The 72,089-nt window shown below is 44.6% G+C and overlaps 1 protein-coding gene across 1 annotated transcript; it reads right to left on the bottom strand.

Moving 5' to 3' along the window:
- Positions 1-34,827: 34,827 nt before the first annotated feature.
- Positions 34,828-65,094, bottom strand: LOC149359432 (glycerophosphocholine cholinephosphodiesterase ENPP6-like). The gene is made up of 7 exons (XM_089569045.1): positions 64,690-65,094; positions 59,702-60,049; positions 57,705-57,814; positions 53,156-53,317; positions 42,716-42,859; positions 42,262-42,373; positions 34,828-36,513 (listed from the first exon to the last, which is right to left on the bottom strand). The coding sequence occupies exons 1-7, from the start codon at positions 65,003-65,005 to the stop codon at positions 36,344-36,346; spliced, it is 1,362 nt and encodes a 453-aa protein (XP_089425171.1). The 5' UTR covers positions 65,006-65,094; the 3' UTR covers positions 34,828-36,343.
- Between the last annotated feature and the right edge of the window lie 6,995 nt (positions 65,095-72,089).

Here is a 72,089-nt window from a genome sequence, read left to right as displayed (position 1 = left end):
CGTGAAACGTACACGGTCTGATGAATGTAAAATGTGGTAAAGCTAGCGTAAAGGTTGTTTAAATATATATTTTGGGCGTTCAACATTGCAAAGAACGATAACGATTAGTAAACTTCAGATAGTGGATACACTTTCTACGGAGACAACTTTCAATATCTTGGTGTAATTGCCTACCCCAGAACCGAACACCAAAAATGTTTTTGTATTTACACGACCCACTTTTGAATGTGCCTCTTTACGTAAATAGTGTCCGCCTTGTGGGACATGCACCAGCACTGACAACAAAAACGAATCTTTCTCTCAGGCCGCCGTCGTGGCTCAGTAGTTAAGGTGCTCGCAAGCTCGCCCGAGAGGCGTGGGTTCGATCCCAGCCGCGGCGGAATCATGTAGATGGGGGTGAAATCATAGAGGTCTGTGTACTGTGCAATCTCAGAGCACATTACAGAAACCTAGGTGGCGGAAATTATCCAGGATTTCCAATGTGGCGCTCCTGATAGCCTGAGCTGCGTTTGTGACGTTAAATCCCGTAAACAAAATTGCACCACGTATCTCCGCGTATCAGGTGAAGTTGTTCTGATTATTTGTCCAAAAGTTTAACCGATAATTTGGATCATCAGGTTTAAGATTGACCAGTCGAGAGGTCAAGGCGATGAGTGCAGAAGTATCATTAAAGAGAATACGTTGGAGATACGGAAGGGACTAGGAAGGGCCACCTCATTATCAAGTATCCCTATGAGAAAGCTAATCAATGAAAATGTGCTTCAAAAACTAGTCACCCATGCATTTAATTCCGAATGTCATTACGATGACGCGTGAAAAATGTTGTGAGTACCATCATCTATTTACTATTTTCCAGAGACCTCTAGCCTTATGATTTTATTTTTTTATGACAACGAGTAAGTCCTTGAGGTGCCAGGTATGACTCTGTGGAGACTATATGGTGCTCATGAGGCGCTTAAACATTAATAAAAACCCTTAATTTGGGTATACAGTGGGTGCTTTACCGCAAACGCTTGGTTTAACTTAGCTCGCCATTATGTCCAAAATGGCTTCCTCGACTACTTCAATAGCAAAATAGAGCAAATGCTTCCTGCTTTAGGCCCTGTTATATCAGTGACTTTAAAGTAGTATTGTTAATATTCTTTCGCAGGAAGAAGATGACAATCACACGTCTCTTCTGATCAAGGCTAGCCAGTAAGGATACGCCTGAACGAAAAATTAAAACAAGGAGTTATAAAGAAAAGCGACGCAAAAGCCTGCCCGGTGCCGACAGCTGGCAACAAATCTGGGAAAAACGACCAAGAGAAGAAAAATTAGGAGGAAGCAATATACTATAAACCGTAGCTGCCGAAACGGTTCGCTGCGCGAGACGTCAGTGAACAAACACGTACTGAATCCTCAATAAGGGAGGCTCGAATGGACAGCAAAAAGGAACATCCGGTAGACCCAGCGCCAGTGGGAAGTCCTACGATTTCCAAGAAAGAGCAATTGCCACAACCTCCAGGTAAAGAAAGCCCAACTCGAACCAAGAAAGAACCTTCGTCACCAAAGACGTCACCAAAGGGCGCTTCTACGAATGCTACATCGGAAAAGCCAGTGAAGTCTTCACCGAAGGAAATCTCGACTGGCGCCAAAGATGCGCAACCTTCACAATCACCGCCAGCGTCCCCTCTCGGCCAGGGCAATGAATCAGTCCAACCGTCATTATCGAAGTCTCTTTCCACGCCCACCCCCCAAACTGCACACTCTCCTCCGAAGCATGTATCTGCGGACTCCAAGAAGCAAGGATCTCCTCAGCCTACTCCTAAGCAGGCTTCCAAGCAGGTTAGCAAAGCAGTTGTGCCGTCTTCAAAGGAAGCCATGACAGGGGGAACTGCCACAAAAACCTTGAAGACCCCGTCCAAAGGCTTTCAAGGTAAGGATCTTGGAACAATGAAAGGAGCGAAGCCCACCACGTCACCACCGAAGACAAAAGTCTCTAGGACAAGAAGCACTCAAGTTGACTTCGACTTCGACCCTAATTACTGGCGTTACCATGATTCCTGGAACCCGGCGTACAACTGGGGATACTATGGAGCTTATGGAGGTGAGTGTCAAACTATGCAACAAATGGTAACGCAGCTTTTGGAAATGGTCTTTGACATTGCGGAGACAATTAATTCCAGAGATCAAGGAGCGCGCTGTATTTGTAGATTTCTCCAAAGCTTTTCATCGCGTCCCTCACTGTGAACTGATTTAAAAACCTTATAATTATTGGCATTTACGCTAACAGCGTTGCGGAGATACCAGCTTACCTTTCACTCCAATCACAGTATGTATCTGTAAACGATGCTGAGTCCCATAGCCTTCAGCTGTTTTCTGGTGTACCTCAGGGGTCTGTGTTGGGCCCATTGCTCTTCCTAGTCTATATTAACGAGACCGCACCATGCGTCGGACCTAACGTAGCAGTACGACTTTTCGCAGATTATTGTGTTGTCTACGGTATTGTTCGGCCTCTGGACGATGAAATAAGATTAAACCTTTCACTAAACAACATTGCATATTGGTGCGAAAAATGGGGAATGAGGTTCAACATCAGCAGAACCACACGCATGAAACTAGCTACAGCTCTGTCTTATGTACAATTAACAAGATAAAAAGAACCTTCGTTCAACGGATTCTCGAGTATGCCAGTATCGTGTTATACCCGCACCAGGTTTCTCTAATCGTTCTATTTATTCCAGATATTCACCGCATAACAGTGTCACTGCTTTGCGCAAACAAGCTAACATTCTGACCCTCATATCTAGACGACAGGTCGCTGCCGTGACGTTTAGTTTTCTCCTTTATCACAATCACATAAACGTAGATGATGCAAATTATATCAAGCAACTCTTCCAGCATTGTGATAGAACAAGTAATCTTAAGTGCTCCACACCTTTTTCTGCGCTGCGTGAAACATCTAAATGTTCATTTTCTTCCTTCCGCTGTAGAAGCATGGAACTGTTTGGCAGAATAAATTTTCAATGTTTATTCCGCTTGTTTGTTTCAAACGGAAATTATTTCACTTTTTCATGAGTCGGTCTACCTTAAATATTTGGTGTTCCTTGCATCTGCACGTTGAAATGTTTTGTGGTCGCAGTCGGATCAACTGTTTGCTGTTGCCTCTTTCACATAGCATTCTCTGCTTTGCACGGTCTTCTTCTCGCTCTTATTCTGCTTGCTTTTGTTTTTTTGCGGCGCATTATAAACTTAATTGGATATTTTTTTTCTGCGCTGAACACTGCGCTTTTTGCTGTATTCGCTTTTTGTTGATTTAGTTGAAAATAATTACTGAGGCGTTCTATATTTCATTCTGTTCTTTTACCTTGCATTGTTTACCTTGTGACTCACTCCTGTATGAGCCTGCGAAAGTTCACAGTATCTAAAAATAATATTAATGATTAGTTTCGCATACGTTATGTAATTTTCTTATACACAAAGCCTTTTTCATCGACGCAGCGTACTCATTGCTGCTTCGAACTTCGCAGTATTCACTGGCGCGCTGTCTTTGGCATCAGTTTATTGATAAGGCTGATCAGCGTCTAGAACCACCTGTATCTTTTCCGAGGAACTTGCTCCTACCTTCCTTGGTGTACAAAAATAAGGTGATTGCATACTCTCAAACTTAAATTCGATCCATCCACGTTTAATCATTTAACCTTGAATAATATTTTTGCTTGCGCCAGTTTTGTCACAAGCACTTCTTAGTGTAAGCTTTCCTTCTTAACGTTTCTTAGCCTCCTTTCTTAACCTCACTGTATTGCGCCGAAACGAGCTTTCCTGCAACTACACAATCTTTGTTGGCTAGGCCTGTAGCAATTAGACATTTGCAGCACACATGCACTGCAAGCTGAACTGTTTTTCATAACACGAATAAAAGTGCAGTAATATTGCCTCCATGAACCTAAGGTTAATTTGTTGGACGTGTTTCGCGGACTGCCAAATGCGAAGAATTCATTTCCTTGTGGAGAGGGACCTTGGAGGCTTCATATGGCGGGCTGAAAAATAGCTTTCTGTTTTAATTACTACGTCTTTTAAAATACTGACTTTGCTTTAATAACTTTCGCTAATATTTTATAGCAGAACTGCCCTCCAGGGACGCTGGACCAGATTCTCATTCATCTAGAGACTATGAGCGCACACAACATGCGAACGTTAGTGTGAATGTGAGAGAAAAGAACGCTCAAGACTACTTTCTACCTCCCGGGACAAAGATCTGACAAAGGTAACAGCACCGTAGTTTACACTTGAGCGCCAACTATCGAGCTCACCAAGATGGCAAGTCTACCAGCATATTTCGAGGGCGCCATCACGTGGCCCTTGTTTAAATAACTGTAATTACCGCGACTTGCGTGCTGGTGCGCGATACGGGTGGCATAAAATTGAGAGCGCCCCATTTTTAGCACGCATGAGGCCGTTATTCGAAGCTAAGGTTTCAGAACTGTCATTGGCACCTGAACATTAGACTTGTTAGTTGGCACAAAAACTATACTGCTCTCTACCGCAGATTAATTCTCTTGTACGGATGTCAGTGTTAACATAGCTGCTGAATCATTTTTCGCGAAAGCACATAAAAATTCATTGAAAAGGTCAGCATACTTTGTTGATAAATGAATACGCCATTGGAATAGAGTTTGCGGGAAAAGCTTTCAACAGTCGAACTTTCAACACTATATACCTACCTGCGACGTCGTTTGAAGTGTTGGCTATGCGCGCGCAGGATTAGAATGTTCTGTTTCCTGAAGAGCCCGAAACTCGTATAAGGAACCCGGCTTTTCGTAAGATCGCGCTTATAGTAAGAAAGAAAATACTGCAGTTGGTGCTTCCAAAAACAAAGCTTTTAGCTAGAAGGAAAAGCGTTGATCTCGCACTTCGTTCTTTTTGACCATACAAGTTTAGTATTCCCCCCGGTAGCCAATGCTATAATATTGCCGTTGATAACTGTCAGGAACAGAGAGTAAAGAATGAGAATTTGAAGATCCGTGCAAACCCTGGTGCGCGGGAAATAACTAATTTCATTTGTATCTCGTACCGCCGTAGTAGCTAATATTATTCCCTCTCTCTGGACTTCTCTGCACAGAATGGCGGCCGGAAGAAGAGTGGCCGTATTACGCGCCGTACGGAATGCAGCCCGTTTCCCCTTACTACCCCTTCCCGCCGGAGCCACCTTATCCAGTGGATCATCAGCCAGAGCGCTCCTTCCCTTCACACACCTGTCCTATACACGGAAGCTGGAGGCACCGCGCAGCGCCGCAATCGAGCCAAGTGAGTTGTGTCTTCTAACAGACATTGGCAAACTTTTGGTGAAAGACATGTTTCTAACCGTCATCATATGCAACTGACTGTACGAGAATTTGAAATCATTTTTATGTTATGTCGCTCTATGTTTATCAGCCTTTGTCGCTTACTTTTCTCCTCTAGATTTCTTGGGCAAACAGCACTGAACCTTGACAGTTCTTTGAGCAAATTGTAACTTTCCAGACAAATAACAAGAATGTTGCCGGAATTAAAATAATATGTTAAAATTCGCCAGGCACATCCGTGAGTAGATGCTTCGAAGTAAATAAATTTGTTTTCTTGACTTGTGAACGTATCAAAGGTGTCCGTACTGGGACTGCCACGATAGATGCAAAAATATTCATGTAATGCCGCCAGATGTCTCCCTCTTGTGCCTACTGTACTAAATTCAAGCAATAGGCTTTTAAGACAATCACTAATGCACCCTGCTGTTGTATTCAAATCACCATACTAGTAGCTGAGCGGCATTAGCCTCATATGAGGGAGGTGCACGCTTCGATCCCCAGTGCCGCCGGGTACCCTCGAGTTTTCAGTGGGTACAAGCTTTCTCCTGGCCTAGTGCGTTGCTTTCCTGGGGCACAATGCTTCGGAAATAGATCTTCTGCCAATGCCTTGTGTTGGCGAACAACGCTTTGTGTGATGGCGCTCTTTGACCACTAGCATCTTTGCGTCATTAAAATGAATCATCATCACCATCATCAATTTTGCTGAAGTCGTTTTCACCGCATCGAAAGATTCGAATTTCATTAGCTCCAGCATGCACAAAGAGAAAGAAAAGCTGAATTCACAGAAGGCGAGCGAGGATCTGTATGGGACGATGGTCATGTGCGTTTTAAAATGGCTTTCTGACCTGGTGGCTTTCAGAGTGATTCATTGCATTTTAAGCAATATTTCGATCAATAAATCGTTGTATCAAACGTTCATTTGTAAAGCAATTTTATGCGCTCATTTAGCGCCTGGCTTGACACAGTTGAGCGCTGCTTTTTGCAAATGGCTCAAAATGTAGGCTCCCCCCGTCTGCCGTATAATTTATCTCGGTAGGAATCGAAACAGACGCAGAGGTTACGCGCGCACACTCGCCTTCACACAAAGCACCTAAGTTGTGCAGATATTCAGTGTACTATTTCTTTACCTGTACAGCTAAATGCATATCCTTCCAGCAAAATTGGGCTCACAATGCATCGAAAACTGATCTTTTATCAGATGTCATGTTTTGCTTACACATTCAGAGCGATAGTATGTGAGCACCGTTACCTAAACCGCGTTATGTGTCCCTTTTTATGACATTAAATTGTGCGACAATCAAGAAAAAGATAGTTTTGTATGTGTACCACGTAGAATGGCACGCAACTGCAACGACTAACAGAAAAGAACGCTCGTAGAAAGGGCGCAACAAATTTGATTCTTCCGCACTAATTGCTCTTCGATACGAAAACACTTAGGTTGTTAAGGTGCCGTCTTCTATATAACCCCGTTTCTCTATTGCTTTTTGACTGTCCAGTACCCTTCTATTAACTATTTTGTCCTATCTCCTTAACTAGATGACGCATTAATTTATCAAGCCGAAATTCAGATTTGATTAGACGAACATCCATGTTTTAAGGGTTTACCCTTTAGCTCTGGCGTGTTCTAATACTACATTTTTTTTTCAATTGTAGTCTGTTTTTCACGGTTTGTTATTTGTTGAAGCACGTCATAGCCTCTTCTATCACAGGACATCGGCCAATGACGAAGTAGGAACGCCGATATCGCTCATTTGAGCCTGAAACAAAGGCTAAAAACAACAGCAGCAACAAAGAAGTGGGGCAAAAACCAAAGTGTTTTATTATAGAGCCCTTGCTCTTTTTTCTGTGTCTTTATTCAAGACTGGTATTTACACCGCAATAACAATTTACGAAGAAGGCGTATACCGCTTACTGCTAACTTAAGTTTTTTCAAAACTACTGTACACTTTATTATGCAGAAACGGGAGGGAAACTGTTAATGCTGCTACAACGGCGTGCGTGTCGCAGATGGCTTATCGACCGTTTAGAGATGCCTGCCACACGTGCTTGTCGCTTAAAATATTCAAGTAACCCAACAGAGATGGGGCAGTGTTTCCGATCTATTAATGAATTTACGTGAATCTATATCATTCTACACGTATTCTCCGGGCGGAATAAGCTGAAAAGATGTTTAATAAAACACTACAAACAGGGTGTAAGGAAACAGAAACATGGAGTGTAATGTCGTTGCAAGCTGTTAACATTATTAGCGGATGCTTTTGTTGTTATCGGGTGTGGAAACTGAAAGCCCTTAATACCCATAAGGCATCTTAGGCAATGGGAAAATAAATATTTTATGGGAAAATACAAGAAAAAAACTGCAACATAGAAAGCGTGTACAAGATTTCATCGGCAGCAGTGATAGTGGCGCAACCGTTATCTTTTTTAGAACTTCCTTCGGGAGCATTACGTAAGTATTCACTATTGTAAAATATATTATTGCCCCTCTTCCTTTTGTATACCCTCTCTTGTAATCACAACAATAAGTGCAATAGGGAGAGTAGCCAGACACCGGTGCTATTTGGACATTTTTCTTTATAGATGGGGAGTTGATTTGATTGGAAGGTCCTTACTATTTACAGGGAGGCTCATGACCGTAGAGGCGGGCACAAGGTAGTTGGCAGAATCTTAAGCTGAAATCGTGGTCAGGACAGCGGTGGCATAGATGTAGTCCAATAGTTCTGGATGTATAGATATGGTGGGATCCCGCAAGGGTTGTCCGTCACATCACGAATCACGTATCAGACCACTAGGACAGTGATTTTTGCAAGTAATAATTGTATCTTAGTGTCAGTTGCTGGCAAGAATTTCAGCATTAAGGTTTATCTGGCAGCGTTCAAGTTTTAAGACAACGCGATCCCACAGCAGACGCGGTATCCTGCCACGCGTTACGGTCGCACAAGGATCGTAACCATTTCCTCTGTTCCCCGACTGTAAGAAGCCAGATTTAGGGGCGTATAAGATACATGGATGAGTAGCTTATTCAAAAAGACGTCCTGACTGTGTGTGGATCGGAGGAGTCCTCCTCGTAAAAGGCGGGGTGCCCGTGGACTCCTGCATGCCTTGCTCGCTGAGCATATTTGCTATGTTGCTCCTGATGTTAAGGAATACACACTATTATATATTTAAGATAACAACACACCTTCGAGAGCACGCAGTATACAGGGCGTCAGCCTTAGCTGGTGGAGAGGCGGAGGGTGACGCAGTATACATTTATAAGAGCATCTTTTCTTTCCAGGATAACCGTGTCTGGTGCGAACAAGGCACAGTTGCCTTAAAGTCACACCGGTGCACTCTACGTAAATCAGAAATGATTAATGTTCAGTCTGCTAACAAAAAAGAAGCCTAAGCTTATTACCTACTTTTTTGTTCTTGCCGAACAGTTCGGCTCGCAGAAAAATCTAGGACACTAAAAAAGGCCTCACATATGCTGGTCTGACACAAAAAAATTGCTCACTACCCACGTCTAACTTCAGGCCTTCTTCAAATGCCCACCTAAGAAGTCCCATCTTTTACATTATTTTTCGACGTTCCATCCGTTTTAATGAAGACTCTGCTGCATAAGTGGCTATTAGGGGAAAAAAGACAGTTTCCAACATCCCGCAGCTCTTCCTCGTTTGCCTTTTGTTCGCAGAGTACGGTCGTCTCCATTCCTATTCCAATATCCGTGCCGATGCCGATACCGTCCGCATCAGGTGCGCCCGTGGTCATAAACACTCCACCGCCACCACCACCGCCTGCTCCAGCTCCTGCACCGGTCCAGCAGCGCTCAACTCCGCTGCAAGACATGATCTCGCTCATGACGGCCATGATGCTCAAGGCAAGAGGTCGACTGCGCAATCAGTCTCTTTCATTTTCGAATTGTAAAAACAAGGTCGGCGCAGTGATATAAAAAAGTGGTCTGGAAAAAGAAAATGTTCACTCGTCTGGAATGAGCTCATTGTAATATTCCAGCGTTGATAGTACGAGCCACTTGCGACAAGTTTTGTCGTAGGACTACTATTATTCTTTTGACTATAAAAAATTTAGAACTCTAAAACAAGTCTATTATTAGTGTAACAAGTCAGTACTTCGGGGGAATAAAATTCGATCTATGTAGAATAAACAGTAACTATTCAGCACTGAAATAGTACGCAGGATTTTCGAGAAAGCTGTGCAAAAATATGGGCTTGTGCAAAAACGGTAAGCATTATCAGAGAAACAAAAGTACAATATTCTTTTGCGCCTATATTTCACTTGAGAAATTATTAACATTTGAGTTCGTAGCTTCCCACTTCACGGCGAGCAACTTGTCAGATGAAGCAAAATACTTTTAGGCCTGTCATCACAAATTCAGAAGCGCTTTGTCGTGTGCAGCGATATTAGTTATTTAATTAAAAAAAAGTGCCACTCTCCTCAACTGCATTACCTTGAAATTCTGCCACTTCACAGTGCCAGGCAGCATATGCGCTCCTAATAACGCACTTGGCTACAAGCACGCGCGAAACGCCGACAAGCTGCGACCTGGTTTAACTCCACAGCGTTAAGGCACCCGTTTGGCAGAAAATCCGGCGTGGTCGGCAATGTTGTCATCGCCGTTGTGAGCGGAAAAGCACATTGCCCGCTTCCCACCTGCGTCAACTGATTTTTCTGACGTCATCACAACCTGCCTACCATGGAAGGTGGCAGTCAGATTATTAATTGGTAGCTATACGGCTGGTGTCGCGAGCCCCAACGGTGGCTGCGCTTGAAATAGCCACCTAGCGAGGCAGTGGCGCATCGCGTAGTCGCTGCACCATTGCGCCAGGAGTAGTATGAGGATTCACACCGATAAGTGAATGAAAATTAGAGAAAAACCTATTCCGCAATTATGGGCATGTAGGCAGAATCTAGACGACACAAAATGAGTACTTCCGCGGGAGGAATCTCTAATATAATGACATCATGCCCTTCAGTGTAGGTAGGGTGTTGTGTGATCGGGAAAGAAAGAACAGTAACCGTTAGAGCTAAGTGATATGTAAACAGGACCCCAGGTGGCGGAGGGGACCCAGAAACGCTACTGAATTATAACCTTAAGGCTGAGATTAACTGTCCTCTTAAGTTGGTGTTTTGTTTAGTACAGACAGGAAGACCATGAAAACAAGGTTTGTACAGAGGGCAAAACGCATGTCTATAACAACCGAAATGTGTGTTGCGCAGCTCAAAAATCCGCTGTGACTAGGCAGGAAAAAAATGACGATAAAATCTTATGAGTTTATTTGCACTTCCTTACATCCACACCATTAAAAAAAGTGTTATCGCTAGGTATCGCGTGTTCTAGAGAAGCGTTTTGTCCTCTGTACATAGTGTGTGCCTATTATGTGCAGTAGAAGTTCATTAGTGCTGAGATTAGGCGTTCATTTGAAAGTCTTAAAAAATAACTTTCCTTCCTTTGTGCAGTTGCTTTTCACAACATAACAGCAAAGTTGTGTTGGACTCACATCATAGCACGTGCAATGCTTCCGGCAAATTGTTCCAGAACGCGACCAACAGTAAATCTTAGGCAATTAATTGCACCACGCTATGATATGGAGGTCTTTGCTCTGCTACTACGAAGTTGCGGGGCGCTCACATTCTAGACTACGAAGGTGGTAGTCTAATAGCGTCCACTAGACGTCTTCCCGTCTGCTACGTTCGGTGAAACAGCTCGAGAACCACTATTGCGCGTACGTCACAATACAAGGAGTGGAGCCACTGCAGCTTATGGCACGCAGGCCATCTGTGTAGACAGAAAAATTCTCGACACCGGTCTGTCTAAGCCTGATTGAAATTCTGGTCACAGTATGGTGCTGTGCTAACAACCTCGATTGTGGCCTGCCTGTAAAGAAGCATCGTAGAATGGGCTGTGCTCTTTTTATTCCTTGCACCTATTATACAGGTAGTTTCAATCAAGACCGCCAGATTAACCTGATTTCACGAGAAGTAATGTTTAAACTTGGGTTTTTGAAATAAAATGAAAATTTATTCTGCGGTTTAGCGGCGGCTTTGGCGGACGTCATCAGACGCGTGAGTTATTTTCATAACTAGGGTTATGAAAGTTATGAAACTAGGGTTATGAAAGTTATTTTCATAACTGCTTATCAGAACTGTGATAACCAACTTTCTAAAGATCAGCAATAAAGCGCTTTATTGAAAGAGAGAAACGTAGTGGGCCACCAAGGCATTATAATATCAGTTATTAAATCTATAGAACTGCAACAGCCTTTGGCACTATGGGGCGAGTAATTTCAGCTGTCCGGACACACGCAAGAGGCGCGCAGCGTCCGTGGAGCGCGTGCAGCCGTCCTCACTAGCTGACCTAACTCGGTGCTCCATTCGCCCGTTATTTGCGGCACGGGTGATGGGATGCGAAGCACCGCTGGAGAAGAAAGTAAATCTATGGTTGCGACTACGCGTTTTTTTGGGGCACCCACGCGCCTCGCCCACGCGCCTTTCCCACGCGTCTGGACCGCCGAAATTCATTTCGACAAAGCGCCAAGGATACCAACACTTCTCTTAATTGATATCGAATTCTCTCCATAGCCCCCTACAATTATCTAATTGCAACCAAGCACCTCAGCGCAAAACTTAAAAAGTTGAGTAAAAGATTTCAGTTAATACCCTAGTCAACAAGTTATATAGCTTTTTTGACCTCCTCGAATGCCTTCGTTACTGTCGCGAAGAAATGGTTTTAGTAAAGAAAATGTGTTTTACTAAATACTTAAGTCTTCATGCGAAGAACCGGTAGGGGAGGTCGCCAACACACGCATAATATCGTCAGTGGTAACGGGAATCATGAAACACATGAATTGTGAACTGGTGAAATAAACTTGCCAGCTCAGACAGTTAGTTTTTTACCTTTCATATTAAGTAGGTAGGCTGCAAACGCAGATTTGCAAATAACCGGTACAAAACCCATAACAGCTGCATGAATTCCGGGAAAAGTATTCTTCTCGTCGCTCTGGTACAGCAAAAACTGGCTCGCCGAGACGGCAAATTTAAACGGCGCTACCGTTGAGCGCGTGCAGCTACACTCATAGGCAGATATAACTGAGCGGCGCACCGAAGATTAGAAGCTACCCTCAATTCGTTTTCTTTTTCGTCAAGAGTAAGCGTACACTATCATGTTTAAAAAGCATATATGGCATCCAGAGCACTGTGCTGAAGAATGCGTTCTCGGGCGCGACCTTCATCTTTAGGAGAGCATGAAAGGCAGCATCAGCTCAGAAGACATGGCTGGTGTCCTTCATGGGCTTGCGCCTCCTGGTGCTCCGGCGCCCCCGCCCGTGGCGCCGCCGCCTCTGGTGCCTGCCGTTCGACCACCAGAACCCTTGGGCCCGGTTCCAGATCGTGGTGCGAGTAACGTCTCCATCGCGACTGTGGACGACCTGCGGGCATTGCTGCAGCAACACGCCGCGCCCCTGCCACCCTTTCATCCCCCAGGTTTGCTTTGCCGATGAGGGCGTGCACATATTGCGCCCCAGAAACTGAACGAGCTAGATTAGCAACCTTTATTGGGACAGTAAAAAAAAATGCGCCTTGTTTTGTAAAAAAAACGTCGCCTGCAATCGAACATTTATCAAAAGGCAGAATTTTCATCAGAACTCAAAGTGTTCACATTGAAGCGCTCCTTTCGTCTTATGCACAAACCAAGAGCGTAGAAAAAAGGAACTTCCATTGGCATGGATACATTCGTGGTCAAATTAATGCCACAAATATGCAGGCGCAATTTGCCGCGACTAGTGATGAGTGAATTGGCAAACTGAAAAGGCAAAAAAAATGAACATCGAGTATTTGATTAGATAACGCTACCACATTACCCTAATTCGGCACGCGCTCAGCCAGAACATTTAAGACGGTGAATGCGAACGCGGGAGGCTGCCTTATTTTTACTTTCCATGCGCCTACAAAGAGCTATCATTTCTTTATGGCTGGAGTGCCGAGACACAAATTCGAAAATGAATTCACTCGGTGTTCGACCGCCGAAACCACTCGAAAATATCCTCTTGTAAAGGACTTAAAGGTGTGCACAAAAGGATAAGCGGTACTTTGTCAAGCCAATCTAAGGCTTTTTGGGTGCACCTCTTAGCATCACCTGGTGCTGAAATAAATGCATGTGTATTTGTAGTTGTACTGTTAGATTCTGCCATATGCTACTGGCTAACCAATTGACTCCATCAAGAGGCCTTATAGTTTATTATGTAGGGGTGCGTTTATTAGGCGTCCTCAAGAGACCGAACCGCCGTGCAGGATCTGGCAGCGTAGACGGGCGTAGCCAGCACCAAGAGAGCGGGGCAACTTCGTCGTCGTCAGGCGCAGCGTAGTGTCGGCGCATAACTTCGTCGTCGTCAGGCGCAGCGCAGTGTCGGCGCATGGCGGTAGCGGAACCTGTCACAGTTGGCACACTACAGTTCCCCCCCGGTGAAAAGGAGCCATCCTGGCGTCTTAAGGGGAAGGAAGAACAGAGGGGTCGTAGTACGGCTTCAGTCGGTCGACGAGGACGGTTTCGCGGCCACGGCGACGCAAGTCCGCAGCGGGTGCAACAGGCTCAACAATATAATTGACCGGAGATGTTTGCTTGAGAACCCGGTAGGGACCATGATACCGATGCAGCAGTTTCCGCGAAAGGCCGGGAGTTGTGGGAGGCACCCAGAGCCACACAAGGGAGTCGGCAGGGTAGGAGGTAGAGGCCGCGGAAGTGTCGCGGTCATGTTTTTGCTGCCACTGGGTCTGCGTGGTAAACCAGCGAGCAAGCTGGCGGCATTCTTCGGCGTACCTGGCAGCGTCGGACAGTGGCGTGGACTCGGAAATGTCGGGTTGGTAGCGAAGAAGCGTATCCATCGTGCAGGGGGGCTCGCGGCCGTACAGAAGAAAGAAGGGAGAGAATCCAGTGGTGGTTTGTGTCGCAGTGTTATATGCGTAGGCGACGAAGGGAAGAACTTGGTCCCAGTTGGAGTGGTTGGCGTCGACGTACATGGACAGCATGTCACTGAGGGTTCGGTTGAAACGCTCGGTGAGGCCGTTGGTCTGAGGGTGGTAAGACGAAGCGGTTCGATGGATAATGCGGCATTCCTTGAGGAGGGCCTCAAGAGCGTCAGACAGGAATACGCGTCCACGGTCGCTGAGCAGTTCTTGAGGAGCACCATGGCGAAGAATCAGGTTCTTTAGAAGAAAGGAAGCCTCGTCGCGGGCGGAGGCAGATGGTAATGGAGACGTTTCAGCATAACGTGTGAGATGATCCACGGCCACGATAATCCAGCGGTGACCAGCGGGAGTGGGAGGGAGGGGGCCGTAGAGGTCTATGCCAACGCGGTCAAACGGGCGGGCAGGGCAGGGTAACGGCTGCAGTGGAGCAGGCGAGGTGTGAGGCGGACATTTACGCCGTTGACAGGATGGGCAAGATCGCACAAAGTGGCGAACAAAGCGGTACATGCCACGCCAGTAGAATCGGAGACGCAGACGCGTATAGGTTTTCAACACGCCGCCGTGTGCACACTGGGGGTCCGCATGGAAAGCGACGCAAATGTCGGTGCGTAGATGGCGGGGGATCACTAGGAGCCATTTGCGTCCGTCGAACAGGTAATTGCGACGATAGAGGAGACCGTCCCGAATAGAAAAGTGACGGGCTTGACGTAAGAGGGAACGGGACGAATTATCAGTCGTAGGACTCGAAAGGAAGTTAATAAGAGTGGCGATCCAAGGGTCTTTCCGCTGCTCGGTGGACATGTCGGCAGTGGCAAGCGAGGACAAGTCGTAAGCAGACACAGGAGCAGGCGATGAAGCACTAGGTAGCGGCGAGCGGGAAAGAGCGTCCGCGTCATTATGCTTGATGCCAGAGCGGTAAATGACATGAATGTCATACTCCTGCAATCGCAGAGCCCAGCGAGCTAGGCGGCCTGACGGGTCTTTGAGAGAGGCCAGCCAGCACAGGGCATGGTGGTCGGTGACTATACAGAACGGGCGACCGTAGACATAGGGACGAAATTTTCCAATAGCCCAAATGATGGCCAAACATTCTCGTTCGGTAACAGAATAGTTGGCCTCCGCTTTGCTCAAGATCCGACTGGCGTAGGCGACCACATATTCACGGAAGCCAGGTTTGCGTTGAGTGAGAACGGCACCCAGTCCAATACCGCTGGCGTCAGTGTGGATCTCAATAGGCGCAGTCGGGTCAAAGTGGCGCAGGATGGGAGGCGAAACCAAAAGGCGGCGCAAGGTGTTGAAGGCGTCATCGCAAGCAGGCGTCCAAGCGGAGAGGGTGGAGCTTCCTGCGTGTAGCTGGGTCAGAGGAGCGATGATCGTGGCGAAATTCAAGATGAAGCGACGGAAGTAAGAGCAAAGGCCAACGAAGCTACGGAGCTGCTTCAGTGAGGTGGGCTTCGGAAATTCGGCAACTGCACGAAGTTTGGCGGGGTCCGGAAGAATGCCGTCTTTAGACACTACATGTCCTAAAATGGTGAGTTGTCGGGCAGCAAAGCGGCACTTTTTCAAATTCATCTGGAGCCTAGCGTCAGTAAGACAAGTCAGAACGCGCTCGAGGCGGATGAGATGAGAAGAAAAGTCCGCAGAAAAGACGACGATGTCATCGAGATAGCAAAGACAACTCTCCCACTTGAGTCCACTAAGGATAGTGTCCATCAGGCGTTTGAAAGTTGCCGGGGCGTTGCAAAGGCCAAACGGCATGACGTTGAACTCATATAAGCCGTCAGGTGTTATGAAGGCAGTTTTTGAGCGATCAGCGTCAGCCATGGGCACCTGCCAGTAGCCTGACCTCAAATCCAGCGAGGAGAAATACTCAGCTTCCTGCAAGCAGTCCAGAGCGTCATCGATTCGTGGCAGGGGATAGACGTCCTTGCGTGTGATGTTGTTGAGCCGGCGGTAATCAACACAGAACCTGATGGAACCATCTTTCTTTTTTACCAACACAACAGGAGACGCCCAGGGACTGTGGGAGGGCTGTATGACACCCCGACGGAGCATGTCGTCCACGTGATCAGAAATGACGCGGCGCTCAGAAGCCGAGACACGATAGGGGCGCTGGCGAAGAGGGGCGTGTGTACCGGTGTCGATGGTGTGCGCAACTACAGACGTACGGCCCAAGTTAGTCTGAGGAAGATCGAAAGAAGAACTGAAGCGCTGGAGGAGGGCGACGAGTTGATCACGTAGCGCGGGTGGAAGGTCGGCGTCAATGGCACGGTGGAAGACGTCGGAGGGCGGTGGATCATTCTGAACATCACAAGAGCTGAGCACATCGACATCGAAGGAAGCGGTGGTATCGAGAATAGGGTAGGGAAGGCAGGAATCAAGTTCTTCAATACGCCCGAGGCATTCACCTCGGAGCACTGCTGACGGGCACGAAGATGGGTTCGAGACGTAAATTGCACTTTGTCCATGGTCGATCGTCAGAACAGCAAAGGGAAGCAGGAGGCAGGGATGGCCGGAAGCGGTTTCGGAAGGCGTGAAGAAAACAGTTGAATGAGGGACGCCGACACAGGAGAGCGGCACGAGGGCAGCAGAAAACGGAGGAATGTCGGTATCAGTCGCGACCACAAGTTTGGCAGACTGCGTAGGTACGTCGCAAAAGGGAGCGTCACACAGCGGAGAAAAGGCGATTTCAGCTCGAGCGCAGTCAATAACGGCACGATGAGTCGAAAGGAAGTCACATCCCAGGATGATGTCGTGTGAGCAGTGAGACAGCAAAATAAACTCGATGGTGTACAAAACATCTTGAATGAGGACACGGGCCGTACATGCGGCTGAGGGATGAATGCGCTGTGATGAGGCGGTGCGAAGCGAAAAGTCAGAAATTGGGGTAGTCACTTTGCGGAGTCGGCGGCAGAGAGCTTCACTTATGACAGATACTGCAGCGCCCGTGTCGACGAGGGCGAGAACCTTGGCACCTTCCACGAACACTACGATTACATTAGCGGGACGACACGGAGGACTTGAGGAGTTCGAAACAAGCGCAGTTCTTGCCCCCGGAACTGCGGCTGGTAGTTTCCCTCAAGCGCGGAGCTAGAACGTCGCAGCATCGGAGAAGGGGAACGGCGTCGAGGGGAAGGCGATCGGCGAGTGGTGTAAATTTGGCTATCAGGGGAAACAAAGGGGGGACCAGGTGGCTTTCTCGGCGAGGATAGTTCGGCATCGTACGGGTAGGAGCGCAGGTCAGGTCGAGAAGGCGGAAGGCGCTGGCGGCAAAGCCGCGCGACATGGCCGGGCAGACCACAGGCGTAACAGATGGGTCGGTTGTCCGCAGTACGCCAGGGATTGGTAGGATGTGGGCGAACCCTTGAAAACGGAGCTTGAGACGGGGGCTCAGACGGCGGCGGAGGACGGAAAGAAGGGGCGGCCTGGTAGGAATCGGTTGCCGGCGTATGTCGTGGCCTGGCCACCGCTTGGGCGTACGTCAGGGGTGCTGTCACAGGCGCGGGCACAGGGCTGGACGGTAGCAGATCAGCGACTTGGTCTTGCACGACACGGCGAATGGTAGGAGCCAAAGACGGGGTCGAGTCAGGAACTTGGCGGGCGGGGTCTTGAAAATGGGATATGAGGAACAGCTGGCGAGCGACCTCTTCACGAACGAAGGCTTTGATGTGGTTGAGAAGAGGGGAGTCCTCAGGAGTAGTACCGCCCAGGGCCAGAGTGGAGAGGGCTTCGTCGCAGACACCGGCACGCCGTGTAGAAGCGCGCTGCTTGCGGAGCTCGTCGTAGCTCTGGCAAAGCTTAAGGACCTCACTGACGGTGGTGTGATTTTTCGCGAGGAGCATCTGAAATGCGTCGTCAGCGATGCCTTTGAGGATATGGTGGATCTTGTCCGCTTCTGGCATGGCGGCGTTGACACGTTTGCAGAGGTCAACGATGTCCTCAATGTAACTTGTGAAGGTCTCGTTGGTGTGTTGAGCGCGGTCCCGTAAGCGCTGTTCGGCACGGAGCTTGCGCACCGCAGGGCGGCCGAACACTTCCGCAAAGCTCTTCTTAAATACGGGCCAAGTGGGTAGGTCCGCCTCATGGTTTCGAAACCAGAGGTTCGCCACGTCCGTGAGATAAAAGATGACGTTACTCAGCTTGATAGTGTCATCCCACTTGTTATAGCTGCTCACTCGCTCATACGATGACAACCAGTCGTCAACATCTTGGTCGGCAGTCCCACTGAATAGGGCAGGGTCACGCTGCCGGATGGCGCCAGAACAAATGACGGTGGTTGAACTGGCCGCCGGTGTTGGGGCAGTCTCATCTGGCATGGTTGACACAGGCGGCAGCGTACGGCTCCGGAGTTCCAGGTTGGTAGGGGACGCACTCAGCACCTCCACCAATTGTAGGGGTGCGTTTATTAGGCGTCATCAAGAGACTGAACCGCCGTGCAGGATCTGGCAGCGTAGACGGGCGTAGCCAGCACCAAGAGAGCGGGGCAACTTCGTCGTCGTCTGGCGCAGCGTAGTGTCGGCGCATAACTTCGTCGTCGTCAGGCGCAGCGCAGTGTCGGCGCATGGCGGTAGCGGAACCTGTCACAGTTGGCACACTACAATTAGAATAACTGTACATATGCTCTATGGGGGAGCCAGAGCTGCGCAGATGCTTTATTGTGCCGCTTTTGACCAAGTAGGGTCACTCGGTTCTAGAAGCTTCATGCGTCCCATAAAAGATGAAACTCCCGCACCGGTAAGAAATGTGCTGCTTCTGAAAGCTCACTGATTCAGGTACTGTTCAGATTATCTGAGTAGTTTCTTTTGATTGAGCACACAGTTTAATTAAAACGATATTTGGTTTTTATATCACAGATTTTTGCACGTTTTCTCGTTGAAAAGAATATTCAGTGACGGAGCGTTTACATTCATGCAAAAAACGTTCGTTGAGATGCCGCGTCATAGGTCAAGGTTCAGAAAACCGCTTCATGTCCACCTTTATTTGCAAAAATTTTTTATATTGAAATAGGATAAATGCCTGGTATGGAAATATGAAACATAATTGTTCAATTTTCAATGCTTTGCAAAATATTGCTTCTGAAGTGTTTCTATTGCTCGGATAGAGCAATTAAGATTGACATAGAAAACGAACGGGGAGCATTTTTGACCATAGCAAAAATGTTAACAGCAAAAAATTAAAGCCTACCGAAGGCAGATCTGCGGATATATTTACTATTCTACTGAAATCTCAAATTGTCGAAAAAAATCCTTCATGAACACTTTCTTATTGAAAAAAGCTTTTGCCCATAATTGTTTGGTATGAGTAACAAACTGTCCGCAATACGATTTTACTCGTCTGAAACCGAGTTCTCTAACGTAAAATAAGCAAACTGCATAAGCCTCTACTATACCGGCTGCGCATAGCGATGCTCGTGCATTGCTAGCAGTGACTTATCTGTCGTAACATGAATATTTGAAAAGTAAGGCAGCATATTTTCACACATCTGTACTGTACTGCCTTTCTTTCGAGGTTATTGCTGGGTGTTTTAGCTCAAAATGCCATTTGGAGGAAGTCCCTTATCCCAGACGGTAATAAACGAGATGCTATAGCATTTTTCTTCCAATGCAAGGCATCTGCCCTCACTAAGCAAGGCCATCTAGGAGAGCTGAGGTGGTTTCAGGTTTAGAAAGAGCAAAGGCACCGCTAGTTATAGCTTGCTAAAACTAAATAAAAGTACATTAGAAAGCTGGTGCCCGAGAACGTAAAAATAGTTTAACCAGACAATAAATAAAAATGCCGCACTGCTTTCGAATGTAAATGTCGTAAAAGACATCGTTAGAAAACGTGTTCTACTAGTTTTCTTATTGTTATTGAATAAATACTTGTGATGTTATCGTCAATGAATGTGCACTTGACTTTGTAACTTGTTTGAGAGGTCGGCTGAATAAACATAAAGCGAACTTAACGCCTCTCCCTCTTCGACGCCAATCGTTGTGACAGCAAGACAAACGATTGAAAACTGCCGCGTCAAACCTTCAAATAATAAATGAAGTGGACAGCTTATAATTTTGAACTTCCAAATTAAAGTGGCCTATACCTGTAGCAACGTTGTTTTGGCCGACTTCATTTGCTTTTGGGACGCATGCAAAATTTTTCAAACAAAATGCTCTTTTTAAAGTACTGAGCCATACTTACCCCAATACGGGGGCCATATTTTATAAGCTATCTACTTTCCACTATCTATTTCGCATACATTTGATCCTTTGTCATTGGTCAACCAAATATCCCCGCGGATTTCGAGCGTCTGTGGGAAGCCGCTCGATCACTGGGTGGTTGACGGCCGTACCTCACCATTGGCTACATACTGCGGCCATTGGTAGCCAGTCATCGGGTGCAGTCTCTGCTGTTGATTTCTGCGTTGCGGTACACCTCGCCATTGGCTGCATTTCGCAGACAATTGCTGCCATAGCCGAGCCATAGCAGCCATAGGCACCCAAACTGCCACGTCGCTTCCCGCGGACGCTTCAAAGCCGTCGGTATATCTGTCACCAATGATAGAAGACCAAACGGACGCGAACTGGAGAAAGGAAAGTCGACAGCTTATAGAACGTGGCACCATGTTTATTCCGCGGAAGCCTATTCCAAGTTTCGGTGTGATGGACGATTCATGGTGCCTACTTTAGCGGAAACAAAAAGCAGTGAGAAAAATTGCAGTGCTTTACTCGTTATCTCGACAGCATTTTTTTGTCAGCGCAATTCTTCACATACAAAAATGGTCAGTCTTCCTCTGTCTACTGTTCCTAGAATGGTCTTCCGAGAAAAATATTAATATACCTCTCAATAAGATCTCCTAACATATGCAGAGGCAAATGACCGACCTCAGACTACGGTGCAAGATGTAGGCATGTAAGCGGCGGAATGCAGTTGACGGCAGGAAAAAAATGGCTTCCTTAGTGTTTCGATCACATCGATTGCGGCAAACGACATTCCCAGATATATTCAGATCGTAGGCGAAAATGAAACTCACCTGAATCTCTAATTTATGAACGGCAGCTGTGTTATGATATAATCTGAGCAGGCTTCTAAAATTAGTAACTTTTGCAGTACATTACGAATATTGTCTGCCTGGTGTAACATTGCATGGAAATATTGACATCTAAAGACCACAATTCATCCAGTGAAGAGACGTTGGTCAAGTACTGCATTTTTCGTTTACATTTTTGGCAATAGAAGCCGCGAAAAAATATACCACATGCTAAAATATGTCTTCACGAGTATTTTGAAGGACATGCCAGGAATCGCACTGCGTTCATCAGTTTTATTTAGACGATTCGCTAGGCGACAAGATGAAACACCCCATTAGCGGTATCAAAGGTGCTTATTTCTCTGGAACAAAGGAATTACTGCCCCCTGTGGTAGCTCACTGGCATTAGATTTTGCCTACAGACGCCATGGTATCGGAATCGGATCCAAATGGCCGCAGCCACAGTTCGATTGAAGTGAAATTCAAAGCACTCTGCGCTATGCAATTTAATTGTATTTGCTGTAATTGTAGAGACATTGCTCTTCAGGAACATCAGGCGGTCTAAAGTAATGCGTAGCCCTCTGCCATGTCTCCTTTCGTAGCTTATGTACAGCTCGGGAGACTGGACCCGAGATAACATATTGAGCAGACATGGCAAGGAAAAAGGTGCTATGACATACTCAAGACGCAAGCGAACAGCCACGGAAACAAAGCAGTTTAAAGAATTTTTTTCAGATTGTGATGTTGAGTAGTTAAAAATTACGAGCTATTAATATATGGCGTATATGTAATTGGTAAGAAAGAAGAATAAAAATCAATTCAATGCTGCCGGTTGGATCTTAACGCACAACCTCCGAATTTCACGTCCGGTGCTCTACCAACTTGATAACATAGCAGAACATAGTATAAGTACAAGGAAACATAATTTACCTGCACATGAAAGAGATAGGAACCGGCACAGTGGATAAGTAGTTATGATGCTCAACCCAAAGATACAGGTTCGATCCCGGCCGCAGAGGTCGTATTTTGATGACGCGAAATGCTAGATGCTCGTGTAATCTACGATACCAATGTACCTAAAGAACCCCAACGGGTCGAAATTACCCGAAGCCCAACTTTACGGCGTCCCACATAGCCTTAGTCGCTTTGGGATGAGATACTCTATAAACCAAACTAAATAACTACCAACTGTACGACGCTGTTAAAAACCTGCGAATAAGCCATGTACACAATCGTTAGATAGCTCCCGAAAAGTTACTCTGAAACCACCATCTCGCTTTTAGTTTAGTAGTAGGATTGCTGAAAGAAGTGGTTTGATTGTTCCGGAGAACACATTCACAAAAAAATAAAGAGCCGGCCGCAGAGCACACTTTAGACGTAACCCACAGCAAAACTGCAACTACTAAAATTCCACTCGCTGCAGGAGGCGCAGCGGACAACGAAGAACACTCTGGCGAGGCAGCCTTTCCCTCCACCAGCGCGGGTAAGAAGAAGGGGAAAAAGAAGGCCAAGCCCGAGAAGGAGGCGGGGGATGGTTCTGATCTCTCGGACCAAGGTGGCAGCAAAGCGGGAACAAAAGCCGTGCCCTCGACTGCGGCTCCGCTCGTGGCTGTCAGCAAGAAGGGTGCCGACGAGGTTCACGCATTGGTATCGACGTCGGAGTCCTCCACCGACGACAACGAAGAACAATCGTGAGCTTGATCCGCATATTTTTTAACAGGCTGTCAGGTTCTTTTCACAAACCCCAGCAACGGTAACAGCATATGATCCATGCGAAAATGTAGGTCTCATTTTATGGTCCTAGTAAATTCTACATGGGCGCTGTCTATTGAGTCATCCTGCAACCGCATCAAACAGGGAACAGCCCTGTTCCGCAGCTTTAAATAAAATATGTTTCTGAAGACCAGGTGTTTGCATCAACGTATCCAAACAACCCAAAGATGCATGTTCGATCCCGGCCGCAGCGGTCGTATTTTGATGGACGCGAAATGCTAGATGCTTGTGTAATCTGCGATATCAGTGTTGCCCTTGGTAGAACAGTGGTTTCGCTCTAACCTTTCTGCATTCTATTCCCTACGGCTCTCTATGCCGTTAGAAACACACAGCAATGTCTCATTGGTGAATACTTTGTTAAATGCGTATGCTACGGTATAGGTGTTAAAATAAAGTTGGAATTAATTTTTATAATAATTGATAGAATCGCGTGAATCCGATAATATTTCGGAAATACACAAAGTACACAAAGAAGTACACAAAGCGCGCCTATATAGCTTCAAAAGGTGGTTACGTGGGAGCAGAGTGAGTGTTTCATCACTTTCAGTGACACTAATGCCTGAAGATTCAGGAATATTTCGAAAATATCTTAAAAACAACAATTGCATTTTAACCTACACAGGTTCTCATGAGCGTTCATGAGTGCCGCCGCGGCAGATCAATGGTTACGTCCCTTAGCTGCTGACCCTGAGGAGGCAGATTCGATCCCGGCCGCGGCGGTCGCATCTCGATGGAGGCGAATCGTTAGAGGTCCGTCTACTGCGCGATGTTGTGCTCATGAAAGAATCCCAGGTCATAGAAATTTTCCGGAGTTCTCCGCTACGGCGTCCCTTATAGCCTGTGCCGCTTTGGGACGTTAAATCCCATAAACGAAACCAAACAAGGTCTGATGGGAATATATCCGCTTTCCATTTTGTTGTGTAATCAACACTATACGCTAGGTGTGAGCGATTTCGCGGAGCCCCGGAAAGCCCCGACTGCGCATGCGCGAGGAGCGAGTGTGCCATTTCCTTCCATCAAAACGCGCTGCGTTCAAAGGGCAAGGCATCGCGCCGAATGGGTGGTGTCGTTCCGTGGACACACTGGCAGCGCTACAACCCGCTGTCGCGTTCCACTCCTAAAGGCGAAGATTGAGCGTCATTAATTAGCAGTCAATTAGTATTTAGTCAATCATTTTTTAGCCATTAATTAGTTATTTGTTATTACTTAGCCATTAGTACTTAATTATGTGTGACGTCACCCAGTGGTAACGACACCAGTGCCACAGAGGCAGTCAAAGTGGTGCGGAAAACACTTTCGCCTTCACGCACTTTAGACAGTCAAAGTGCCCCCTGATGCCGCCGCCGCGGTGATTGCCGTGCTGTTGCTTCCGCAGTTCCACTGGGGATGGCCATTGGTCAAACCACACCCAATTTTTTTCGCGGCTAGCTCCCACGGAGGCGAAGTTCCGTTAGTCTCTTATTACTGCTCATTTTCCCATAGGTAGTGATTCTAGTCGACAGATTTCAAGACGTTCATCCTGGAAGTATATTTCAGTTCAGTTACATATGATGCCAACAGGTCTACATTGAAGCGTGGAGCCTCAGTCAAATGTACAACAAATATATGTGTTCAGTGGTTTCTGTGCTGGTTTACAATACAAGCAAAGCCACACCGCGATACATAATCATCAAAATAGAAACCACCTTTCAATCGCATGTAAAATGTCGTCCGAAGCGCGTGCTATCTCCCAATCCGCCCAGGCCCAAGCAACACGATCAAGAGACTCCGGAAGAGGATGAAGAGGAGGAGGGCGAGCCAGAGGCGGCCTACGAAACGGGCTCCAGGAGGTGGCTGCGGTGCTGCTGCTTGCTTCTGCTCGTCCTTTTCCTGGCCTGCATCTTGGCCGGCAACATGGCGTACATCGTGGCTCCGAAAAGCTTCACTGATTTCCTCTGTGAGTATTTCCTCGTCGAGAGACGAGAATATTCTGGCACCCTTCTGAGAAAAGAAATAAAAATACGTTCGTCTTTTATAGCTGGGCTGCGTTAAGGCCTTACTGGACTGGGTTCAATCGAGGACCTCGAATAGCCATGCAAACCAGTTAACGGCCACAAGTTCGGATAAGTCGTAAAACTGCAGAGTACGTACGGACCAATCACAACGCCGTCTCGAAAGACGGGTGGACGTACCGTCCTCGCTTTGACTGGGCAGGAGAGAAACTTACAACTACACTGCACAAAGACAAACACGGACAAGTAAGAAAAGACCTCAGGGCTTCGTGGTATTGCCTTACTTGTCAGTGTTTGTCTTTGCGCTGTGTAGTTCTAACATGATTTATCAACACGCCCACCCAGCAAGTGGTGTTAAGCAGCAGAGAAAGCCGGTAGGAGGGCTACAGAGAATACGGCACGCGCTTTACACCTTAGGCGCTCGTGCAGAAGGGAGTAGTTTTGAAGTTCTGGATGTACCACGAAATTCGGAATATAGCTGCTCCTAGTTTTTTAATTCTCAGGACTGAAATCTCAGTGAAACAAAAATACCGATTATTTCAACCAACACAGAGCCCTGTGGAATAGATAACACTATTATCTGCAACTGTTACATAATGTGCAGGCGCGAAGCTTACAAAATGCGCAGCAAATTGTAGCAGGTTATGTTTAGAAACCGACATTCAGTACTCCACATTAATGGATCGATAAAACAGCGTGAAATTTTCACAATAAAGTGCCTTCCGGCTGGTGGTGTTATTCAGGAACAAAGACGATGAGCGTATCGCAAAATGCTTTTTATTATTATTACGTCTTTGCTTCCATGTCTTGCGAGGGAGTTTGAGAAATTTGGTGCCTTTCTCTAGATTAAATTACCGGCGGAAGGCCGCAGAGCTGTATTTTACTGCAATCACATGTTTACATGACGATTGCGCTATAATGACGTCAAATTTCATGCTGGTGACTGCAATCTACCAGTAGCAGGCGCTTTTATTTCCCACAAAGCTTATAAAACGACAGCGTTATAGCGAACGTTCCGAAGAAAAGTCATGCGCGTTGAGGCACTAATTCAGTATTCGTTGAAAGGGTTGCGACGTAGCGTTTTAAGCTGTAGAAATAAAACAAATAAAACATCAGTGAGATGGTTATTATGAGGTCGTGGCACGACTGAAATGTTGTATGACGAGTAAATGTTTAAAGTAAACTAATTGCACTGAAAGGAAATTGCGGTAATTATTTGGGAATTGAACCGACCACCCTTTCGTTGCTCGTCAGACACGCTATCCCTAGATCATTGAGGCACGTTTGTTAGACTCCGTTAAAGGAAGACGTCTTGTACCTTGTGGATCAGATAATCTATAATGCCTACTGAGTTATGGTAATAAATATGTGTAGTTAGAAAAAGATATAATTAAAAACAAAGTAGCCAATAAACAATTATGTTGTCCTTTAAGGTGGAGCATCAGTGCGCCCCTAATTTTACTTTCAGTTACCTATTAGCTTCTACTGATTAGCATGTACTTTATTTTATTCGTTTACAGCATACAATCTAATGCCTATGCGTCACAGGTGTGAAAGAAGTAAAGGAATAAAAACAAAAAAAAGAAGAGAAACTGACAAAAATCTAAGGCATGGTTGCTCTAAAACAAACATTTAAGGACTTGGAAAGTGTTCAGAAAGTTATACAAGTTGAGTGAAGTGGGCACGGTCCACCGCAGCTGCGACTGCATATGGTGGTACTGCGTTCTATTTAGCTATTGTTATTTCAAAGAAAAAGCATGCGATGCAATTTGTGCCACGTTTATTTTATCTCATTATACTGCTAGAACTCGCCTACTAGAAATGAAGTGGGGAGTTTTAATGTGCTCAGCTTTGGCTATGCGAGATGCGTTGAAGTAAATTGAATGCTGTAGTTTTAGACGCTTTTCCTTCCGGTTTCTGTTCATAGATTCGATTCGATTCGTAGCGTTCATTTGAATAACATGAGTTCTGCGCGAATCTGGTTTTAATTAAAAATCACGCCAGAGACTTGTGTACACCTCGATTTTTTCATCAGGTGTCTTCGACGGGGCTTCCACAAGCTACACGCGTATTCTAAGTGCGCTCTTACTTTTAATGGCTCCGCCACCATTTTTACTATTAGTGGATCGCCATGAAGGTTTCTTATGACAAGGCTACAGGTATACTGGGAGCTTATTTTATGGTGTTAATATGCGGATCAGGGCTAAAAATCTTGCAAAAATCGAAACCTTAGATGTTTTGCTTCAGGTACTTTTCTGAGCGCCTTAAGGTAACCAACTATATAACTGGCATTATGTACGAATAATCTGACGGTGGAATAAATTTAAAATGCGGTGTTACGGAAGAAAAAGAAGAGATAAGGACCACAATATCGATCACCTAGCCATATACCCTTCGTTACCTATAACAAATACAGTCGTTCATCCCTCAGGACGATGGATCGTCTTCCGTCAACTATTTAATCATTAATCCATTTTTTCATACCAGTCTAATCATCGCTTAGAGCAGTTATAGCAGACAATAACAGAAAACGCAAGGTTTGACTGAAAATTGTGCAGCGATCTTGCATGCATACATCCTGGTTATAACTTTTTCTTTCAAAAATCGTTCTTAAAATGTTGTGTACAAAAAACTGGATGGCGCTTAACCTACCCTTAAGAGTAGAATGGGATAACATCAGAGATCTCCCCGCGCGGCTACTTCTACTCTTGCATAGATTAATAGATCACAGGGAGTGACCATACCACTACTGGCGCAGTGGTGCAGCGGTAAGTTATGTGCCACTGCCACGGCACGTCGTTCTTTCAAACACAGCCACTGGTGGGGCTTTTCAGACCCAGCTTCCTCTTTCTGAGCTTTCGTAAGGCTCATTTTTGCACAAATTGTTCTTTGGGAACGCCCTCCGCATTTAGTAGTAGTTCTTTGGGAGGCTGTCGAGCGCTCGAACAATGAGCAGTTGCGCAGTGACATGGTGAACAAGTGGCAATCGCACCGAATTTATTTGAATTCATTTCATTGCCAACTGCCCTAATGGGAAAGTTGTCTACAACACCTGGCCACCGTGGGAGGTGCGCCACCTGTTTTTTTCAGGACACGGACGGATGGGCGGCGGCTTTTTGCTAGCAAGGGACCTTTAATGCTATCTATTAATATTTATTTATTTATTTACAGAATACCTGCGTCGCCTCGAATGCATTATCGCAGGGGAGACAGTTTCAACACAACGTATTCATTTTCACACAAAAAGCAACAAGAACATTAAGCGAAGTTAACATCAAAGTAAAACAAAACAATAAGTGAACTTTATTAAAAGTAACAGAAATCTTGAACAATAGTAGGAAAGGATTAGATTGTCAGGAATACAGTCGACAGTAAAAATCGCGATTATCAAAGACTGAAACACACTCTTCCGGCAGCAAGTTCCAGTCTTTCACAGTTTGTGGAAAGAATGATTTAGAAAACAGTTTGTGTTAGTATTGTATTCGCGCACCTTCTTGGAGTGGTCGTGCCGAGTCGAGACGTAAGTTGGGTCCAAAAGGTTGTTACGGCTATCAATTCCTGTTTGATTGTAGAAGATGCGGTGGAAGAATTTAAGACTCAAATTTTTTTTTCTGATGTTTAACGGTTCCCAGCCCAGCAGTGATTTTATCTCAGTGATACTTTGGAAGGGGTTATAATTATTGGATACGAAGCGTGCAGCCTGATTTTGAAGTTTTTCTATTGTTTCAATCAAGTATGCCTGATATGGGTCCCAAATAATGGAGGCATAATCGAGGGTAGATCTATTATGTTAGGTTTGGTAATTCCGATAAACTTTCTAAAAAAGAAAGCAATGAAATATCTAATAGTCACTCCAACTAGCCAATTATTGATCATTTACAAACCATGCATTAGGGGTTCAATTTCAGTCTGTGGTATCTCTTCCAAGGGGTGGTTGCAGCCTATTAATATTTCCTTAAATACTGCGCAGGTAGCCTTGGCCTTTACGCACAAGATAACTCCTCACTGGCTGAAGATGAGGGCGTCGCAAATCGCAGTCTTCTAGAGCTACCTGTAGAAGATGAGGCATTGGGACGGAGCATCTTCGACGTTCGCCATCAGGAGTCTGATGATCTACTTTTTAGCGAAATGGAAGGTCAGCTAATCGATGAGTACGACAATGAGCCCGACAACGACACGGAACCAGGTGTGGTCTGCAATTCTTCCAGCCCTTGTAGCCTATCTACTCGTAACGCATCGGCACATGTCATCTCGACCGAAAGCATCTTGGAAAGGTTTGAAAGTTTAGACGACGGAGTTACGTCACCTCAATTCAGCGACTACGAAGAGGAAGCTTTCAAGACCCTGGGCTTGGACAGCTTTTTAGACTCCGCAGCGGTGACTAGGCGTTCAATTGCTGCGACAGCCCCTAGAGCGCAGCTCCAGACACCCAGCAACTACACGCCCGATGAGAGTGGGACGAATTCTTCCGCTCTACGAGACCTGCTGGCGAGGTTCCCACAGCCATCTCGGGGTCAATTTTCGAAGACGCCGCCGAGGGTAGCCTACGTGTTAGACGGAAACTTCACTCAGCTAGATTCAACTGAGGTGTACCAGCCTGTGGTTACACTGCAAGAATTTCGTCTACCAACGGTGCCTGTCACAAACACAAGGCTTTTATTATTTCAGAAGGCGTTTCGATATTCGGGAAAAACAGACCCACCACTAATATTCGATGTCAATAGGAGACTGCCTAGTGAAGGAGTAACTTTTGATACGCACCAAACACTGTAACTACTTATAATTTGTTATTTATTACAAACGTACCATTTATAACTATGATTGCTACATAGAAACGTTGTTGCCGTTTTGATACAAGGAAGCGAAATATTAACTCAAAGGTATGCCTGACTGGGGCATTTCATCAAAAATAGCGTACACAGTCAATTATTTGCTGCAGTGAAAGCATTAAGAAGCTGCTTATGTTTTCAGTACGATGAAAGTTTGGCACATGAAACATGCTAAGCATTCGCTTATAAAATGTTACGGAAAATCAGTAATCAATAAATACTCTGCAACGCGGCCGTTCAGCCTTCTACTTCAAAGAGAGGGCAAGCTTTTTTCGCCTCATGCGCTAGAATATCTGTTTTGTAAAGCGGATGCGCAAAATGAAGCCTAAATTTTATTATGCCGTTCAGCGTCAGCGCAATCAATGTGCCTGTTGGATCATTTTGGATGAAAGATCTAAAAACGGCCTTGTTTCAAGGTAATAAACTGAGCGTTGGGAGATTAGTGTACGCAATTAAGTATTTTTCCTTCGTCTTTACTGCTGCGCAATGGAGGAATACGTTGGTGCTTATTTGAGGCCGCATGTACTATAAGGCATCACGCACTTAATTCGGCACGCGCTATACTTTTATTTGCCGAAAGTGCTGGTACATGTGACAAATGTGCTTGTGCGCTGAATACTGTGCAATCCTGCCAGGCACAACTCTACTGAATGCAGCCGTCATTATTCTGCTTGCGTAGACCGTAATAGCTGTTAATATTGCTGCACTTGAAGCCACAGTATACACTAACACATATCGAAATTTTTGGTTTTTAGAAGAGGCAGTGAAATATCACTTGAAAGCTTCCATTTCACGCAGTACCGGAACTTATGAGGTGGTAACATTTACCAGCGCGAAGATGCTGAGGCTGGAACTGGATTTAAGTTGGGTGTCAGCAAGTAATTGCGAACAAGAGGTTTTTTTTATTTAGGATTTAGGATTTTTAGGATAGGATTTTCAACTTATAACTTCCTGGGATAACCGTAACTAAAGCAGAAATGGACAGCTGGCAATTCATTAACGAATCCCCGCAGCACTTATTATAAATTGGGCGTCGAACTCGTTCTCTGTGTACATGTTCTAACATAGTTCAAGCACCACGCTAGTTTTGCATGTACACCAGGACTGCCGTTGTGGTATGTAAAAAGTTTATGGAGAGCTGATTCTGTGAATGCTTCTGTGGATAATTTACAAAGTTTGTATGCTGATGTGTACGTTTCTACAGAATATATCAAAATGCTTTGTCTGCTGACTTTGTACGTTACTACGGAGCAGATCAAAATGCGTGTGCAGGTCATAAGTATAATAAAACTCTGTATTTGTTTTGTTTTTCTGCACTAAGTACAGGGGATTTACCTTATTTATGAGGTGTCAGCTACTAGAACGTCACAGGCAGTATCCACCAAACCATGATAAAATGCTGAAATTTGAAGCGCCGCATCTGTTTCAAAGTGCAAACCACCCGCTTTCTCGTAAAAACTGAATATCAGCTTTCTGTTTGGGCACGTGGCTTTCAGTACACAATATATGAAAATAATGTTTACTTTTGCCCCTGCGACGGAAGGCAGCAGAATGTAATGTTGTAGGCACAAGTAAAAACACTACATCTAGAATAGGTCTCCCAGCTTACTCACGTAGCTTCATTTACACCTCTAGATTCTCGTTAAAAGCCTTTATTTCTTATCTGATCAGTTTGGCGTAGTCTCCCCGCCCCCCTCCCCATATTGTATCAGTTGAAATGAAAACTATAAAAATATCCGAAATTATATTCTTGGAGAAACTATCCGTGATAAAGCCAAATGAAAAACGGTAGAAATTGCAACAAAAAAGGAATGATAAAATGTAGAAAACTTTGAAGAACTCTGATATATAAACTGCGTACTCACACCTGTCGTAACGCTAACTCGAACAAGAACCACATTTAGTTTTGCACATATTAATGCAAATATACAAAAACAAAATAGAAAAACTAATCTCCTTAATGTGATCCCATCTCTTATTTGTCCGTAAGAGCAGAAAAGATGAAGTTACTTTAGCCCGTTAGAGAATGCTGCCTTTGTAAACTTTCACCACGCTTAAGTACAGTGCTGTTTCTCTGCCATTGAGTGCTAATAATGACAAAACTAAATACTAGAAGAGCAGACAACATGCAGATAATGTCAGCATTTACAGAATGCATGCTTCTTTTAAAAATTCCTGCCACACTGAAGCACAGTTTTTGTCCTCTGTTGCAGAGCGTTACTAATGATAAAGTTCAATAGGCAAGTACCAGCTCGACGGTAGTTCGTGCTGCAATGCTTAAATCAAGACACTTGTAGCAGAGTTCGAGTTGAATATGAGAGAGCCCTGGCAGTTTATATAAGCACGCTTCAGTGGAAGCGAGCAACCCTATTACAAGAGCAAAAACAGGAGTGGTAGCGTATCTCCGCCCGCAAACAATGTGTACGAGTATGTCGAAAAAGATTTTTTTGTTAATGAACTAACGCGAATGCTCTAGGGTTGTCATGGTATCCGGCAGGTCATGCGAGGTTAATGAGAAATTGCGTTTGCAGCTGACCGCCGGCACGATCACAACCATGGAAATGAGATGACACCGGCGTCCCCGAACCCGGAACCTAAATCAATTTCTTGCAGTTGCCTCAGGTGGCGATATCGACTGGCATGCAACCAGTTTTTCAAAGTTGAGTGCATGACCATTATTCATGGTGTAACTTAGAGAAACACGAAAGTTGGAGTAAAATTTTTTCGCGTGAAAGTGCAAGAAATTCCAGTCCAAAGTTGGACGAACTGGCTGCAAGAAGTTTTGATTTCTCGTCACCTTTGCAAAAAATTCCTCCATTCAATTTTCAAAACTAAATATTCATCGTCTTGTCAATACGAATGTGGCTTTAAGGGCACTGGGGTCATTTTTGCCTAACGCACAAGAGTTTGCTCTAGACTTTCCCTGATTCTCCTGTAACTTCACGACTCTCGTGGTGTTTAAAACAGTTTCGTTCACTATTTATGTCAAAAAAAATTCGACACCTGACCACTCTCTGATTTTTACAAAAGAGCGCTAAGATGCGCACCAATAAAAATTACAAAAAATGAGTTCTATTTCTACCCTCAAAACAATTTGTAAACAATGTAGAAGCGCGGCATTTTCATATCGGTGAAAAATAAGCTGCCAGGAGAAAAAGATTTTTATATCTTTTAGTAATCTGTATAGCCCAAAAGTACCATTTTTGCATTTTTTTTTCGGAAACGTGCGTGGCATTGATGGGCAATATAAAAGCTGTAACGGCTCTGAGGGTCATATACTACTTATTAAGAATGGTTGATGTGAAATAGAAAAAAAGAGTTAGTGAAATAAAATTCATAGCTGCAAACAAAACGCCATTTCACGCTTTTCACCACTGAATTCCATACGTAGCTGGTCAGAATAAAAACCTAAAAAAGCGGCTAATTTCATAGCTGACATATGTGAAGGATTATTGTCCCGTAACGTCAATGCAGTGCTCTACACTGCCGCGGCACTACTCAAAATTCTAATCTCCCATGTACTTACGTGTTCAGGCGTTCATGCTCCCGCAGCCTGATCGTAGCTGACATAGGTGTTTCTCGCTTGTTGTGTCTAGAGAAGCACTGGTGGGCGGGATAAAAAGTGATTCAAGTATTCCGCTCAACGCATATAGTTGTGCGTCCCGCCCCCAGATGTTTCACTTTGGCTTTTATTGTACCCTCCTGACTATCGACGAGAGCAACACATTTTGGTTTGGTTTGGTTTGGTTTATGGGGTTTAACGTCCCAAAGCGACTAAGGCTATGAGACACGCCGTAGTGAAGGGCTCCGGAAATTTCGACCACCTGGGGTTCTTTAACGTGCACTGACATCGCACAGCACACGGGCCTCTAGAATTTCTCCTCCAAAGGAGAAATTCTGAGGCCACTGAGCCACCGCCGCCGCGGTGGCTCAGTGGCTATGGTGCTCGGCTGCTGACCCAAAAGACGCGGGCTCGATCCCGGCCGCGGCGGCTAGAATTTCTCCTCCAAAGAAATTCTAGCCGCCGCGGCCGGGATCGAGCCCGCGTCTTTTGGGTCAGCAGCCGAGCACCATAGCCACTGAGCCACCGCGGCGGCGCAACACATTTTGCCGGGCACCCGGAACAAGTAAGAGCAGTTGTTAGCTTAACAGAACCGATGCTGGGCAGCCCTTATACCTAATAATAGCTAGGAATTTTTACATGCCGGTGGAGCGTCCAGCGCAACATTCAGGTCCTGAGGAGTGTTTTTTCCAGAGCAGGTGCTAATAATATTGTATGATTGAGGCCGCGGGTGTCATTGCCGTTGCATACAAAAGTAGTCGCAATATATATAAACAATATCATCGACATTGTGAATTGATAGATTACCTTCCAGAAAGTTAATTAAGAGCTTTTTTAGAATAAATATTGAAGTCCGTTCTTTAAAACAACACAGTTGTCGCCGGCTACTGATATGCGCAGAAATACTGAGACGATTGATTAACTAGACGACACTCAAAGAATGCGATCCAATCTTCCTCACTTCTCAAAGTAGGCAGCTTATGACAACCGAACTGCCACCTCGCGTTGTGCCCAGATAGGTCTGGGGCCAACACGACTTCTTTTTACTGCGCCATGTTTAGCCAGCTGATGCCATTAAGCCGACACGCAGTTTGTGACGGCTAAGTCCACCAATTTTTATATTTTTTTTTGGTGTCCCACACTTGTTTTCTTCCCTAAGAGAGCTGCGGGCTCTACTTCATATGATAAGTATTTGCAGCAGCTCACTTACCATGAGAAGTTCACCACGGAAAACAGACTTCTAGCTGTAAGTCGTGTGACAGAATAATTCTTTATTAGAAGGAGACTGGCATAAAGGCCTATTTGTGAGAAAGAAGAAAGAGAAGGGGGGCGGGAATGGAGATTACAACCGAAGGCCAATGCCTGCCTCGCCACATCTGTCGGGCCGAAGCGTCAACACTTGGTTCAGGCCATTCATGGTTTGTGGTGGCATGCCCCTTGAAGTTCTTTTTCTGACTTCATTGGTGAGAGGGCGCAGTCCCAGAACTGACCAATAATGAGCGGCCATCCGTGTTAGACTTCGTACAATCGGCTGTTTGCGCTTGGTCACTGGCATTTTTCTCCTGGTCGTCATGATCGAGCGCCTGCAGTTTCTGATGCATGGCATTTTTAGGGCACTTCCATTTTGCCATCACATCAAGAAATCTGGACTCAAGCATTTTTGAGCGGGAAACCTTTTATGGCAGCAACTGTTTCGAATGTTATAAAATTTCACTGTAACAATAATTATACTCGCAGATCTGCCGTCGGCAGGCTTCATATTTTTCTCTTACTGTTTTTGCTTGCTTCAAGAGCGTTCCCCGTTTATTTTCTATGGCAGTGTTAAGTTTTTGATGCGATCGCTAGAAACGCTCTAAAAGAAAGATTTTGCTATATATATATATCAGAATTTTATATATATAAAATTTTTTTCTTAACTTATTCCCTTTTATTGAAGGTCAAAGATTTTAAACGGGCACTACATGCCCCAAACAACCAATGAAATTTTTATTGATCACTAATGATAAGACCTTTTCTGAAAATATTGTCAAAATTGTACTTTTTAGGCGAACTAACGTAAAAATGCGAAAAGTTTCTGATAATTTATTCTTGGCTGACATTACAGTGAAGCGCTTCTGCACTGATCAGGAAAAACTTTCAGCACAGCAATAGAAATTTTAGAAAAAAGTATTAAGTTTTAATAAGACCTGGTTTGCACTTGCCTCATTAATTAAAATAGGTGTCACATGACAGGAGAGATTTTTTCCTAAAAATCTTGCAGGAAATTACTTTCGATGGTGAGGTGAATAGCCATACATTCTCAGGGAGAAATCGGAGAAGGTGAAGCGAAAAGGTCTGGCGCTTCTGGCATGAATTGGCCCTTTGGGAAACTGTCCTCCTTCGGCAACCTAATTTAAAACTCAGACATGGTCTACCTAAGCCTAAACACTGACAGGTTATGTTATATTGACCTCCAAAATGTCATTCAGCGCACAAAAGGCAGGAGAATAAAGAAGCGGTTAATTGTGGAGTGCGTTTTCTTGTCCACAGCTATCTCATGGTCTTTGTACACAATGAAACTATATGTGCGTGCTATCACGCCAAATGCGAAGCTTCTCTTGAGAAGATGTGCACTTGACAACAAATGACGGGCCATGCTCTGAAACTCCGAGACCTGGACGCAGCAGCCACCGGCTGAATGATGTACATGGGCCATCTCGGAAGCTCGAGAAGAAATCCTGCAAACCTTCTCGTTTACAAGCACATATAAGTGAAAAGGGCTTATTCGAAACAGAAAGTCACCACATGCAATACAGAAATTTCTGCCTTAGTGGATACATAGGGGGTATTTTGTCGCTATTGGTGCTTATACAAGTGAATTTCAGCGTGCTGCTTCACTCAGGAAACGCGATGAGTGCCCGTTAGGCGATGCGGTCGTAAAGGTATGTGTCGTAGTTGCGGTCCAGAAAAGTCTTTACGTCGTTCCAGGACCCACTGTTGGCCGCGGGATCGATGCCCAACATGTAGCAGAGCACGTTGTACACGTCAACCATGCGAATCATGCTGGGCCCGGCGCTGCCCCGGAGAACGGCTAATGAGGAAGAAAAGAGCAAAAAGAAAGTGAATGTTTTTTAGTTGACTAAAAACTTTTGCGTCAATAGACAAAAAATCTAAACAGCAGCGATGAAAGCGCGGACGAATTCAGCTACCTGTTATTGTTTGTCGAATATTACATTCTTTTTCAGCATTTGTTACGTCCGGTTTCTCGGTCCGAGCGCCCGATTAAATTAAAACATGGGCCCGTAACATGCAACCCCCATGTATTTATAACACCACCAACTTTACATGGTAACGAAGAATATGCTGATTAGGAAGCAGTTTTCGAAAAACAACGCGAATAGCCCCTGCACTGAATTTCGCGCTGCTTCTTTAACAGCGACAGCTGTATAGTTACCCTCGTGTAGCATAAGCTGTAAACTGGGCTAGAGTAGCCAGTGTGGGTTCAGGTCGCACCGATTATGGGCGTTGTGAAAATTGAAATTGGAATCCTTGAAAAATTGTTCCTCGGCCGTTCAAAGCACTCTGTGGAGAAATTCAGGCCTTCGTAGCATTGATTTAGGCACCAGTAGCCAAAATCGAGCCGTTTCTGGTAGTCATTTGGGCTCAGCTCGCAGTCAAGAAACATGTTCTATGGGTGGTAGCTTTCTCTTCAAAGTGAACTCGAAACTGAAGCTGGGGTTACTTCATACGCGCCGGCAATTTCCTTGACGCTTTCTTTCGGCTTGACGGAGCTTTAGACTAGGATATCGATGTCAAAAGCACCGCTAGTGGGGTCGTGCGGGGACCCTGGGGCGTGCCCCGAATTCCTGTTGTAATAAAGTTTTTTCTCTCTCTCTCTCTCTCTCTAGCACTGGCTGGCCACTGGCTTTTCTGAACATGGACTGATCCAGTGGTCCTAATTAAATATCGATATAACTGTGCGACGAGTCGGCACACGGCGGCTGACTCGGGCAGCATACAATCTAGATACCAGATCCGCATTCATTTGCGCGCTCACATAAATAATCAGAATCTCTTCCTTCTCCGAAACAGAGTAATAGAGTAATAGAGCGCTGATCGCCTTCCATTCACACGGTGATTTGCGACCTCCACCACATTTATGCTGATTATTTACTACATGAAACAGCCGCCGCAATGGCTCAGTGGACGTAGTGCTCGTCTCCTCACTCGAAAGTCGCGGGTTCAATTCCAGCCGCGGCGATAACATTCTAGGGATGTGGCATGCTAGAGGCCTGTGTACTGCGACGTCAGTGCGGGCTAAAGAATCCCAAGCGGTCGAATTTTTCCGGAGTCTAAGACTGCAGCCTCCTTCATAGCCTCAATCGCTTTGGGACGCTAAACTCGATAAAATAAACTTTTATACGCACCACCGTTAAATAAAAGAAACATATGCAAACATAGCAAATGTAGTAGGAATTTTCAAGAGTTAGAATTATGTGCATAAGGAACACTGTAGCCTCTGCACGCATTATCAAAAGCTCTACCTACCCACTTTCATAACGAGGAGATTAAAATTAGTGCATCTCATTGCATTGGAATGTGGATTGGGCGACCCTGAAATTAGGTATCGATGCTACGAAATGAAGAAATCAGAAGTCATGTCCCAAACCATAGCCGTGGGTATCTCCATCTCGAGTTCTTAGGTCCCAACATAATCGAGAAATTTTATGCAATGTTTTTGCGCATAATAAAACCTTTCCTCAGTATTGTGCACGAACAGATCCTTCAAGGACCTCATACATCATCCCGCGTAAAACATGACCTTTACTGTTTACGAAACGTTAGGCACGGGTCAACTCTGCCGATCCGAGTTTCACGTAGTGAAAAATGCATACGTGCGCTCCTATGCGTGATCTAATTCGTCCATAGCGTCTAAGTCAAGCGCACCACTCTGGTTATACATACCCCATACCTCACCTCACAACTGTGAATAGAATCACGAGGCACAACGTGATTACCACGTCGTTTTCTTACTGCCTCTGTCGACAACTTGCAAGGTCAAAATGAAATGTAAAAGTTCAAGAGCAAAGGTCAAGGTAAAATTTCAAGGTGTATTGTCAAAGGTCATGGTCAAAGTTGAAGGTCAAAAATCGAGATCAAATCTGGTCCACTGAGTGGACGACACATGGTTAGGCATATGCGCATAGCAACACCAGCCATGACTTATCTCAAGGTCGTTTCACTACAATAAAAATAACAAACGTTTCGTACAGCGAGGTGAAAAAAAATCTGCTTTTCAGCCCATCGATATGTTAAGCGTATGCTCGCAGTAAGTGCCAGCTGATGTGTTTTTTTGCGTCTCAGTAATGAGCTAGCCGTCGTGCATAGGAAACTGCTATGCCAGCTTCCGTCCACATTTGTCTTTATATGAACACTGAGGGGAAATGGGGTTTCCATGTACATTAGATTACAGCGTAATATGATACGTAAGAATTAAAAGAATAAGTTCAATGAAAACCCACCTCTTAACGCCGCGGTAGCACAGTGGTTACGATGCTCGCCTACTGACCAGAAAGACGCGGGTTCCATCCCGGCCGCGGCTGCCGAATTTTGATGGAGGGGAAACTCTAGAGGCCCGTGTGCTGTGCGATGTCGGTGCACGTTAAAAGAACCTCCGGAGATTGCAATTTCCGGAGCCCTTCACCACGGCGTCGCTCATAGCCTCAATCGCTTTGAGAGGTTAAACTCCCACAAACCAAACAACAAAAAACCACCCGAAAGCGTTAAAGAATCAAAGTGCAGGCATCGTCGTCACAGGCTAGTTTCGCGAGCAAACTGCGGTGCCGTGAAGACAGTTTGTCGCATGCATCCCTGAGGCTCTCCTGCACTGCATTTGACTTCAAAAGGGTGATTGATCATGGAGTACATTTCGGTGTTGGTGTCATGAACCGGAGTCGAATGACGAGAAATTTATGTTGATTTTAAATCGAATTTTCTCAGCAATGAATTTGTCGTTCGACACTAAAAAAATAACAGCATAGCAGGAGACAGCCATACTATTGATTTTTACTAACAACAAATTGAGATGGAATTGTGTTCATAGGCCCTTTAAACCAAAGCTCAAACACAGATGGACTTGTGAGGATGTTCCTGCTTTATTTTTATTTACTCAAGAAATTTGTTCCTTTGGCATCCTCGTCACACAAAAAATATACCAGGCGTCTCTGCTAAATGTAACCAAGCTTTTCAAGCACACGGAATGTCCTAGCCTCTCGAAACCACTTTAGGATTGCTTAGCGCCGCGTGACCAAGTGTGTAGTGTTTTTTCGTTTCAAGGTCCATTAATTAAATAGTTTGCCTAATTAGCTAAGTTTTTAATGATTGGCTTCAGGAAAAAAGCTGCAATGCATGACCTGTTGATAGTAGTTTTTTTGACGGCTTTGAACCATAAGTCGCACAGTAAAAGAAAGCTTCCATATGACAACGGTTGCACTTCAAATCCGTTACTTTTTTTTTAAGTGCTCTGCCCGGTGAGCCTGTGCATGCACAATGTGGCAGACATGCCAGCGAGCAGCTGGCTACGTGATAGCTTTCTTTTAAGACTAATTAAAAAAAAAAACCTGCGTAAATTGTGCTTTGATAGACACATGTTCACTAGCGGTTTTTCGAGATGATGTACAGCTTCTTGATTGGCACTTTGTTCCCGATATAAATTATTAAAAATTTAGCTAAAAAGGTTTAAATAAATATTTATCTTTTAAGAACGAAAACTTACTGCAGACTAGGCCGCCCGACCCTGAATAGCCCTCAGTAGGTTTTAGTGGGCTAGGACACTTCTTTTTTTTAAAAAGCTGACTTACATTTAGATGGGACACATGATATATTGAACTGCGCGTGGGTGCAAGGATGCCGTACTCTTCGCCTTTCCTACTGAGGCTTTCATCACTGATGTGCCAAGAATGGCTGCTATTGCTAAATTGCACAGAGGTGCAATGAAGAAATATCAGTAGATTGATGCTCAACAAACACTACTATTATCTTCGAGATATAAAAACTATATTTATGACAATCTGGAAGAACCGCATGAAGGCTCCTGATAAGCTCTCATAGTCGGAAAAACAAAATCTTGTCATACGCGAAAGGGAGATGCGCATTAGGGCCGCCATTTTTATCGCGAACTTTGAATCAAATGTGGAAAGTATTTCCACGTACCAAATTCAAACACGTATTTACATTTTATCCTACGTACAGGTGCATCAAGACTAAAAACGAAATACGTGAACCGTGGCACAACTGCTTTGCAGCGCGCTCTATCAGCGGAAGTGCGAGCATAGGACGAGCCGCGTTGCTTTCATCGGTGTTAATTATGGGCACTTTGAATGCGTCATGCAAGGATTTATTGTTGGCACGCCGTGATTCGGTGTTTAAAAAACAACCACAGACCGACGCGCGAACCACGGCATGGATCTGAACCCACGCTCTTAAAAGCACGAAAGCACATTTTTTCGACTGCACTCTCCAAGTCAACGCACTGGTGGCGAAGCCAAACGCGGCAGCAGCCAAAGGCCAACTTCTGCATCATGAGCCGTGTTACCAAATCCTTGAATGAAGCATTAAATTTGCCCTCTGCGAACGATAATGCAAAATTCGCGATAACTTTTGGATCCGCCGGAGTGCAGGCAAGGATGCTGCAGCATAGTTCTGTCGCACCTTTACATGCCCTTCCGGTGCAGATTGCACTAAGAAACAGTTAGTGCACCCCTCGTGTGCTGAGTTTTAAGTTTGTTGCGCCTGTATCTAAAACTTTTGCAGTGAATTCTACCGAGCCGTTTGTAAATTGCATGTGAAGTAAATCAGGTTCACTGCACGACAAACTTTTCTGCCTCGTGGTGCCTCATGGCTCTAAAAGACTATTTTTATTCACTGAGACAATTATCCAACCTACATCTGCAATCTGCTTCTTCACTGACAGCAAGAAATCCGTGTTTCTTTGACACTTATTGTTGCGCAAAAGCTTTTGTCAGCGATTCAAGCAGCCAATATACTGCTGAAAACGTTAGTGAGCTCTCAGAACTGAGGTTTGCTCAGGAGACAAGAGCACTTTTCACTTTCACTTTTAGTAAAGCTCTCAGGAGACTTTTAGCAAAGTTAAAAGTGAACAAGAGTATTTCTAGTGTTCTTACTTGACACCTGTTATTGAAAATCCAGTAAATGAACGAGATTTACCAAACTACGTTAAAGAGTATTATTTAGTCCCCGTCCTTTCTAGGCTTCCAAGGCGCTCTGAAAACAACAATTTGCAAATGCTACCAGAAAAAGTTTAAGCTCTAACGTATTCTATTGCTGACTTGAATATTGCTTGTCTATACCCAAACTCTTCTGTGCATGCCAGCCATTGTCTAGCCTTCAATCTTAGTGCAAACATTTAGGACTAAAGGATTCATTTTACACCAACTTGGGCCGAGTTCCCTGGAATATGAGTGACTCTACAATGAAGCTTCGAGTCCAGAGAGAATTATTGTTGCATTGACAACGAAAGTTTACACCGTTTAGACGCTATGCTCACCTGAAGTCAAAGTTTGAAATGTTTTCGTTGTATAGAAATTGTGCCCACAATAAAAATTTAGAAAAAAAGAGTACTGTGTCATAGCAGTTTTGTCCAGCTACATTAACCTCTCCAACATTGTTTTTTTTGTAGAGAGAAAAAACATTACAAATATTTACGCCTCCAAAGCCTTCACGAGTACAATGAGAAAACAGTGCCTTCAATGTAATAAACGTTTCAAGCCAATCGTTCCCGAAAATTTCCCTAAAATTACTGGCTAGAATATACTGTCACCTGGTCCACGAGCAAAGAATATTCCCCACATGTCGGACATCACAGGATCGTAGCCATGAATTCCAGGGGGAGGTCCGTGGTTTCCCGGAATAGTCTTCGCAGGGTTCTTGAACTGAAAGCAGAGTTGGGGAACAAACGTGACAACGGCTATTGAGAGCTCTGGAGATTAGAACGGAGGTTTTATTCTCGGAATAAAACTAATACATGACGTCACTGGGTCTTGGTTTAGTCGCGTACTTTGTAAATAAGTAAGTGACACACTAAGAGCAGTACAATACATTTAAAAAAACATGAACGACCACAGTGGTTTAGCTTTAGTTGAACTGAAGCTTATGAAACGACTATATGTTATTGACGTAAATTGGCATAACGGTTGTACCTGTTTCAATAGTTTAATATTGTTTAAGCATTCAGGGGTAATGTGCAGGGGGGCGAAATGCAATTAATTGCTTACAGGCATTATGTAGTACCCTTCTTCAGCCACAAGGACAATCGGCGCGACGAGCTCGTTGTTCTTGAAGTGCCATTCTTCTGGAATACTGTCCTTGGTGAAAACTCGAAGTCCACTCTGCTTTTTTTGGAAGAGTTGTTTCATCACCTGAAAATAGCAGAACGCTGTGAAAACGTGGTCACTATACTACATGCTGAAAAGGAGAACTAAGAGCTTTTAGATGAATTCATCTCTTATTATTGAATACCTGTTATTCAAGGAACGAAACATTCGGACAATTAAAATTGCAGAAGTTTTGGAGAAAGGAGAGACTGATGGCTGCCCGTTCTGCGCTACGGAAATTTTAATTTTCGCATGCTGGAGTAATTCGTTTTCTCGCACCTGCAAATTTTTCAGCAAATCTCCGGGTCTCAAAACAATCATTTTTGTGCTTCATGTCCAAGGACAAGTGCATGGTAGCTGGTGTATTATGCAGTAATGGGTAATTAATCAACGTAGGAATATTTTTTTTCCCAAGTCTAAAAACGTTCTCCCGCCTAATGCGCGCTCGAAAGGTAATTTATATTATCGTGACAGTGCAGCAATTCGAAGAAAATGGCCAACAATTCCAAAGCTAGTTAAGGATAGCAAAATTGAGGTTAATTACGACACCACAAACGCCCCTTAAGGGCGCACCTCATGCAATCTAAGATATTTTTTAACGCATAATTATTTTAAAATTTGCGAAACAAAAAAAAACGCCTTCAAATGTCGAGCTTTAAAGCCGCCTGCTTCGAGAAATGAGTGCACTGTTCGTTGAAAATGCAAACCTGAAAATTGTTCTCAAGTGCCAGCAAAAAAGAATGACAGGAAAGCATAAGTTTTATTTATAGCTTCAATTACGTTGTCAAATCGCCCCTTTTTGCAAGCACTTGTCTGACCTTATTATCCAATTCTGCCGTAAGAAAGTCTGCAAACCACCCTATTTGCTTAGCGGACGTATTCCGACGCAACCTTCTCCAGTTCAACAAGGAGCAAAGGTGAGCCCAGTAGAAGACATGTCTGCAGTAGAGTGCACTGGCCTAACTGAATGTCGTTTTTATTTTTTTATTTTAATGCGGTAGAGCTAGGAGGGTCATGAAGGCGAAAAATGTCTGGTGGCGTCGGTGTCTGTGTGAAGCCTCCACCTGCTAAGTGCTTTTTGGGGAAACTTTCCTGTCTACACCTGCTACCTGTCAACCGTCACCTTCTCCTTCTAACCCTCTCCACTTGTAGAGGAGATGAGGCAGGCGCCGGGCACAGAATGACTAAGCAAAAACGAAAATGACTAAGAAAATGACTCAGGTAACAGCAGGCCTACTTGAAAAATACGCAGCCACCCGAAAAAGATTTTGCGCAAAAATAGTGTCTGCGGGAGCCATTGCTTCTCGCATTGCTTGTGAAGGGCAACGTGCGTCTCACAAACCTCACCGGTGGCTCTATTTGAAACATAGAGTTTCTTACTATTACCTAGAGGGAAAGCTGGCAAGCCGTCTATGGGAGTTTGCATGGAGACCCCACGTGACCACCTCAGCCACCATGGGCGCTCAAAGCATCATGGGGCGGTGAGCTACTTGTTGCGGAACTGCAACTTTTGGCCAAAAAATAATAAAAAAATAAAGCTGTTTGATAGCTACAAACGTCCTAACATTCAATATCTTGTCTAATGATTGCAACAAACGAGCAGAAAAGAATTTAAGTGCAAAGTTTGCCCAAAATAAGAGGTGACTAGCTTTCCTATTGGCCAAGTGATGAACACTAAAAAAACTAATATTTCGTACTTAACAGGCGCACTTTTAAAAGTAAATATGTTTAAAAAAAAATGTTGTTGTTTAGATACTTTAAGAGGTTTTTTAATGGCATTTTGGAAGAGTAAAACCTTTTATTGGCGTCGTGTGTCGTCGCGTCTTCACTACTATGGCTTTTGCACACTGCGTTTGCGCGAAAGTCGTCTGCGCACACACGAACTACGTTTTCGGAATGAAACGCCTTAGTACTGCCACTCTGTGTTCCCGAAAAACTACGACTGTGCCGCAACAAGTAGCTCACCGCCCCATGATGCTTTGAGCGTCCATGTTGGCTGAAGTGCAGCGCCGCCAGCTTTCCCTCTAGGTAGTAGTAAGAAACTCTATGATTTGAAAGAGCCACCTGCCGGTGCACTGCTCCACCACTGCGCTCCTAGCGGTATGAGGACTCGCAGAGATCTAACGATCTGATGCATTTTGCCAAGTTTCGTAGTCGGAATTGGAAAAGAATCACCATTGCAGTTGGTTGGCGACTGAAAGACAATTGATTGAGAACTAAAATACAGCCATAATTCGAATAGAATCAAAACTGGAATAGATTCGTAAGTGAAAGGAGAACGCTATCGCGTTTCCACCTCAACAATCCAATTCATTGGCCCTAATTTTTTTCCTTGACATCCGAGACTTTACAGAGGAGTTCTGAAGGGAGTATGCATTTTTATTGCACTAGCAGACATTAATTAGCTAATGAGCGCTGGATGCATTCGGGCTTCGGAAATTAACCGATGATAAGGAATTATCTTAAAGTCAAACTGTCCAGTAAACAGAAAAAAAGGGGGACAAAAAAAAACACAACACCAAAGCAATCGCTAAGCGATTTGTCTACCGTAAGACTAGTCTTACGGCTCAAAATAAAACACAAAACAATGGATGGGACACTTAAGTTCTGCCTTACAAGTGTGACGCGATAGCGTAATGGGTTAATTCCCATATATGCAGTTCACACTCAACATTCATATATCGCTGCGAGTTCACATCCCCCTCCTTGCGCAGTGGTGCAACGCTTAAGCGATGCGCCACCGCCCTGCGATGGGTGGTGCTCCGTGAGGGGGGGTCTTATGCGACCGAGGTTGCCGGTCCCGAGGGGCCAATCTTTGACTGTCACCTGCCACAGTTCGCAGTTTGCTCACCATCCGATGGTCACGTTCTGATGACGCCCCAAGGTCACATGACCAAGGTGGCCCACTGCCTCCTAAGTTGCCACCTACCAGGGCAATGCCCGCAATATTTCGCCCACAACGCAGACACAAGATTTTCTGGGCAACGGGGCATTTAACGCGGTCGCGTTAACAATACTCGCGAAGTGAGAGGCGTAGAGGGTAATTTACCAGTGGGATTTCCCACTCACTTCTGCTACCTGAGCCATGGTGCGGAAGCCGTGGTTTGAGCGGGTATGTATCCAAAGAGCGTGTCCTCGGGCTGCAGTTACTTCCACTAGCATGGTTCGCTGCTTGTACCTACACTGGCGCTCAGAAGGCGAATTCGACCCTTTTGGCTGCCCAACATAGATAAGTTCGGGGAGCTCGTTATGCATAGTTACGCATCGTTGCGCAATGTTAAGGCTTAAGGGGCCTTGAGGATGCTAAGGTTTAACGCGCCGCGTTCACTTTGAGCTTCGCGAAGCCTGGTAAATGAGTACGGAACAGCAGCATATATCGTAATCTTCACAGCGCAGAGAACAGGCCATCTGGCCGTCTGCAGGGGAGAATATGCTAAGGTGGTGTAATTATTCTTATTCTGTGCGTTCTAGGGCACTCTGCCTCCTGCCGAGTTCTTGGTTTTCCCTTGCTTTCTTTTTTTTTAAGTGCTTGTGACGCATTGTTCCCTGCGCAACGGTAAACAGTATTTGCGAACCATGCATGAAGGTGCTTTTGCTGATCGCCTGCTACTGATTGTATCTTTCCGGTCTTTCCTTGTTTTGCGCTCTCAGCCTTGAACACGAACTTGAAGGAACCAGTAATTATAATTTAAGGAAATTTTTAGCCTACGGAACATAGACTTCCAACGCACTTTGTCATCCATGCAGTGGTTGCGCCCCCATGCTTGTCAGTGAATGGTATGAACGTTAACCCAAGGCCAGCATGCTTAAAAAACAAACTTGCGATAATAAATTATCAGTTTCAAGCTTTTCTAGAGGCACCGAGTCAAACAGACGTTAATTTTGTAACAAACATAGGTATGCTCATATTCTGGAATTCTGGAACTCTTGTGGTTCTGGCGTGCTTCGTCATGCCCAGGTTTTCTGCGCATCAGCACCTAGCACCATCGGTTGTCCGCTAGTAGCGAGCACGGAGCAACGAATTGGCATTCCAGCAGTAAGCGTTCAGGGGCCACTTGGCTCAATCTCAGATTTCTTTTTTACGCTCACAAAGAGCGACAATAAGGACGAGGGAGATAGGACCGGGCGGGAAGCTACTTGAAACTGTTCGGAAAACAGCAGATGAGTTATACGGATGTCTTAGCTATTTTAGATGAAGATTTAAGAAACACCTACGCGTTCTACAGAACTGCAATCGCGTGGATGTTGTTAGGTTTTCTCTAAAGTTATGGTATCATTTCTTTCGCTCATCCTATTTCAATAATTAGTCGAGATAAATAAATTAACTTTTTAAATATAGCTTGAAACGTTCAGGCGTCAATAGGAAAGCTGTGGAGCTCCACAAATATTCTCGAACCCAGGCACTTCCAACGAGATAGACTTAGCTTGGCCGTTTTTATTCAGGAAAATCGAAAGCCCGCGGAGTTTTAAACATACCAAGTGACAGCACGCTCCATGCGCCAGAATGCGCCGCGATTACAGCGCTGTCATCCGTGCTTTGTAAAAAACGTCACTCGCTTCGCGCCTTTCGAGCTACCCAAGACAGCTTCGCGTTCTGCTTAGTTCCAAGATAAGCGCCAGTGGCTTTGGGCGCCTGTTGAAAGAAAGCGCGGCTCCCGTTTCTACGGCGACAATTGCTCTCTCACGTTAGCAGAATGCATGCGGAGGAACGATGCAAAGACGAATATAACAAACTTGATAACGTCGTGTGAATTACGCTGAAAAACGGGAGCCGCGCTTTCTTTCAACTGCCGCCGGTACCCACTGGCGCTTATCTTGGAACCAAGCACAATGCGAAGCTGCCTTGGGCAGCCCGAAAGGCTCGAAGCGAGTGATGTTTTTTACAAAGCATGGATGAGAGCGCTGTAATCGCGGTGCATCCGGACGCATGGAGTGCGCTGTCACGTGGTTTTTTAAAAATTCCGCGGGCTTTAGCTTTTCCCGAATAAAGACGGCCACGCTAAGTCAATCTCGTTGGAAGTGCTTGGGTTGGACAATATTTGTGGAGCCTCCATAACTTTCCTACTGACGCCTGAACGTTTGAAGCTATATTTAAAAAGTTAATTTATTTATCTTGACTAATTATTCAAATAGGGTGAGCGAAAAAAATGGTACTGTAACTTTAGATAAGCCCTAACATCCACGCGATTTCAGTTGAAAAGAATGCTTAGTTTTTTTTATAAATCTTGGCCCAAGTTAGCTGGGATGCCCTTTATAAGTAATCGTTTTTTTTCTAAACTCCAACTGCTAGGTCCAAACTGCATGTTGCGCCCTGTCCTGTCTTCCTCACCCTTTTTGTGTTGTATTTGTTAGCGCAAAAACGAACTCTCTGAATATAAATGCGGTATTTTAATTTGTAATTTTGAGAGAACTGAACAGTTTGATTAGATTCTGCGCTACAAGGTGAATAACATGGCTTTCTCTTCCTCCTAGTTGCATGAGCTGACCAATTACATACGTCGTGCGCCGACTTCTTCCAATGGCCATAAGCATGTATGGGATGGGCTGAACGTTCGGAGTTCAGTATTCAGTGTTCAGCGCCACGCTTGATGAGGTGATAGCCTTGCATACAGTTCTTGCGCTCGTGAAACGCAAAGGGAAGAGTCGGCAAGCTGTCGCAGTGGTTCTAGATAGTCGATGTTTTAAGTAACATTGCCAAGAATACTTTTTCACTGTCAAGGACTATCTGACTCCACGCTAAATGTTTTGTCCACCAATTTATATATTAAAATCACTTCCCATCCCATGGCTATACTGTCCGCTAAGAGGAGCACCGAAGTGGAGAGATTCAGTTTAATTTCAGGCACGTGAAGCTTATCAACTAGCAACAAAAACAAAAAAAACACATATGTCCCGTTTTTCGCATACTGTTTTCGGGGAAGTACGGCAGCATCGGTTGTTGTAAACCATGAAGACCTCTCTCCCTGTCTTTGTCTGTAGCAAAGTACGTTACACATGAGCGGCCGCAGTGGTCTGCCCGTGCCAGGAGGGATAGTGCCGGATTTAAAAGAGCATCATTTTTTACATGATAAGGTAATTTCCCTAATCAATTTTGTTCCGCATAAGTAGGTTTGAAATGGATTGAGACGGCGCATGCAGCTTTTGGAGGTAAAGTAAGGGCGACAGAGATTCTGACAATGCTCCAATAAATGCGGCAGGATTGTGCATGATTTCGTTAAGGCTTTGTTGTGAGGTGTGTCATAGGTATGACATATGTAGTGTCATAGGTGGAGGTCCTCGGAAGGGTCCGTTTAGCGACAACAGAATGGTAGGTTCTCGCATTAGCTTAGATTTGAAAAGGGAAAGGAGAAAATTAGTGAAGCGGAAGTCTATTAACGAGTTAGGATTAAGAGGGAAAGTAAAGGTTTTCAGGATTTTGCTGCAGAACAGATTTTCCGCTTTAACTGAACATTACGACCGTAATGTTGAAACAATGAACAATCGTCTCACATATATCATTACGGAGTGCGCCGTAGAAGTAGGCGGTAGGATGATTCGACAAGATACAGGGAAGCTATCTCAGGAGACAAATGATCTGATTAAGAAACGGCAAAGCATGACGACGTCTAACTCCATAGATAAAATAAAACTAGTAGAGCTGTCGAAATTAATAAACAGCGACACGAAGCTCCTCCCCCGGGCCCCTGTGCACCTGCGCGGCTTTGCTTCGATGCGCGAAGCCCCTAAGAGATCACGTATGACAACGAAGTGTATCGTGGCATTTATAAGCTTTTCGCACGCGTTATTAGAAATCGGAAATTATAATTCCGTGCATTATCAAATGCACAGCTCGAGTGATATCTTGATGAACATTGAGAAGACACTTGCAGCAGTTATTTTTTGTGACTCGTTTGGAGAGCAACCGGCGCTTGTATGCCGGTCCCGTAAGAGGGCTTAGAGAGTCTCGTTGAAACTCGTTAAATCTTGTACGGTGCCCGGATGTTCTCGTTTCAGAGCCCGGATGAGTAGAATTCAGTGCCCGGATGAGTGGGATTCAGTGCCCGGATGTTGGCTCTCGGACTCGGCGTGACGTCACCACACTGCCGACAACGGGAGCTTAATAAGCGCAAGGTAGCCGACACCAGGAAGTTTAACATGGAGAAAATCGAGCATATCTCTAAAGAGCAGAGGTAGCCTAAAAGCAGTGAAGAGAAAACTATGCATATATAAAATCCAGATGTATGCGATAATAGACAAAGATGGCAATGCCATTATCAATATGGGTAAGATAGTTACAGTAGCCGCAGAGTTTTACACAAATCTATACAGTAGCGATTGCAATCAGAATGTTACTGAGAGAGGCAGTAGGGCACAGCAATGGGACATCCCGCCAGTAACAAACGGGGAAGTAAAGAAACCCTTAGGAGCAATGCAGAAGGGGAAAGCAGCTGGCGAGGATCAGATAACAGCAGATTTGTTGAAGGATGAAGGAAAGATTGTGCTCGAAAAACTAGCCACCCTGTATACGCAATGCTTTGTGACCTCGAGCGTACCTAGGGCTTGGAAAAACGCTAACATTATCTTAATTTAAAAGAAAGGAGAGGTCAAGGACATGAAGAATTACAGACCGATCAGCTTACTATCTGTTGCCTACAAGGTATTTACTAAGGTAATTGCTAATAGGATCAGGAAAACCTTAAACTTCAATCAACCCAATTATCACGCAGTCTTTCGTAAAAGATACTCGACAATAAACCATATTCACACAATCAATGAAGGGATAGAGAAATGCGCAAAATATAACAATCCCCTATATATAGCGTTCATTGATTGCGAGAAAGCATCCGACTCAGTAGAAATCTCAGCAGTCATGCAGGCACTGCAGAATCAGGGTGTAGAAGAGTGTTATGTGAAAATATTGGAATATATTTATAACCATTGCACAGCTACCATAATTCTCCATAAAGTCAGCAATAAAATTCTAATAAGGAAAGGCGTCAGGCAGGGAGACACGATCTCGCCTATGCTATTGACTGCCTGTTTAATTGAGGTATTCCGGGACCTAGAATGGGAACAGTTGGGGATAAGAGTTAGTGGAGAATACCTAAGTAATTTGTGATTCGCTGATGACATTGCCTTGATAAGTCACTCAGGATATGAACTGCAAAGCATGATCAATCAATTAGGCAGAGCAGAACAGTGGGGCTAAAAATTAACATGCAGAAGACCAAAGTAATGTTCAACAGTCTAGCAAAGGAACAGCAGTTTGCAATTGGTAGCCAGGTGCTGGAAGTAGTAAGAGGATATGTCTATTTAGGGCAGGTAGTGACAGCTGCTTCGGATCATGAGAATGAAATAACCAGAAGAATAATAATGGGTGGAGCGCATATTGCAGGTTTTCGCAGATCATGAATGGCAGTTTACCAATATCCCTCAAAAGAAAAGTATACAACAGCTGTATCTTACGGGTACTCACCTATGGGGCAAAAATGTGGAGGCTAACAAAGAGGGTTCAGCTTAAGTTAAGGACAACGCAGCGAGCTATGGAAACAAAAATGATAGGTGTAACGTTAAGAGATCGGAAGCGGGCGGATTCGGTGAGAGAACAAACGCGCGTTAATGATATTCTAATTGAAATCAAGAAGAAGAAGTGGGCTTGGGCAGGGCATGTAATGCGAAGGCAAGATAACCGCTGGTCCTTAAGGGTACGGGGGTGGATTTCAAGAGAAAGCAAACGTAGCAGGGGACGGCAGAAAGTTAGGTGGACGGATGAGATTAAGAAGTCTGTGGGAATACGGTGGCCGGAACTGGCGAAGGACAGGGTTAATTGGAGAGACAAGGGAGAGGCTGTTGCCCTGCAGTGGGCGTAGCCAGGCTGATGATGATGATGACGACGATCATGATGATGTTATAGTGTTTAGCAGTGAAATGCTCGTGTGTACGTGCAAGTCCTATTCTTGCCAGGCTGATCCGCCACTGCTTGTGCGCGTTTATTACACCACATTTTGCGCTTTTTTTACTTCATTCGTTTCAGCCTGCACGTCAAGGAATGCAAAGAACTACCTTTTGCTCTTAATGACTTTCTTGAAGAGTCACCACTTCATCGCGGTCATCGTTTTTTGCTGCAGTTATTAGAACCTGTTTTTGACTCGGAAGAAAGCACTTGCAAGAACTACAACAAAACGAAGACATTAGCGCGTTTTTTGGTCGAGGTGGTTTGCGCTTCCCTCTAAAAACTAATACTATACAACTTGCTCGACTCGCCATCTTGCTTCTCTTATGAACGATCTCCAATTCTTAATTTTTTGTGTTTCTTTTTATGTAAAATCGTACCCTCTATGTTACATATCTTCAGTGTACGTCGGTCTTTGCAAAATAAGTGTCAGTTTTACTTAATGCAAAACACAAAATTTCACCTTGCAGTGCTCTTTCTACCTAGATGTATGCCCTTACTTCCTTTTCGTTTTCTCTTGACATGTACTGCGGCCTCTTTATGGCATGTAAGTTTTTGAACTTGATGAGGTGTGCAAATAAGTACTGCTTAAGACTTCTTTGTGCGCAATTTTCTAGGCCCAGAATTTTTATCGTCAAGTTGCAAGTCTCTAATGACTTAGAAATGCGTGGTTTGTGTTGAAGTCTGTTTCATGTGCAGTAAAGTTTAATGTATTGTTATCACTATCCTAATTACTATTTGTATTTTTATCAATTTAGTCTTGTAAAGCTTTCCTGGCCTGAGTTGGCTTCATTTAAATTTTCCGCAGTATGTCTTCGTTGTTTTCAGGTTCGTCACAATTCAAACTGAAATTCAAACTAAAAAACTGACTGGGAATTCGAAGAAAGAAAGAAATTCAAAAATTTCAAACAAATAAATTCAGGACAAGACAACTCAAAATGTAAATTCGAGGTTGAACGCAAGCTTTCAGCTTATCAAAGTTAGAAAACACAAAAGAGGCTGGAACATACGGTGATGTGTCAGCTACTCAGTATAAAATTTACACAAGGCCATAAAAATTGACGTAATCATAATTTGCCTGTCTGACGATAGTAAATGCAGACTAAATAATTATGCTGTGAGATAGGGTTCTGGAACTGCCTTTCGACTACGTTTTTGGAGATTAGCAAGCGAATAACTACACGTCCTATTTGAGCAATTTTCATTTTGTTTCTCTTCCAACTCGAAAAATGGAATAAGGCATCCCTATCATCCCATTGCAGATCATTTTAACCATCCCAGCCAGCAGTCTAATCAACAAAAAGTTATCCTGATACGCAATATCAGCGAAGCAAACCGCATTTTACTTGCAACTATGTAGAAATCTAGTGGAGGTACCTCTATGATTTGTAGGGTATTTACATACTCACCGCATTCTCTCTTCCTGCCTGCGGGTGGAGCATTGCGAAGGGTCCCCTGTCCAGCATCACATACACGTCGCGTTCATTCACCAAGGCATCCATATCAATGTGACGTGAAGCCTCCGTAGTTGTCCGAGTCATTCCGTGATCAGACACCACCACAATGTTGACCTGCAGGTAGAATATGGTACGCTGATTGAGTCGCCCAAGGTTTACAGGGGTTATCACGGAAGTTGTAGTATATGGCTGCACATTAATACTCGTAATTTTTTATTGTACGTTGACATCGCGAAACGCAGTGGTCTTTCATTTTGCTTCCAATGAAATGCAGGTGCCGTGGAAGTAATTTCATCGTCTGAACCTCATTCTCAGTAGCCAAAAGCCAAACAAGCAATCCAGTTACAGCTAACTGTTCAAAGGTGACACCCCTCGCACGCACAGAAGTGGCATGTCTACATAAAAACGCAAAATGTTTAATTAGCCACTTCCTGCAAGAGTGTGATTATTATAATACTTTGAAATAACACTCCATGAGGCATGCCTTCTAAATACATTACATTAATCGAAACTCAAACTGTTTTAACATGCATGTTCGAGTTTCATAAACCTGCAACTGTTGCGTTTCTTTAAAAAAAGGCAGAGGTCTCTGTTCTGCAAGCTTGTCATCTGCGCCAGCTTGTTTTATTTGACTTGCTAGGAATTTAATGAATGCGGAATTCTGAGGGAAAGATTTCGGATATCCGCGTTATCAAATCCCGCGTCGTCGTAATCATATGAATACAAAATTTCCCGCGCCCTTCATACATAATAATTTATTAACTGCGCCAAATATCAAGAGCAACGTGCTCATTAGGAAGAAGCGATATGGGCGGTTCGTGGTATAACACAGGGTGCTTTTCAGGTCACTTAACTTCTCTACTACTCCTATTAACTTGCCTAATGAACTAACGACGCAGAATTTCACTGCGAGTTTTAAATTAATAGTAACGATCGTATTCTATTTATGCTTCGTAGAGGTCCAATGACAGGTACACAAATTACACCACCCCAAACAGACCTGTAAATCTAGAGAGTCAGCGCTGCCAGTCACAAAGTAAAAATGAAAACTGCGCCGCAATCATGCCTCTCTTCCTAAACATCATGGGAGCAGACCATGGTCCACCTGATTCAAGTCCGTCGAACCACACCTGAATGATAAGGACAGTTTCAAAAGTGCTGCCGCCCCAGCCGACTTGACGAAATTGGAGCGATCGAATCGCGCCTAGTGTCAATCATTCACCACATCTTCCTGTCTTAATTTTCGCCGTTTCGTTTGAAAAAAAAATGGACCTGTAGTAATATATCATGCGCGGTCGTTTTCTTGGATGCCTCCAGCAACTAGCAACAAAGAAATATTGAATCAACACATGCCAAAAGTGACCGCAGGAAATGGAGATGTCAAGCAGTTCGACATTGAGTAAAATGGAAACAATGGGTGCCTTCCTTGAGTGCATCGCTTTCACTGAGAACAACACGCGAGACCGCCCGAGAAGTTACGATAATCAAGGAATAGAGACAAAACTTTGGAACAAAGCAGAATCTTGAAACAGAGCGTATTTTCGCATCTTTTCTTTAAGTGTTAATCCTAGGGCCCAAGTTAATACCCCTAGAGTATTTTAGGTGGCCCTATATGAAAAGAATACATAAGCGTCACGTGTACGCGTCGGAGGCTCTTGAATACTCCCGCAAAGTGTTGTCTCGAAACCTCGTAATTGTCCTTAGATTACTGGCCAAGTTCACCGCAGTAGGCATTTATAGGTCGGCGGCATGCACTCAGCTAACGTGTTCTTACTGCTTAAAATGTAAATGACCCTATAAAATTGACTGTTGGGATAACGTATTCTGTGGTAATGATCATGTGCGGAGTGTCCACTACATTCGTTCATTTTTTCGTTGTGAGCTTTTTCTTCCTGTTGTTGCCGTTGTTCTGTTGGCAATTACTCTTTTTGATCGATGAACACTGCTCACGCTTTGAACGAAGTTTCTTTCGGATAGGCTTCGCCATATTTCAGCACGTTGTATTGTTGTGCGTGTATCTTCCCACTTTAAGCAGAGTTTATTAGTAAGTTGGAGACAGCTATCTCGGGAATAAGGTTGCGGAAAAGAACGAAGTGACATTGAAAAGTGGGCGGTGAAATCCGGAAGAAGGCCGCATTGCCATTGAAACGAACACAGCAGGAATTCTAGACAAGGAGTAACCCATGGGCTGCCAATCACAGCGAAGATCGGGGAAGAGCCCTGACTTTTCCGGTTCAAGATTAATGGGGAACCAAATCTGTCACATTTTTGAGTGCTTAGACGGACGTATTCAGGTGGATAGCATACCCCGAAACGCAACCAAGAATGTAAGCAAAAAACGGCGGTGGCGTGGACGAGCCAGCAAAAGCGAGCATAATTTGTGATCCATAAAAAGGTGTTTTGTTTTTGTTGGGTTGCTGTTTCGGCTTCTCTTAATATCGCTTGGAGAAGGAATTCATTCTTGCAGAGGGAGATTTATGTAGGAGTTCACTAAATTTCAGTAGCAGACTTTAGTAGCAAACTGTTCCAGCTTTTCTATTACTGTTACCATTTTTTATTTTCTCTGCTTTGATATGTACGTTATCTTTCGCTGGCGTATTTCGTTTTGTTATCAGCCCCTTCCTTAAGCCGAATTTGAATGGCAATGCGTCCAGGTAAATAAATATATTTTGTTTATGCTTCAAGTAATCAAAAGGATGCATATTTGTCAAAAAATATCGGGACAACAGCGGAGGGATGTAAAAGCATTAAATACGAGAAGGGGAAAAAAAAAAGCCTTAACTGCTGTCCTAGGTAGGCTCCCTGAGAGAAAAAAAGACATTTTCAAGAGAACGTAGAACACTCCTTTTTTTAATTTTTTTTCTTACCGCTCTCCTCAGCACCTGGCGCAAAGTAGACTTTTAATCCTCGCTCAGCCTGTGCTTAATTTTCGTTACGAATACTAGTCAATTTCTGGAAGTCATCGTCAGTAACCTGCTACTTCTTGCCATCCTTACAGTGTTCAACGGTAGTGCTTCAAGGACCTTTGGGCTCGCTCAATTCATTTTAAGGTGCTGCGTACGGTACGTCGGCCATAATAAGCCAAACTTTCCGTATGCTTAAGAAAGGTGCCACTAATTTAACATGAATAGCAGCAACCATGACGTAAGAGAACAGTGCCAAGAACCAATGATTCGTTTCAAATGGGCTAGAGAAAACGCAAAATAGAAAACAGTATATTCTCCCCAGAACGCCGTATTTTCAACGTAGCATTTTGAATATTCATTACGAATTAAAACCATCGAATTCTTTATGCACAAAACTCGAAAATGTTACGCAGAGTGGACCAAAAGTCGACTGTCGTGAAGTCATGCTATGCCGATTTCTCAACGGCGCTGACGAGTTTTTCACATTACCTTTTGAGCGTGGTAACAACACCTGACACAATGTGGAGGCTGTGACTTTTTTGCAAGAACACTTGATAATTTTGCTGTCAAAAGGTGAAGGACACTTTGGCTCAAGTTCCCGAGCGCTAATTTTGAAAGCATACCTGAACAAAAGATTTCTCCCACAATGCAAATAATAGTCAAGCACCAAGGACAACTTGCAGCTTGCGCGGATTAACCTTTCATCCCGACTTCATGCAAAGAACGTTTGTGTGTGTGTGTGTGTGTGTGTGTGTGTGTGTGTGTGTGTGTGTGTGTGTGTGTGTGTGTGTGTGTGTGTGTGTGTGTGTGTGTGTGTGTGTGTGTGTGTGTGTGTGTGTGTGTGTGTGTGTGTGTGTGTGTGTGTGTGTGTGTGTGTGTGTGTGTGTGTGTGTGTGTGTGTTGCAGAACTGAGCGTTTTTGCGGCTACCTTCTAATTTCTCATTCAGTGCTTATCTCCAGTAGCGAAGCTGAATGGCGCGGCTGTTGAACTTTGAAAAGCGGTTCTGAGTGCACATGTGTTTCATAGTAGGCAATAACCCAGTCGCTCTTTTCGTAATTAGCTCATTTTTTTTAGTTTAATATCTATGTTTTCTTCATTTTTCGTTGTTTCTCGTTGCATACATTATAGTTCTGTTTAGTGCAGCGTCGCAATGAATACTAATTTATTTTTTAAATATTTATCATCTCTTCTCTCATATTCAATGCCCGCCGCGAAAAGTTGCATTGCCCTTTTCGGATATAGCCAAACTTTGCATTTTATCTGCGTTCTATTTCTTCGGCGCCCTACATGGCGCAGGTACAATTAAAAATGTGCGAGTAATCAACTGCTTGGAAGCTGCAGTAGCACGTAAAGTTATACATGCTGCGCTAAGTAACTTAATGGTCGCATAATACACCAGGCCTTACAAACAAAATAAGCAGTGGTGAAGGTCAGGCTAATTTGTGATGTGGGGTAAACGAGATCCAAAACTTTTTTTCATCATAGGAAACCAATCCCAGCTGCCGGCTGCCACCACTCCTTTTTCATGCGGCTGTTTTCCCACCTTTAGGATCCGTCGATGAATTTATTCGACTGAACGAGGCTGCTTACTTACCTGGTCCGAAAGGCCTTCTCTCTCGAGGGCCATTTGAAGGTTCCACAGATAGCGATCAACCTTGCCCACAGCTGATTCAACTCCTTCGCTGTCAGGCCCGTTCCTATGACCTGCGAAGGAAGCAACAAAATAACATTTCAATACGGGTGTCTCTATGAAGCTAAGATCTCCGGCAGACCGCAATAGCTGCGGAAATACAAACAAAGACTGAAGTTGGCATCGATACTTGCCCAGAGCTACATGAAAAACGCAAGTCCATCAGCTGGGGACTTGTGGACGATAGTCCACGCCTACCACCACGAACAGCTAGCTTGGCACTGGTCGTTCGAAATTACTGCGGAGTTAAGAATGCTCAATACACAACACTGGTTTTTCTAAGGCCGCGGAATTATTTGGTGGGGACGCAGTACGAGCTTATGAGTAAGATTCTGTAGCGAATAGGAAGCCTAACCCGTCAAAATCAATATGCTTGCGTAGAATGTCACATCACATCAGATTGTTTTCCTACAATTGCAAAGCAAACTTAACACCACTGAGTTACGCGGTCTTGTACTCGGTACCGATAGAAGGCACCATTAGATAGCTTCCAGACAAATGGGCTTGTTAGACCAGGTAGTCATACTACCGTCAAGTTCTGCCTAATTTTGCATCACTACTTTCGCACAGTACCTTTTCTTTCGTCCTACCTAGCCAGAAGCTCAACAGCTTGCTATTGGCAACTGTGACGTTTTTTTGGCTTCACAGAGAAAGCTATGTCCTCCGGCGTTCTTAGAATGGACGCTTCCGATGAAGCGCTCCTTATTTTCTGCGAGAGGTGGCATTGATCTGTATGGAAAAGATCCACAGAAAACCTCGCGAAGCTCAAACTCGCGGCTGTTATTCACTAACGGTATTTCAGGGTGACTTAGAAGCACCGAACCACCTAAACGAGAACTGATAGCATGGTCGAGCTGGTACGTACTGTACACAAGTAAAGTTAGCAAAAAGCTTTACAAATTTCTCAGCTATAGCCACTTCTCAATCAAAACACATACCGCTGGTCGATCATTCAACTGCGTTCATGACTCGTTGATGAAATAGAATAGCCTGGTATTTTTAAAAAAAGCTGCGCGTTTTTTTTTACGTTTAGAGAAAATAAAATTTTAGAGGGATTTAACAGGCGTAGAAAGCCACATTTGAAAGCATAACACAGCATGATGAACGCATCGGAACCTTTATCTGTCTAGGTTAATAAAATCAGCATCTGAGAAGTTTTGTAGTCAGCGCTTTAATTTTCTTTTTTTTTATTTCAGCAACTTTGACCTTTCTGAAACAACAGAACATTTGCAGTCAATTGAGAATAGCGATAAAATAATTGATTCCTCTTCGGAAGACAGGGCTGGTAAAAACTGTGCCTTTCAACTGCTCCATTGACATAAACGAGTATTAGGAGCAAGGCTAAATGCGACGGCGAAAGAAAGAATACATTTGGAATGCTTCCTAATGATTCGTTTTTAGGTGCATTCCTTAATCACTGGCCAGCTCTGCTTTTAGTTGTCGAAGCCATGGCGATATATCACTCGCTCGTTATCACTCTTACGTCAAAGGCACCATGGAAGACAGTAGTAATCAGTGCACAAGATAACAGAAACGGTCACCCTTGAAAAGAGTTGTTCAAAAACCCGAATCCTGCTGTTCCTGGTAAGAAATAGCCCCAATTATTCATGGTGGAAAAAACAAAGCAAACTAAGACAGAAAACACAGAACAAGAGGGGAGACACTACAAGCGCTGCACTCGCCACTAAGGTTTATTAGAAAAAACAGAACAGAATATATACAGTAACCACCCACGACTGCGTACGTCATAACGCCGGGGAAACAGATTACTCAGATTACAGATTGTTCTGTGTTTTCTTTCTTAGTTTGCGCTGTTTTTTCCACCATGAATTCACACCAACTAGCCCAAATGTCTGCTTTGCCACAATTATTCCTTGCATGCATTCACCTCTAGCACACACCTTCGGCGTCGGGTCCCTCGTAGTAGAACATGGCCAAGTCTAGCGCGTCGCGCTTGAAGGCAACCACTGTTTGTTGTATCTTTTGCTCCATCTGATGGTCTATCTTGGTGGAGTAGCCTCCGTACGGCGAGCAGCTCTGGGGTCTCGTGCCGTTGATGTCCACCTGGCACCCGTCCCACCAGAACATGGCCACAGTGCGGTTCCTGCGCAAGGCGCGGGTCCACAGCGGCTCCGCTCGGGTCCACCAGTGGGGGTGGAAGCTCTCCGGAGCCGCCATCCTGAAGTAGGAACCCGTTGCTGGGTCGTATATGTAATTTCCCAGTATGCCGTGTTTCTCGGTGTACAGCCCTGAATGCAGGCAGAAAGAAAAGAGCTCCAGTTTTGAAGCAGAAAACAAGAAATAAACATGAAAAATACAGGAGAAGTGAAGAGACAGATGACGTACGCAGAAGGAGAAGCAGAAAATAGTAATCAAACAATCAAACCTTTCTCTATTATAAAAACAAGAACGCACTTCCCTGGCTTGCCAAGGACAGCAAACAAGGTGTCAGTGGCAGTTTAATGAAGTAGCCTGCGTCGAAACTCTAAGGAATCTTTGTTACTTTGGAAATGCGGTTAATTTAACGAACTAAATAGAAAGCTCCTCAGCCCCACGTGAAAGATAGGGCACAGAAGTGGAACGTGAAGAAATGGCGAATAATAAGTGGAAGTGCACGCAGCATCGTCTAAAACAGTGCATTAAAGAAGCTTTTACGTAAGGTACTTAGCACGGACATGGAGTCATGCTACTGATCTCTATTGGTTTCTTCCCTTGCGTCGACGAACTTGCACGCAATGCTCGGTGATCACGACAGGTGCTTCATGGCTGCATAATTTGACAGGCTATGTTGTGGCCATGATTCTGACTTGTCACCCGGCGAATCGCGCTTCGACAGAGGAACTTTGAGGTTTTTAGTTCGTTTGGGGAAAAAGAAGAACCAGATCCATTCAATCGCATCGGGACAGAAGGCATTGCAGCATTTACGTTTGCAAGTGGTGTCACAAGTTGCAGTGTTGCCAATGAAGACAAAATGCGGCGATTTATTGCATATTGTTAATTAATGGTGTTCTGTGCATTCGATAAAATTTAAACCACAATATATGTAACTTTCTGCCATCAATATTTAAATACAATATTTTGATAGATTTAGTGCACAGAACACAACTGAAGTGCCAGCTAGTTGCACTGTGGTGCCTGAATTCAATCTGTAAAAGGAGTTCAAAACTGCGAGCTCGCGAGCAGAGTTATGATCATGTGAGCCTATATTTATTTTAGTTAACTTTAATTCTTGTGCTGGAGGGCGTGGTATTTGTTCACCAGTAGAGTGAGGAACGCGTCGCGTTCATGGGTTTAACTCTTCCCTCTGTGCAGTAGATTAACATCATGTCACTATCATTACAAGTTCAATACACAAAAGTGCCAGACGGAAGGCGCCATTAACCTTCTGACGACTTTTGTGCACTACACTGTACATTTTGAATTTGTTGCTTTTTATCAAAGTGTCGAACCGCTATAAGGATTTTCTTTGCTTCAGGGGACTTGAAGACGAGCTTGTTATGTTTCAAATCAGGAGATGTTTGTATCAACTAGCGAAGAAATCAAACATTATTTTCCAAAGAAGTGAGCAAGCAGCAGGTCCTCCACAATTTTTACAAATACATGCTTTGTCACCCCAAAAAAAACCTTGTTTTTATAGTTTTCTAGCGCCTGAAGCATCATCGAGAAGCCCAATATACATGTGTATTCTTTCATCTCTCGAATACTGATTCACTAAATGTTAGTGTTTACATAATCCGATTGCTAACGATTCTGACATGTATGCAAAGTTTTTCACACGTATTTAAAACAGTTTCTACCGGTGTTTCTGCTGAAACCCAGTAATTACATTCTTGACGGCTCCATAAAAATCTAAGCTGAAATTTAGAATTTCTCAACACAAACCGTGAGAGGCTCCTTCGTAGATAAATGAACAGCACACACGCTCCGAAGTTACTTCCCTACATTGTAAGGATTTTCATACCGTAAAATTCGCTTGGATCAGATTTGTGAGTATCTCTTGATATAAGAAAATGCTTCACAAAGCAAAGGTCTGGCCAGATGCCGAGCGGTAACTTTTTGAAGCGTTTGAGAACTAATAATGCTAATTAACCTGCCGGACTGTATTTTAAGTCATCGGAAAACAGATTAATTCCTTGGGACACTGTTTCGAACCCTAAATGACCTTTCTAGAAAGACCACATAAATGAATAAAACCGAGTAGGAAATTGGTAGAGTTGGTGAATTGAACCAGGGTCTCCGGAGTGCGAGACCGCAACTCCGCAATGCGAGCGCAACGGCTTGGAATGAACAAAGGCGCGTCCACCTAATACGGCGTCTTCGTTCACTCCCATCTTCCTCCCTTCCCTTAGGGCGAGGTTCAGGTGTCCACCGAGGTATGCGAGACAGATATGTTTCCTTTCCTCAAAAAAACAATTTGCCGTCGAGCAAGGCGTAGAACCGAACGGGCGATGGCGTTCTGTGGACTCCCAGGCAGCCTTGCAAGACGCGGTCGCGTTCCGCTCTTAGAACATCTTAACCACACATCAGTGACACAAGCAGCAACACCGCGCTTAAGGCTTTCGCCTCACCAGCACTTTAGGTCAACAAAGTGCCCCCCTGAATTTTTTATAGTACGCTGGGTCCTCCCCACACTATATGTGGCTACTTCGCTCCGCTCTTAATTGGTGGCGTGAATTTTGTTATTTTGTCCGTGATTTTTGCGCAGCGTGATATAACACTTCTTGCAGGCCTTCGTGAATCTTTTCTGGCTATACTGGCACCACAGTCATTCTAACTTGCGCGGGAAAGTTTCTTCATTTCAGAGAAGTCTAATGCACGACTCAGCCAGAGTGTCTGCGAACAGCTCTTTGCTGCATGTCAAGGCGTAGGTGATGACGAGTAATGTTCTGACCAAAGCAAAAATAATCAGCACGCTCGTCTCTTGCAATCTGAAAGATTGTTCAGGCATTCACAACTGAAGAGTTGAGCTTTTGTTGAGGCGTAGAGCCGAACGGGCGACGGCGTTCTGGGGACTCCCTGGTGCGTTGCAAAACACTGTCGCGTTCCGCTCTTAGAACACCTTAACCACACGTCAGTGATCGCCTCACCGCACTTTAGGTCAACCATGCCCGCTGAATTTTTTTCTTACGTCAAACTCCTGGGGGTAGAACCAAGACGTCTCTGAAGAAGCCCCCAAACCGCAGAAGAACCATTACTGTAAATAAAGTTTTCCCTTCCTTCCTTACGTCCTTCGGTTTTATACTGTCAGTAGAAGAAAACTGTTCACAGAAAAGGAGAACGCATGTGTTCAAGTAACGAAAAATGGTGTGTATTGTAGACGAATGAAAAGAAGAAAACCTTTCTATTATCCCCTCCCCTCTTTCTTTGTATCTCACTCTGCCTGCTATCCTTTCTTTCCGCTGCCCCAGACTCTCGCGGAGCCTGTCGTCACTTTGAGTTCGGTTGGATCACTCCACTCGCTCACCAAATTTTACACCGCAGTACTCGCGGCGGCGATCCAACTCATCGCTCAATCATATGGGTCCCCGGCCACCAAGGCATGCCAGGTAACGAAGCCGCCCATGAGGCAGCCCGCGCACTCACTCACCGGGCACCAAGCGTCCCTTGGGAGGAGCTTAACCCAGATCACAGCCCTCTCGTTTCTTTTAAAGAAATTACTGAGCACTATCGTGCCGAGCACCGGCGATACCCAATTCCTATGAAAGGACTGGGTAAAGCTGGCGAACGAATTCTCCTCAGGCTCTTTACAAACACCCTGCTGTGCCCGGCGGTTCTCAAGCACTTTAAACCTTCTTTTGACGGCCGCTGCTCATTCTGTGGGGAGGTGGCCGACACCTTCCACATGGTTTGGGCATGCAGAAAAAATCCTTCTCTCCCCCCAATCACCCCTTCCCCTACCCGAGAGGACTGGGAGGCGGCCCTGCTCAGCTGCCAGGAACTATCGGCCCAACAGGCCCTGCTTCGGCGGACTTGTGTAGCGGTCTCGACCAACGGGATCCCGGAATGAGGGACTCCGCCTAGCATTTTAATGGGTGAGACCCATTAGGGGCCTCTCCCCGAGCACCTGTCTGTACATTACTAAATAAATGCTTTTCTCCTCCTCCTCCTCCTCCCAGCTCAGGTGCTTCCAGCAGCGATAGCAGATGCCGGGGTAGAAAAAATTATTTTACCTTCCATATTCAATGCAAAATAAAAACCACTACAACAACATAACAAACTTCAGCATCTTACTATAGTGCCTCGAGTGCAGTTTGCATAATACCGTCGCACGAGGCTTACCCCGAATCGCTCAGTACCTGCTGTGTATATTTTGGTGGGCGTGTTCTACGAGTCATTAGCACATCTCTGTACGGTGGCGGTGCGGAACAGCTTGTAACGCGATTACAGCATGGCAATGTCTTTAGCGCAATCTAAAGAGCGGAACCGATTCATTATAAAATACTGTTTCAACACTGACGCCAAGTTTACGCCATCACTTTGCGTTCCGCGAGCCCTTTAAAGGCTCAGGTTTTTCTTAAGGTGTTCCATCTAACCTAGTTCACTAAGCTGATGGGCTAAATAACCATAGAGGAGAGAAATATTTACTACAGCGCCTAGTGATACAGGAAATTAACCTGTTCTATCGATAAAGTAAGGCAACTGAGGTTCCGAAAACTTAGTTCAGTGATGTTTCTTTATTTATATGCGCGCTCCAAGCGAGGATTATTCAATAACTGCGCATGAGATGTGTCGAATGAGATTGAAGCAATGAACGTCCAGCGTTTAGGAGTGAAGTAATATACTTATAAAGACACGCGTTTTATTAATTCTATCAAAATAAGTCACTAAATTTGTCCGTTGGGCGGAAATGTTAATACTTTTTGCTCAAGCCTTGAGGAGATGGCCTCACCTGTTACAAGGGAGTACCAGTTGGGATAAGAGACTGATGGGAAGACGGGCATCAGGCGTCCCGCTCGGACACCGTGACTTGCCATGAGGTTGAATCCAGGGTAACGGGCGCGGTCCACGTAGTCCCAACGCAGGCCGTCCGCGAGAAACAGCACTAGCTTCTTGCGGAAGAGGTTTTCTCCGCGCGCATCGGCGCTGCCCATGCCTACTGGCTGTTGTCCGCATACGGCTGGCGTAACGCGCCTCGGCCATAAGATAGGGATGAAAAAGCAAGCCAGGCTTACAACCAGCACAGACCTGGCGTGAAGCGAACCCATGACCTCAGGTGCTCTTGGCGGTGCACTCTGAAGGCAAAACACAGTGGCGTTGGGGATTTAGTCCGGTTGTCGAGTGCACCGGTATCGTGTGGGCAGGGCCACCGCCAGGCAACTGAAGACACGCAGACCGCATGGGATGCAGCATACCTCCCCTTTCCCTCGCTCGCCGTCTGAAAAAGCGAAACCATAGCCAGTTTCGTATGTCACTTCGCCGTTTGCTAACCACGCTTTCGCCATAGGGTATTGTCCTTATGGTATTCAACACACAGACATGGCTGCAAAACAGGACTTCTGGTCTCGTGACTGTTACCTGAACTTTATGCTTATAGAAGGCAAAAGAAAGATGCCAAGCTGACACAACAAATTCCTGGCTTACATACACCAAAGGCAAATTCTGTTGTGTGTTATTCTTTCGCCATTGCAGTATTCAAGTTCTCGGACAACAGTTTCGAAAGAGCGGATCGGCTGCATACAGCGCTCTGGAAGAACATAAAAAAAATAGCATTGCACGTCGGTCTGAAAGAGACTGTCACATTAGCGCAGTTGACATACGGGAGGAGTAAAAATTCCGCGCTTTTTTCAAATATCGAGTAAACAATGCGAAAATTGGGCAAGGTTCAAGTTTCTTGTCTTTAGGACCTTTAACAACACTTTCTCCTTTGCATAACTTCCTGCTCAACGTACACTGTTATATCAGTGAATGTTCTCGTAATTTAGGGCCGATTTTATTACTCGGAACTCCTGAAGAGAAGACTTAAAAATGTATCTATGTTCTTCAATAGAATTTGATAATAGAGCTGTGCAACAACTGCTAACACCAGTACATGGGCCTGTAGTTTCTTTAAAGAGTATTACTGAGGTGTAAAATACAGCTGACGTCACAGCACCGGTGCCCAATGCGGAATGGCGCTTCGCGAGGAACTAACAAACACATGGGACCTAATGTAATTTTTTTTTTAAAGAATATCAATGCGAAAGCAGTGGCAGTGTAAGAAGACAACGACTAAGCAATGACACAGATTGAGATTAGATCAGGCGGAAAAAGTGCAAGACGGTGGCTTAACGATGAACAACAATTTCCAGCTCAAATCAGGTCCAATGTCGACAACGACAGGAGGATAAAATCTAAGACAACAGCACAGTATGCCAACGTAAGTCAAGGTTTCGCGGGCCTTCCGAAGACAAGGATCGTAGAGAAACAACAGCGGTAATTCTCGAATCAAGCAAGTGAATCGAGAACCCTTGCTACCGTTGCGTTACAGAATGCTGGCGTTTTGGTGTACCACTGAACTTTTAAAAAATCTCAACAGAAACAACAGAATGTCAACTCACCAGTGCAATGAAGACAAAGGCAGTGGCGCCGTCGGTATAGACCACGCTGAATGTTTTCTTGGACTTTCACTGAGCACATTATTTGCAAAAGACGTCACACACATAGAAAAATATTTCGGTTACCTTCTGAGGCAGGTTATAGTAGCAATCAGGCTCAGTGCCATCGAATTCTGGCTGCTATCAAGATACGACTGCCGCCCGTATCCGGAATCCGCATCAGTCATGCCGTGGTACATGCATCTTTCGGAAGTTCCTATAATTTTGCCCAATTTTGCCCCATTGCAGAAATTATCCCCCGGCCCAGCACCTGCTGACTTTGTCCTCTTCTATCACACGATGAGCGACCGGGAAGAAATTAATTTCAGGATGACGATGACGTGATTGTTCAAAAGCAGCGGTTGCCAAACATAAGATATATATAGCCCGCAAATTTTCTCTCGTAGGATATACGCACCTTCCGCACAAGGTACAACAACGCAAACGACAACATAAACTGTGCGATTTTGGACGAATGGTTACATGCAGCACATTAAATCTGTAACAAAAATACTAGGTGTTCAGTACCAAATATGTGACACAATATAAGGTTTCGCTTAGCTCACGCTGCAAAAATATTACAACTGTCTGGCAGTAATGTTAACTTTAGTGCAGGAGCGAAAATAAAGCATCTTGCGACCGTGTCCTTCCAAAATTGCCGTCGCCACAATAAGTTCTCTTGTATGGAGCACAAACTTGTGGCACGCATTTCAAAGGAACACTGCCGACAAGTAGAAATGGTACTGTATTGGTAGTAAGGCTTATGCTATTCATAAACAGACTGGGAACTTCGAAAATTAAGCTTTCATAAGCTAGAGAGGAAGAAGAAATCAAATACTGGTGCCAGCATCAGAGGTCAATTTGGCAAGTGAAATGCTTGCGTCGACTCTTATTTTTAGTAGCGGATCACAGGCGCTACGCTACACTTCCGTTGATTTAAAAGCGGAGGCATTATATTGAATCCCAATGTTCTCAGGGGTTAATTAAGTGTTCTTTTTCGCCGAACATATGGGTGCACAGCGAAAAAGATCGAGACCATCAATTTTTCCTCTTAACAATATTAGACGGAGTTGTACTCAGTGTGCCTTCAACGCGATGAGCTCTAATATATGAACACATTGGTATGTTTTAGTACCAACTCTTGGAAGTGGTGAGCAAATCCATGCGCGTGAAGTGAAATCGGACTCGACCAGGAATCCTGGGCAGCTCCTAGACAGCAGCCAAAGCGTCGAGGACTACGGATCTCTATTGGGCAGAGTCTTGTCTGCAATTACTAATCCTACAAAAATTGACTAAATTTTCCAACGAGACATATGCTCCAGGTGATATCCTGCTCAGCCCGCTCAGCACGTCTTTGAAACGAACTAAAACTTTAAACAATGGGAATCTATGGCAGCGGCCACACAGAATCTTTTCGGGAGAGAGCAAACTCCTGAAGACTGAACAAAGGCCACCGGTTTTTTTCCCCGGTCATTGCAGTGAGAGCAAGCACTAAGCATTCCATTGGCGGAAGTCGTATTTGTTGAACAGGGGCGCAAAATCTGAAAGACTGATATTTCAATAAATTGTCACTCAGCTGCAGTTTGTTAGGTCCCACACCAAGCGGCCAAAAGCCGCGTAACAAACACGCAAAAGTCCAGGACGTCATAGGACCACCGCACGAATTAAGAGTTCTTCAGTTCAAACTTTCGCTAATTCCATGTGTTATCTTTTTCTCCTTGCTGACGATGACTAGCGGATTTTTAGGTGCTCAGTCTCATTAGCCACATGGTGGCATAAAGCAGCGTGACAGGGAGTTGTCCTGAATTCCGGATAAAGGAATATTTCGCTCATTTTTTACAGGCATCGACTTGTCCTGCTATTATATGTGCCTTTAGAGTCTGAAGAGGGAGCAGTGTCTAACTGCTGAGTTTAATTTTGCTATGGAGACGCGGTATGTATGGAGTGGTTCTCGTTGCGCCATGACACCAAATAATATATGCGTGCTGTGAGCACTACAGAAAACAACTCGTGAAAAATAAACAGATGGTTGCCGTGGCACCTGATTCCAGCGAACACGTGTTGAGTGCACAGGCAGCGGCTGGTATTGCCGGGAATGTTTCGCCAGCGCGGGTGAAACGTGATCCAGAGGGGTACGAAACCGAGCTTCAAAGGAGATTGACCTTTAGCGGCATTGCGCTGCTTCCTGGTACTTGCTGAGCCGACAAAAGAAAGTACCATGAAACGCGATATTAGCATTATTGTCACCATACAGTGCTGATAGACATCGATAATGAAGAACGCAAATACAATGCACCAAATATTGTTAGTGCAGAAGACCTGTGCTGCTAAATATTTACCGCAAAGGGAATAAAAAGTGCAACTTTAAGATTAATTACTACAGCTAAAAGAAACCATAAGAACCGCTTTTAATCTAATGGATTTCATTGATGGAGATGTAACAGAAAATCCCAGAAGAGAGTTAAAATATGCACGGTATATTTCAGACGAGTTATAACAGTCATGCTTAATAATGGTCATGGAGAGAGGAATGCGTGACTAACTTTTTATACTATTAAACGCAAACACGCATAAATATTTAGAAGTTTAGAATTTCTTCACACTTTCTTGTGCACTAACTTCACTGGTTTCATAAAACGATGCTCTACTTTAAGGAATATTCTCGGAGCACTGATGAAGTGACACATGCCGCTCGATTACACAAAACCAATGTACCTGGGTGAGCGAATACACCATTTATTCGAAAAATCTTTTCCGAAAGGTCTCCGAATACCTTCGGTTACCGACGATTTTGTGGTCGCTAGAAAAATGATTTTAACTCAAGCAGTATTGTTAGCTACGGAACCGACCTGAATAATAAGCCAGCGAAGACTGCGCAGAAAAGCTGACATTGTCGTCAAAGCATTCCCAGTAGAATACAGCTAGAGCACGCATCACAAGCACTGAGTTTAAATCGCGGTTGCACCATGACAATGAAGTGGTTGTTCAATGATAGTTTTTCAAGCAACGGACGTAACCCACTAATATCGTGTTCTGGGAGTTCTTAGAGGTGTCACAGGATGGAGAAGACCAGGCGCCGTACCGGAGCGATGTTTGTGACTCGCGCACATGATACACTGAGCAGCATACTTCTCAGTCGTATGACACTTCCGCGGCCAGCAGATACGTTGATGGGTGCTATGCGAATCCGTGAAGAAGCCAGGTGTCCCGAGCTTGGTTGTCATGGGACGCAAAACAGAGGGCTGTCGACACCTCCAGAAGGAAGAGTAGACCAGTGGCAGTGAGACCTTCTACATTTCTAAAAAAACAATCACCAGTGTTGAAAGAAAAAAGAAAACAAAGTCAACGAAGGCACAGCAAGCGGAGCGATGTTTACCGCCATCCAGAGACGCGTTGGGATGGTTCTTTTTTTTTTTAATTTTTTCTTTATTTATTCTCAGAAACAGTACACAAACTGTTGTTTGGACCCATAGCCTTTGCGGCTAGTGAGGGGTCCAAATACAAAACAAGTACAATATTACTGCAGAACGTGTAAAATAAAAAAAAACTTCAAGATTAACACACACAATTGAATTCATTCCTACATTTCCATGGAAATTAAATAGTGTTTTAAAGATGCCGAAAAGTTATTTTTTTCTTTAACTTCATTAGGGATTTCATTCCACACATGGGCTCCGTTGTATTCTAGGAGTCTCCGGCCGTACATATTGTAACAAGGTGGTAAATTAAATAGATTGTTGGTTGCAGCTCTTGTTTGTTTCATTGGTAATCTAAATAAACTAAGGGGCAGGGGGTTGTTAGATTTTATTACATTGTTTACTATTTCAGCTATCTTCAGTTTATATGCCATTGATAGGGGTAAGATACGAAGCTGCTGAAAGAGTGGCCTGCTGGGGTATGTATTATTTGAATAAGTTATCATACGAATAGCTCGTTTTTGAAGGCGAGAAACAGGATCTAGGTATGTTTTATATGTACCACGCCATGCTTCCAGGCAATAAGATAATTGACTGTGCACAAAGGCGAAATACAGCAGTACAAAGGCGAAATACAGCAGTCTGACGAAAGCAGTAGAAATTTGAAATCTCCCAATTCGTGACATCATAACCGAGCTTTTTAGCATTATGCCGACGCTGTAAGGAGAAGCAGAAGCGTTATTCGGAGAACACTCCATAATTTTCAACGCCAACAGACCAAAAAATTGCATGCTTAAACCTACAGCCTATATACACTTTTATCCTTGTATATCGCGGAATTGGGAAAAAGTGGTGCAGTCGCTTTTTCAAGGGCGCCGAGGAGACAACAAACTGGGAAGAGGATATACTGGCCGTCTAGAATGACACGTGGTTGTTAGTGGCCGGAGGAATGGGGTGGCTTTGGCTGTAACCGGACAGCGCTAAGGTGATATCGACGGGAGAAGCCGATGCCCACCATTGGGTCTACACGAATGATGTTGATGATGATTGCCTTGCAGGTTTATAAAATTATCAAGCCTCTCGCACAATTTTTCAGCTTCCACTGCTAATATGCCCAGCTTTTTCTTGGTGAATTTCTTCCGGTCTACGTTTCTCATAATTTCTCGACGGATACGTCACAGCATTTTTTCTTTGCGGATTTGACTCAATGTCATCTCTACAGTGTCGGGCCTTTGGACCGTCTGCTGCAAGGAATGTTGCAGGGCGGCCTTTTGAAACGCACGCAACAATGATACGCACAGCATTGAGCATGCACACTGAAGTGACCCGCCGTAGCAATGGCCGCTTGAGAACAGCCGGGACACTGACCCTTCTAAAAAGGCGAGAGTGAAGACCGAGCAATGTGCTTTTTGTTGGTTAGCATCGGGCAGCTTTTTGGCCGCCCTGACTTTCTCGACCCGTATTACGGAACTTTGTCAAAAACCTGTCAAAAGTTATTGACAGTGACGTCAAAATGACGAAACGATGTGACGTCGACGCTTGACGCAAAATTGACGCAACGAGGAATCAGCCAATTACAGCAGAGCGGCGCCCCGAAGCATTTGCCTGCACGACGAGGGACCGTATGCTAAATTTTTGCTAAAAGAGTAAAGAAATGCACAGTGATAAAAATAATTATTATTTTATTTTGCCAAAAAATGATGTTTAAAGCTAAAAAATATAAAGAAAAACAAGAAGCGCAAGAAGTTAGGCTATTAAACTTCCTGGTGGGTAATTTTTGCTGCCGCGGGGGTGCGCAGACGGCGGTAAAACGTCAACAAGCCGCTTTGCACGTGAACAGCTGTTCCACGCCTTGATACTGTTTTCTTACGTGGCGACGAAAATCAAGGTACTGTGCGGTTGTTCTAAGTGCGGAAAAATTGACGAAGCCAACTTGTTAAGGTCTGTGTTGTTCGGCTCTTACGATCGATGAAAAAAGTGTCAAAGCGTGAAGCGTTGTATGTGATGTGTGGTCGTCTGTTTCTTTTTCCTCGACCGGTAAACAGAAGACGGCCACGAAGTGCGATTTGCAGGTGAAAATAAAGTTATTTGCCAGCATAAGCATGTTTTATTTGTATGTAGCTGTGGCACAGAGGTGTCGTCGGCTGCCGAAGCTTGCATGAAAGCCGCCGGTCGCAAATAACCGCTGTGCACACAGCACCCGCCGCTGCACCGACAGCGCATTCGCACGCAAACCTCCAAATTCATCGGCGAGCCACACCGCAGTCTGCCTCTCCAGTCGAAAAAGGCGTCGGAACAGC

This window comes from Amblyomma mixtum, chromosome 2, assembly GCF_055824585.1.
Source record: "Amblyomma mixtum isolate Tamu chromosome 2, ASM5582458v1, whole genome shotgun sequence".
NCBI classification, from domain to species: domain Eukaryota; kingdom Metazoa; phylum Arthropoda; class Arachnida; order Ixodida; family Ixodidae; genus Amblyomma; species Amblyomma mixtum.
This window is presented reverse-complemented; position numbering and strand designations above follow the sequence as displayed.

Excerpts from the sequence above, each read along its gene's own strand:
- LOC149359432 (XM_089569045.1), bottom strand. The coding sequence starts at position 65,005 with ATGGGTTCGCTTCACGCCAGGTCTGTGCTGGTTGTAAGCCTGGCTTGC. Across the intron at positions 53,318-57,704 it reads GAGAAGGCCTTTCGGACCAG|GTCAACATTGTGGTGGTGTC; the intron begins GTAAGTAAGCAG and ends TTCTACCTGCAG. Across the intron at positions 36,514-42,261 it reads ATTCTTTGCTCGTGGACCAG|CCGTTCTCCGGGGCAGCGCC; the intron begins GTGACAGTATAT and ends CTTCCTCATTAG.